Raw genomic sequence first — 59,709 nt, 5'->3', positions numbered from 1 at the left:
GTTATTAAAAATGTACATAATATAATACAGCCAGGAGGCAAGTATGTGAAGGATATATTATTAGTTTCAAGAAAGTATTTAGTTGTTTTTATTTAAAATAAAACAGTTGCTAGAAAACTGTCAGATTCTTCCCTCATATGCTATCTCTACAGGCTGCTATAGAAAAAGTTTACTATCACAAGCTCCAAATCGTCTATGAAAGAGCGACAATCTCTTTGCATCTTAACAGAGAGCTGAGTTCAGTTGCTGTTTCTCTTCCCTCTGTTCTGTTTGTCTTTGTCAGTAATACCATGTGAGAAGACAGATGGCTAGAGGTGATAGCATTTTAAAAAAAGATTAATGACAGTTTAGAGGGAAGGGATTATATACACTTCAAATGAAATAAAAAATGACTGCAAACGAAATTGATTTACCAGGAGGAGAAAATTCAACTCCGTACATTACAAGCATCTGTTCATGTTTATCTCTGTTAGTGACGCAGTTGTGTCCAACTCTTTGAGACCCTGTGGACTGTAGCACACCAGGCTCCTCTGTCCATGGAATTCTCCAGGCAAGAATACTGGAGTGGTTGCCATTCCCTTCTCCAGAGGATATTCCCGACCCAGGGATCAAACCCAGGTCTCTCTCATTGCAGGCAGATTCTCTACTGTCTAAGCCACCAGAGAAACCCCATGTTTACCTTTAATTTACCTTAAATTCTTGTTTTAGTTGGCTGCAAGTAACAGAAAACCCTGATTCCAGTGGCTTGAACCACCAGACATTCATAATCCCACATAATGAGAAGTTCAAGTTGGGTGAGCTCCACTGCTGAAAACGTCACCAAAGAAACAGGTTGCTTGTATCTCTCTGCTCTGTCACCAGCTTCATTCTCAAGCTGGAGGCACGATGTCTATAGCTATTCCATGGGCCCATTCAGACCTGGCAGGAGCCAGAGAAAGATGAGCCATTTTTTCTGTCTTCTTCATAGACTTTTGAACTTCTCAGAGGTTCTCTCAGCAAACCTCTCTTCCTGTCTCCTTGTATCATATTGGCCAGGAGGGGGTTGCATAGCCATTGTCTCCAACTGCCAACATCAGTGAGATTCCTCCAATTGTCTCCTAATAATCTTTTGGAATGGAGAGGGTGTTGAGAAGTCTATGACACTGACCACTGCAGCTCCCTGCTTTTATCAGTAACAAAATGTATTATTTTCTCCTGTGTCTTAATTCTAAGAAATATAATTATATTTATGCCAGCTATGAATATTGTCTCATTTAAGTACATTTATAAAGCTGGTATCTAAAGTTTGGAAGCTTTAATATCCTTAAATTTTATATGTCAGTGGTTTTTATATTTTCACATTTGAAATAAAGTAATTTTTGTAACCTAACATTACAGTGATTATTCTTTTAATAAAGCTTAAGCCTACATCCCTTGTTTTCTTCACTTCTTTGTTTACACCCTGACCTTTGTCCTTTCAGCCTTCCCTACACCAAGAGTTGACCTTGAAGAAAAGAGACCATCAGGCACAAACATAATTTCCTCCCTCATCATGGAGATCAGATCATGATCAAAGTTCAATCCAGTCTATTTTTCTTCTCCCTGTCCCCTCTGCCACTTAATAAATTCAAGGCCCAATTTTTCACTGGTATTGTTATAATCTCCTAATTGGTCTCTTTGACTTTGCTTAAAATTCTTAAAAATTTTAATTGGCTTAAATTGGCTTAAAATGTGCTTAAAAATTAAAATGGCTCTCCATTCCCTTAGCAGATAGGTCCTTCCACAACAGCACCTGCTGTTTTCTTTGGCCTCAATTCTTGTTGCTTACCCCATGTCTGTTCTCCCAGCCATACGCTGGTTGAATGATCTGGACAAACAGCCTCTTCCACCTTTTGCTTCTGTACCTTTAGTGCTGCTCCTTCTGCTCTCCATCTGGACTCTTCTAACCGTCCTCTCTATGCGGCAAACTTTTATGTTTATTAAGACCCAAGGTCTTCCCTGGTGGTCAAGTGTCTAAGACTCCAAGCTCCCAATGCAGAGGGCCCAGGTTCGATCCCTGGTCAGGGAACTAGATCCCACATGCTGCAACTAAAGACCCCACATGCGTGCTAAGTTGCTTCAGAGTCGTTCACGTCCACCTCTGTGCGACCCCATGGACTGTAGCCCACCAGGCTCCTCTGTCCATGGATTTCCCAGGCAAGAATACTGGAGTGGGCTGCCATTCCGTCCTCCAGGGGATCTTCCCCACCCAGGGATTGAACCCGAGTCTTTCACGTCTCCTGCATCGGCAGGCGGATTCTTTACCACTAGTGCCACCTGGGAAGCCCCAAAGATCCCACACGTCACAGCAAAGATGGACGATCCTCCAAGCTGCAGCCAACACCTGGAACAGCCAAATAAATAAATAGTAAAAAAAGAGAAAAGACCCAGCTCAAACAGCAGTTGCAATGCCTCCCCCATCATCTGAGTGGCTTTAGTCATATTTCTTTGCTCCTATAGCAGTTTAGACATTTATTTTTGTACAGTTGAGGATAGTCCACTAGTTTTTAAATTAGTTCTTAGGTTACTTTATTAAATGCAACTTACATGTTCATTTACATTCCCATAGACCTTTCAAAGGACACTAACAAGGCTAGTTTACCTGAAACTGCAGCACAACAAACTTCATAAGGCAAATCTGCATAGTTAACATAATATTTCTAAACATCCCTTAAAAAAATTTAAAACACATACAAAAAAATTCTTATACATCTAAAAAAAAATCACACACAAATTTAGTAGATCAAGTTCCCTAAGCATTTAAACACCTTAAAAACAACATTAACCACAAAACCTATATAAACACAATTTGTACAAAAATGTCATGCCAAAGTTACAAATTTACTATCCTAGCCAGAGTTAACAGAATTCCCAGTTCAGGGCCTCTATACCAAGTATGGTAACAGTTAGCATTTGATTAGAGAATCTAGAAACAGGATATGGAACCACTAGTGTGTTGGGTTCAACCCCTTCCTATGCTTAGGTAGCAGATGCTGGGGTCATCTAAAGCAAAGTCTGAGATACTTGGGATCCAGTAGTTTATTTGGGATCTCAGGAAGCAGGCATGAGAGATCAGGGAGCGTGAGATGGAGGAAAAGGAAAAGCCAGTATTGCGGTTTGTTGTTGAATTTACTGCAATAGGCAACGAGCGTTCAGTTCCACCGGTACCATGAGAAACACAGATGCCTTTCATAACTTTTCTCTTATTACTCTCATGTTTCTTAGCAGCTATCATTTCATACTCACTTTATTGTTAATTATAATTTTCACAAAGAACATCTGCTTCACATAAAATAGTTTTAAGGCCAAACTGAAAGTGGTGAGGAACTCTCTTCAGACAGGAGCCGAGGGAAAGACATACAAAGAAAGTGTGGAAACAGGAAAGAAGAAATTTTCTGGCTATCATTTGAAACTTAGTTTGGCTATTTGTGACTGGTTATCCTTAGTATTTTGATCGCCTAACCCTGAAGCAGTTACCAACTAAAGTGACTGAGCAGGTATGCATTTAGACCACCACAGCACAGAATCACATCAGTCTAATAACCTCCTTGTTTAATTAATTTAATAGAACACATGGAGGAGGATGGTTGTGTGATCAGGAGGTACTCTCTGGCAATGCTGACCCTTGGCCTAAACATCATACTTGTCCCCCAGACACCCTATGAAGACCCACATCCTCAAAGAGTACCCTTATCCTAGGGTCAGTGCATCCTCAGAAGCTCTCTATTGTCCTCCACTGAATCAGGGTTGCAAGAACGCCTGCCCCTCTGCAGCAGATCCCAACTGGCAAAATATTGTAACGTTTATAACTGGGGGAGGATAGGTAGGAAAAGTCCACCTTGGATGGCTAGACCTCATCCCCAGAGGCAGGCGTATGACCCTTTGCCTGAAGTGCTTATCTGTCTCAGTCTGTTTGTTTTGGCTGCAAATGAATGGCAGTCTCTAGGTTACTCAATATCATTGCCCTCCAGTTATGTGTCCTTAACAGTGAGCTCATCTGTTTCCAGCTACTGAAAGAGTAAGTTACAAAGCCAGCTGGAACAAGTACGCTTCAGCATGCTACTTCTCTCTCATCCTTGGGGCATATCTTTTATTTTCACAGAAAATGTCCTAAGCTGAATCTAGTGACCTGATTGCAAACACTTGCCTGTTTGTTTCTTTAAGGAAGGAAGAAGTTTATGCAGGTTAAGTTTCTATTAGGACTAGAATGGCTATACCTTTAAGTCCCCCTCTGACTTCTATATACATATCCATGTATATATAACATTTATATATGGAACACATATTTACAAATATTTATATAATATTGTCATATAAGAAAAAGATTTGATCTTTGCCCCCAGTTCTTGGCACAAAGTTCCTGAAACCCTTAGAATTTCCTGAGTGGTAAGAGTGTCTTATCTCATTCGTAAGGAACCCCCTTTGAGCACAGCAGAATTTATACTAAAGAGGGGACTTTTAGAAGTGACCGTGTTAATCGCTCAGTTGTATCTGACTCTATGTGACCCTATGGAGTGTATGTAGCCAGGCTCCTCTGTCCATGGAATTCTCCAGGCAAGAATACTGGAATGGGACGTCCTGCAGGATGGAGGCTAGCAGCAAGAAGAATCAACCACCTGTTAGTGAGTTGGAAACTTTACTCCCACTCAGACCTCCAGAGGGGGCAGAAGGACAAAAGACTGAGTTCAGTCATCAACGGTCAGTGATTTTGTCAATCATGCCTATATAATGAGGCCTCCATAAAACCCCAAAAGAACAGGGTTCAAGGGCTTCAGGGTTGGGAACACATGGTGGTGATGGGAGAGTGGTATCTGTCTAGAGAGAGTGGAAGCTCTGTGCTTGCCCTATTCATCTCTTCTATCTGGCTGTTTCATAGTTATGCTCTTTTATTAAAAAAAAAAAAGCAAAACTGATCATTGGTAAGTGAAATGTTTTCCTAAGTTCTCTGAGTCACTCTAGTAAATTAATCTGGGTCTTGGGAACCTCCAATTTATAGCCAGTATGACAATGGCAAATGCATGCATCCTCAGTCATGTCTGACTCTTTGCAACCCCATGGACTGCAACCCACCAGGTTGGATTCTTTTACCAGGTGGATTCTTTTACTACTGTGCCACCTGGGAGCAAAATTTATCATCCCAAAATATGTCTCTTTGGCGTGAGGATTACTGTAGACTGGTTGTTTTTTTAAAAAAACAAATAGATCAGGAAGAGCTTTTACCTCCTTCCCTCTCCAACTTCCTACAAACTGGAGAAAGAGGATGTGTTCCAGGAAGGGAGTTATCACCATAGATAAGTACAGTACAATGTGAGCTAGGTTTGGTAGACAGGGAGGAACCTAGAAAAATCTGTTTGTTAAAATTCTCTGTCTGGGGAATTCCCTGGCAGTCAAGGGGTTAGGACTTCAGCTTCCACTGCAGAGGCCACAGGTTCAATCCCTGGCCAGGAAACTAAGATCCCACAAGCCATGCAGCATGACCAAAATAAAATAAAATAAATTAAACTTCATTTAAAAAACATTTGATAAAAAAATAAAATTCTGTGTCCTATTATTTCTATATGGCCCAGCAAATATTTGTTTACCAAACATTTGCTCTTTTTGTTCTCTCTGTGAAATATCTTTCTCTTTGAAGTCCCAGACCCCTATCCCCTTCTCTTTAATCCAGGAGATCATCTATACCTCATTTTACCTGACTGTCTCTGGGGGCCCTCATGTTAGGATTCCTCCTACAAATGTACTTAAATTTTACTTTCTCTTATTAATCTGTCTCATGTCAATTAAGTCTGAGACTAGTCAAAAGAACCTAGGGAGGCAAACTTTTTTCCCCCCAACAAGGATAGCTCAGAAGCACAGGTAACAATCTAGACTTTTGATGGGCTTCGCTGGTGGCTCAGAAGGTAAAGAATCCACCTGCACTGAAGGAGACTTGTGTTCGATACCTGGGTTTGAAATATCCCCTGGAGAAGGAAATGGCAACCTGCTCCAGTATTCTTGCCTAGAAAATTTCATGGAAGGAGGAGCCTGGTGGGCTACAGTCCATGGGGTCCCAAAGAGTCAGACACAACTGAGCCACTTTCACTGAAAGGGGACTATCAACAGTCTTATAGGACTCAGCCTAAAACCTGTGGGAGCTGATGCAAACTCCAGCTAGATAGCACCCGAATTGAGTAAAATTTCAGGACACTTGGGTGTTGCAGAAGTGTTTGATGTGTGGAAAATCCACACGTCTGGTGTCACAAGTCATACAGTGCTGTAGTTGAGAATAAACAGGTACAGGAGAATGTATTTTTTCCTTTACAAATATAGAATACAGTTTCCCAGTGCCTGGATCCTGCTGTCTACAGTTAAGCAGAGTGTTCAGTATGGAAGCCCTTCCACATTCATTATGTTTCTTCTTTCCCATAATGCTGGAAGGAAAAGGGGAAGACAGAGGATGAGATGGTTGGATGGCATCACCCATTGGATGGACATGAGTTTGAGCAAGCTTCGGGAGTTATTGAACTAGTTGTGAACTAGTTTCCTAAATTTATTAAGGATTACTTCCTTGGCCACCACCACTGGAGACTCAAGATATCACTGAATTACTGATCGGGGTTTTTAAGACAGGCACTTAAAGACTAACCTAATTCCCTAGAACACTAAAATTCAAACGCAAGACTTGCCCACAGTCACGCAGTAATGATTAAATGGGATAATACATGTAAAGTGCCTGTCAAGGGGCCTGGCACACAGGGCCACCCAGGAGTTGACAAGAATGAAGTGCTCAGACCAGATGTCCCAGCTGCAAGCTCACAGGACCCCACACACTCGCTGCCTCTGGGTTATACGAACTCTGAATTGACTATCAAATTTAAGGTTTTCATTTGCGCAATGAACGTCCTTAACCCTGAATATGGCTTTAGTTTACATTCTTGGTGACCTTTTAGCTTTAAAAAGGAAACAGTTTCTACTGCAAACCAGTATTGGGCTTCAGTAGGTTTTTCTCAGGTGGCTTTATTTTACTTTTCCCTATAATAACTGCTACGTATTTTGATACCAGGAATTCCCTTCTCTGAGGAACTCCTTCACAGCGCTAGGTGACCGCGACACTTTTCACGTTACTCGAAAGGATCAGGCCTCTGGACCATGGGGCCGGACTGGCGCGGACGGTCATCCCGCTGACGTCACCGCGCAGCCTGCCGCTGACCTGACGCTCGGGAATGACGTCAGGCCCCTGTGGGTCCGGGCTCTCCCGAGCGCCATGCTGGGTTCGTGCGGCGCGGGACTCGTGCGGGGCCTGCGGGCAGAGACTCAGGCATGGCTGTGGGGCACGCGCGGCCGCTCCCTGGCCCTGGTGCACGCGGCCCGCGGGCTCCACGCGGCGAACTGGCAGCCCTCGCCCGGGCAGGGGCCGCGCGGGCGTCCGCTGAGCCTGTCGGCAGCCGCGGTCGTAAACTCGGCGCCCCGCCCTCTGCAGCCCTACCTGCGCCTCATGCGGTTGGATAAGCCCATAGGTGAGTGCGTACGGACGCGGCAGTCCAGGGGCTGCGGGCGTCATGGAAATGAATCCCGAAAGCCGCGGCTTGGCCTCCAGGCGCTCGTTACCCTCGAGAAACCCGAGCAGGGCGATCTCCAAAGTGCCCGGCCGGCTGTCACCCCCTCCCTGAATCCTGAGCACCTGAGCGGGGCAGAAACTCCGCTCATCCCACAGACCGTGTTCGTAAGTTATGAATCGAGCAGAAATTCCGTGCCCACATCCCTGCATTTGCGCATATTTACAGTGTGCAAGCGCAGAAGGCGATGGCACCCCACTCCAGTACTGTTGCCTGGAAAATCCCATGGACGGAGGAGCCTGGTAGGCTGCAGTCCATGGGGTCGCGAAGAGTCGGACACGACTGAGCGACTTCACTTTCACTTTTCACTTTCATGCATTGGAGAAGGAAATGACAACCCACTCCAGTGTTCTTGCCTGGAGAATCCCAGGGACGAGGGAGCCTGGTGGGCTGCCGTCTATGGGGTCACGCAGAGTTGGATACGACTGAAGCAACTTAGCAGTAGCACAGTATGCAAGCATTTCCACATTCATTATGTTTCATCTTTCCCATAATGCTGCAAGGCCCCCAAAGCAAATGCAGAGGAAACCAAGGCTCTCTGGAGAGCCAGACTGGATAATGCTGAGTTTCTTAGCTCTTTGCCCTGCACTGTTCGTAGCACAAAGATTTAATTCATTCGAATGCAGCAGGCATTGCACTTGGGGACTACTTATCAGCTCATGGTCGCCTGCTAAGGGAGGATTTCCTTGACTTTTCTGTGTAACGTATTCACCTTTCACTGCAGTCTCTCTCTCTTTACCTCTCATTTTTCTTCATAACCTTCGCCGCTAGCCTTATGCATTTATTGGTTGATACACTTTTCCAATACAGCATAAACTCCACTTATATGGGACTTTTATTTCTAGTGTCTAGAAGACTGTGGCAGTTAATATTGAAAGATTGAAGTCCTACTGCATCGCCTAGCCTTAGGGATAGAAAGAGCTGTGGCAACTTTGTCCTTTCAGAGAACTCCCAGTCTGGTTAAAAAAAAAAAAAGAAACAAAGGATTAGGTGAGTTGGGAAAGTATGGGATCAAATACAAGTGATACAGATAGTAAGTACAGCAGGAAAAGAGTAATTATTGTGAATGTTCATTGCTAGAAAAAGTTAAGAAAGTACCTCAATGCAGTGGCCCCCAACATTTTTGGCATCAGGGGCTGGTTTCAAGAAAGACAGTTTTTCCCAATGTTGGGGGTTGTAGGGGAGTGACATGGTTTTGGGATGATTCAAGTGCATTTTGGGCTTCTCTGGTGGTTCAGCTGGTAAAGAATACAGCAGCAGTGTGGGGACCTGGGTTTGATCCCTGGATTGGGAAGATCCCCTGGAGAAGGGAAGGGCTACCCACTCCAGTATTCTGGCCTGGAGAGTTCCATGGACTATTTAGTCTATGGGGTCGCAAAGAGGTAGACACAACTGAGCGACTTTCACTTTCACTTCACTTTTCAAGTGCATCGCACTTATTGTGCACTTTATTTCTATTATTATGACATCAGCTTCACCTCAGGTCATCAGGCATTAGATCCCAGACATTGGGGACCCCTGCCTCAAAGGACAGGTAGATTTTGCAGAGGAGGAAAGAGTTCCTCATTGGTGGGGGAATTATTTTTGCAAAGACTCAAGGGTAGAGTTAGAGTGTTGGTACACTAAGGATATAAGCTCGTCTGGAACCCCAGTTGAGCATAGAAAATACTGGGCATCAAGGCTGAATAAGAGCTGGACAGAATAAGAATGGACAGAGGGGAGGGTGGGGTGGAGGCTGAACTCCAGGTAATCTGGCTGACGGCATGTACCATTGCAGTGAATGGTTCAGTTCAGTTCAGTCGCTCAGTCGTGTCCGACTCTTTGCGACCCCATGAACCACAGCACGCCAGGCCTCCCTGTCCATCACCAACTCCTACAATCCACCCAAACCCACGTCCACTGAGTCAGTGATGCCATCCAACCATCTCATCTTCTGTCGTCCCCTTCTCCTCCTGCCCTCAATCTTTCCCAGCATCAGGGTCTTTTCCAGTGAGTCAGCTCTTCATATCCAGTGGCCAAAGTATTGGAGTTTCAGCTTCAACATCAGCCCTTCCAATGGACACCCAGGACTGATCTCCTTTAGGATGGACTGGTTGGATCTCCTTGCAGTCCAAGGGACTCTCAAGAGTCTTCTCCAACACCACAGTTCAAAAGCATCAATTCTTTGGCGCTCAGCCTTCTTCACAGTCCAACTCTCACATCCATACATGACTACTGGAAAAACCATAGCCTTGACTAGACGGACCTTTGTTAGCAAAGTAATGTCTCTGCTTTTGAATATGCTATCTAGGTTGGTCATAACTTTCCTTCCAGGGAGTAAGCATCTTTTAATTTCATGGCTGCAGTCACCATCTGCAGTGATCTTGGAGCCCAGAAAAATAAAGTCAGCCACTGTTTCCACTGTTTCCCCATCTATTTTCCATGAAGTGATGGGACTAGATGATCTTAGTTTTCTGAATGTTGAGCTTTAAGCCAACTTTTTCTTTTTTTTTAAGCAGTGGATGGTAAATACATTCAAATGCCTAGATATAGTCCCTCCACCTTTGCTCAGCTAAGACCCCCAAATTAGGCCTTGTTTTTGGTATTCTAAATTTATGCACTACCAATTTGAGATCAGAGCACTAAGAATTTATAACAATCAGCAGTTAAAGTGAAAAAGTCAATTAAATGGTAGGCACAGTCCTGTCATCATGACCCATGGCATTTTGGGGCCAGATTCAAGTGGATAGGCATAAAATTTTAAGCCTAATTCTAACCTGAAGCCTAATCATTGTTATTCTATTGTTGTGATATGTGTCACAGAGCCGTATGTAGTGTAGGCTTATGGGCATCTAATATCAGCAACTGCTCTAAGTCCCATTTCCATAAATCTCTGGCTTCTCCCTTAGAGGCTCAACCACATAATAAGAGACTGTAAAGAGTTTATATATGAGTAAAACTCTAGAGCCAGACTTCTTTGAATCTTCACTCTGCTCACTTGAGGGACCTCTGGTAAGTTACTTTACCCATCTGGGCCTTCATGTCTCATCTGTAAAATGAGGATACTAAGAATACTGACTTTGTAAAGTTGTCATGAGAATTTGTTAGTAAGTGTCAAGTCCTTAGAACAGTGCTTGACATAATACATGCACGAGAGTGTTAGCCATTACTTGAGAAATTGGAATTGGAGAAGATTGGGTAAATAGTATTAAGTATGGAAAAGACTCTGATGCTGGGAGGGATTGGGGGCAAGAGGAGAAGGGGACGACAGAGGATGAGATGGCTGGATGGCATCACTGATTCGATGGACGTGAATCTCAGTGAACTCCGGGAGTTGGTGTTGGACAGGGAGGCCTGGCATGCTGCAGTTCATGGGGTCGCAAAGAGTCGGACACAACTGATCGACTGATCTGATCTGATCTGATCTGATGTTAGGAGGATACCTGCCTGCTTGCTTTGGTTCTACATAAGATGACTGTAGGACTTTTCAGACAACCTATTAACAGTCTCAGTACTGTGCTGTGTGCTAAGTCGCTTCAGTCGTGTCTGCCTTTTTTCGAACCTGTAGACTGTAGCCCGCCAGGCTCCTCTGTCCATGGGATTCTCCAGGCAAGAATACTGGAGTGAGGTGGAAGATGGCGCCTGTTGTGACAGGAAAATTTGGTGAGCGGCTTCCACCTAAACAACTCACTAGGGAAGCTATGTGAAATTATTTAAAAGAACGAGGGGATCAAACAGTGCTTATTCTTCATGCAAAAGTTGCACAGAAGTCATATGGAAATGAAAAAAGGTTTTTTTGCCCTCCTTCTTGTGTGTATCTTATGGGCAGTGGATGGAACAAAAAAAAAAGAACAAATGGAACGCGATGGTTGTTCAGAACAGGAATCTCAACCATGTGCTTTTATTGGAATAGGAAATAGTGACCAAGAAATGCAGCAACTGAACTTGGAAGAAAAGAACTATTGCACAGCCAAAACATTGTATATATCTGATTCAGACAAGAGAAAGCACTTCATGCTGTCTGTAAAGATGTTCTATGGCAACAGTGATGACATTGGTGTGTTCCTAAGCAAGCGGATAAAAGTCATCTCCAAACCTTCCAAAAAGAAGCCATCACTGAAAAATGCTGACCTCTGCATTGCCTCAGGAATAAAAGTGGCTCTGTTTAATAGACTCCGATCCCAGACAGTTAGCACCAGATACTTGCATGTAGAAGGTGGTAATTTCCATGCCAGTTTTCAGCAGTGGGGAGCATTTTACATTCATCTCTTGGATGATGATGAATCAGAAGGAGAAGAATTCACAGTCCGCGATGGATACATCCATTATGGACAAACAGTCAAACTTGTGTGTTCAGTTACTGGCATGGCACTCCCAAGATTGATAATTAGGAAGGTTGATAAGCAGACCGCGTTACTGGATGCCGATGATCCTGTGTCACAGCTCCACAAATGTGCGTTTTACCTTAAGGATACAGAAAGAATGTACTTGTGCCTTTCTCAAGAAAGAATAATCCAGTTTCAGGCCACTCCATGCCCAAAAGAACGAAATAAAGAGATGATAAATGATGGAGCTTCCTGGACAATCATTAGTACAGATAAGGCAGAGTATACATTTTATGAGGGGGTGGGCCCTGTCCTTGCCCCAGTCACACCTGAGCCTGTCGTAGAAAGTCTTCAGTTGAATGGCAGTGGGGACTAGCAATGCTTGAACTTACAGGACAGAGTTTCACTCCAAATTTACGAGTGTGGTTTGGGGATGTAGAAGCTGAAACTATGTTGATGTGGAGAGAGTATGCTCTGTGTTGTCCCAGACATTTCTGCATTCCGAGAAGGCTGGAGATGGGTCCGGCAGCCAGTCCAGGTTCCAGTAACTTTGGTCCGTAATGATGGAATCATTTATTCCACCAGCCTTACCTTCACCTGTACCCCAGGACCAGGGCCACGGCCACACTGCAGTGCAGCGGGAGCAATCCTTCGAGCCAACTCAAGCCAAGTGCCCCCCAGTGGATCAAACACAAGAGCGAGGGAAGTTACACAAACGTCAGCACAAATTCAACCAGTGTCACATCATCTACAGCAACAGTTGTGTCCTAACTACCATCTTTTTGCTAGGACTTACACTGACTTGAGTGCGGCAAAATGTTGACAAAAAAAAGAAAAAAATGAACACTCTTTTGTGGTTTTTTGGGAAAACTTTGCATACCGGGTTATACTATTCAAAAACCCCATTACCTGCAAGTGCTGATTTGAAGTGCAGAAGCCACAGTAAAACAAAACAAAAAAACATCTAAATATACAAACTTCTGGAAATCGATTTTTTTCAGCTGTTATTTTTGTTTGGTTGGTTTTTGTTTGATTTTGTTTAAATGGGCGAGAAATAGAGATGTGGCTGGAGTAAAAGTTAATCAAAGTGAAGTCGCTCAGTCATGTCTGACTCTTTGCGACCCCATGGACTGTAGCCTACCAGGCTCCTCTGTCCATGGGATTTTCCAGGCAATAGTACTAGAGTGGATTGTCATTTCCTTCTCCAGGGGATCTTCCCGACCCAGGGATCGAACCCGGGTCTCCCGCATTGCAGACAGACACTTTACTGTCTGAGCCACCAGGGAAGTCCTCAAAAAAAAATGTTAATCAAACTAGAAGACAAAAATCTAACATAGTATTTATGGACCAAGGAACTTGTATAAGCTTTAGTAAAAGGTACATTTTCACCATACCTTTTTTATATCACATATATAATACACCTTTGTTACCAAATAGGTTGTTCTCCTCCCCACCCACTTTGAGCTTTTGCTCTTAAGTACATTCAGGTTCCAAGCCTGACCATGCTTGTTTAATCTAATTACCATACTCTTCCAGGTCTTTTCTGGTCCAAGGCTGGAACTGTTCTTTTTATTTTATTATTTTTTTAAAAGCTGAAGTCTTATGACTTTTTTTGAATGGAAGGTGTTTTGATTTCAGCAAGTCAAATCTTGTTAAGGCCTGCATTCATGTTTCTTTTAAGATTATATGAAGTCTGTGCAAAAGCTTTAAAAAAAAAATGCCTCTGCCTTGCCTGCAATACATTCAATGTACTTAGTCTCTATTCTCAAATACCATTGATAGTTATTTCTCTGTGTTGCTTTTTTTTTTAATGTATTTATAGTGGTAATCTAAGAGGTTCTAACATTTACCTGAAATTAAATGTGGCCATTTAGTCATTAATGAGTTAATGGCATGGAACATGTTGATTTTTACAGTGTTCCCTCCCCTTTTCCTGTGCAGAAATGTATCTACTCAGTCAACATTTGTTCAGGTTGTACATAACTTGTATTATGTGTAAGTTAAACATTTTATTTTGAACTTGGAAAAAAAAAAAAAGAATACTGGAGTGGGTTTCCATGCCCTCCTGCAGGGGATCTTCCTGACTCTGGGGTTGAACCCAGGTCTCTTATGTCTCCTGCATTGGCAGGCAGCTTCTTTACCACTAGCCCCACCTGGGCAGTCTCAGTACTATTAGAATTCATCCAGCAAGCATTCTTTTGAGCCCCTACTGTATGCCAGGAATAATATATTGACAGTATCAGAATTCCAGATATGATTTTTCTTTGCTTAAATTCTTCTTTTGTGGGTATTATGTGTATGGTTTTATAATTTTATTTATTTATTTTTGACAGTGCTGGGTCTTGGTTGCTGCGTGGGTTTTTCTCTAGTTGCAGCGAGCAGGGGCTACTCTCCAGCTGTGGTGCGTGGGCTTCTCACTGTGGTGGCTTCTCTTGTTGCAGAGCACAGGCTCTGGGCCCACGGGCTTCAGCAGTTGTGGCACATGGGCTCAGTAGTGGGGGTTCTCGGGCTCTAGAGCACAGGGTCGATAGCTGTGGCGCACGGGCTTACTTGCTCTGTGGCATGTGAGATCTTCCTGGATTAGGGATCGAACCCATATCTCCTACATTAGTAGGTGCATTCTTTACCACTGAGCCACCAGGGAAGCCCCTATGTGTGATGTTTTAATTTGCTGAAGTTTGCTATTGTTAAAAAGTGGGTTTCACTGTTATTCAGAAAGGATTACAACTTCCTACAACCATGTCACAGACTACATTATTTTAGGAAGTTTCAGCAGGTGGTGCTCTTTCCACTAAATTGGTGGTATAACTGGTTTTACTGCATTTATGGCTGTTGGTGTTGTCTTGAAGATTATCTATTAGTACATGTATCTATTATTATCTACTAATACTACATATTATTATCTACTAATACGTATATCTATTAGTACATGAATCTTAGACTCAGTTTATACAAGCTCCTGGTCCACTCATCACCTTTCAGAATGCTTGCTCAATTTATTTATAATTTCCCAGAGAGTTTTTACTTTTTCTTTTTTAAAAAAAATTTTATTGTGGTAAAAGTCTCATAACATAAATCATACTATTTTATCCATATTTAACTGTACAATTCAATGGGACTGAGTAAATTCACATTGTTGTGCGGAGAGTTTTTACTTTTTATGTAATGAATATATCTTTCTAACACCTATTTGTATTCTCACTATCTTTCTTCATGGGAGAGAACAGAATGAAAATATCATGTTGATAATCAGTCGCAAAAGTGTCATAGGGAAGACAAAAACATGTTGCTGAGTATCAGGAGGGCAAAAGAAAAAGAATTCATGGTTATGTAGAGATTTAGCTAGAGATGTAGAGATTTAGATAGATTTATGTAGAGATTTAGAGTGATAGTCTAGGGGCAAACTGCCTGGATTTGACTTCCGGCCACGTTGACTTCCGCCGTGTTTTGTTGACTTCCGCCGTGTTTTGTTGACTTCTGCCGTGTTTTGTTGACTTCTGCCGTGTTTGTCTGTGTTGTTGTTCGGTCACTAAGTTGTGTTGGACTGTTTGTGACCCCATGGACTGCAGCTCACCAGGCTCCCTTGTCCTTCACTATCTGCCAGAGTTTTCTCAAATTCATGTCCATTGAGTTCGTGATGCTGTCTAACCATCTCATCTGCCGCCCCCTTCTCCTTTTGCCTTTCATCTTTCCCAGCATCAGAGTCTTTTCCAGTGAGTCGGCTCTTCACATCAGGTAGCCAAAGCACTGGAGCTTCAGCTTCAGCATCAGCCCTTCCAATGAATATTCAGGGTTGATTTCCTTTAAGATTTACTGGTTTGATATCCTTGCAGTCCAAGAGACTCTCAAGAGTCTTCTCCAACATCACAGTTTCAAAGCTTCAGTTCTTCAGTGCTCGCCTTCTTAATGGTCCAACTCTCACACCTGTAAATGACTACTGGAAAAACCATAGCTTTGACTCTACGGACCTATGTCAGCAAAGTGTTGTCTCTGCTTTTTAATATGCTGCCTAGAAGGCAATGGCAACCCACTCCAGTACTCTTGCCTGGAAAATCCCATGGGCGGAGGAGCCTGGAGGCCTACAGTCCATGGGGTTGCGAAGAGTCAGACACGACTGAGCAACTTCACTGTCACTTTTCACTTTTCACTTTCATGCATTGGAGAAGGAAATGGCAACCCCCTCCAGTGTTCTTGCCTGGAGAATCCCAGGGACGGGGGAGCCTGGTGGGCTGCCATCTATGGGGTCACACAGAGTCGGACATGACTGAAGTGACTTAGCAGCAGCGGCAGCAGCAGGGGCTCAGGAGGTTAGGAATCTGCTTGCAGTGCAGGAGACCTGGGTTCAATCCCTGGGTCGGAAAGATTCCCCTGGAGAAGGGAATGGCAACCCACTCCGATATTCTTGCCTGGAGAATTTTCATGGACAGAGGAGCCTGGTGGGCTGCAGTCCATGGAGTCACAGAGAGTCAGACCCGACTGAGCGACTAACTCTTTCACTTTCAGGTTTGGCTAGGTTTGTCTTCGTGGCCTTGGGCAAATTACTTTCTCAGTGCTTCAGTTTCTGTGTTTGTTAAGTAAATATAATAGCCTACTGCATATGTTTATTGTGAGAATCAAAAGTAGTATATGACAGCACCTGTCGCAGGTAACACTGAATTTGTAATTGTTTTTCATTATCACTGTTATTAGCATTGTCGTAACAACTCTAAGAGATAGATGTTCTTTCGCCTCTTTTGTAGATAAGAAAGACTGAACGTTCAAATTTAATATACTTGAGTATCTGGTATCACTTGCTAGGAGCAGACACTAGAACCTTCATTACAGAAAGCTTCCTCATCTGTAGGAGTACCCTACAGCTTCCCATCAGTGCATGCGGAACCTATAACACAGACTTACAGCCAAGGAAATCTTGACACCAACATAAAATGCTATAGGTGGTTACACATCTTTGTCTTTAGAATTCTTTTTTAAGTAAAACCTTCAGTTCTTATTGCATCAGGAAAATGCCTGTGAAGTAGTGGCCTTTCTTTTCTATCAGAACAGGTTCAGCTAGCCACTCCTGTTCCTCTGAACTCTACTGGTCAGTGCAGGGAAAAGGAAGTTCTGAAACCCACTGTGTATTACTTAACCTCTCTGTGCATCTGTTTCCTCATCTGTAAAATGGGAGTAATAACGGTGCCTGCTTTATAAGGGTGTCTTTGACGATTAAATGAGTCTGTATGGAGAGAGCGTCAGGAGCACTGCCTGACACTGCACAAACGTTTACTGAACGGTATTGTTGTTACTGTTTGAGATGGGACACACTGAATGTGAGTCTCCCCAGGACGACCTAAATTCAGCTGTAGACTGCTCCTTCCTGTGTCTTAGCCTCTCCTTGCCTTGCCTTTGAGTCTCAGTGAACTCCGGGAGTTGGTGATGAACAGGGAGGCCTGGTGTGCTGCGATTCGTGGTGTCGCAAAGAGTCGGACATGACTGAGTGACTGATCTGATCTGATCTGATCTGCCTTGCCTTTTCTGCAGTGTGTGTTTATACCCCTTTTGGAAAAGCTTTCCTGATTTTTCCCTGCTCCGTCCCCAGTTAACTTGGGTGGCACTGTCTTATGCCTTTGTAGGATCCTGTACTTGCCCTGTTGTTGAATTGGTCTATTTTATTATTATTTGCTTAACTGGGTTTCTCCCTTTTGATTTACAAGCTGTATGAAGGGAGAAACCATCTCTCTCTTAGTCACCATTGTATTCCCAATTCCTGGAACATCTCTGGTACAAAGCATGCGCTTTATAAATATTTGCAGATGAATAAAGCTTAAATTTAATGAGGCTTAAACATGATCCTAAGGACTTTGTCATCTGACCATTTTCGTGCAGTATCTGATTTCTTTAGCCAAATGTCCTATTTCACTTTTTGAGGAGGAAGACATTATCCTCCACCCTTCTAAGTCTAAGAATTAAGTTGACATGAGACACATTAATAGGAGATAATCAAACAAAAGTTTAATTGTATGAGAGAGACCCAAGAAGACTGAGCAACTCACCAAAATGGTCAAAATATCCTCATCTTAAATACCATCTTCAGCTAAAGACATGGCAGGATATTGCAGGTAGTGGTTTGGAACCTCAAAGGGGTGGGGAGGAAGATAATTCACTGGAGATAGAAAAGCAAATGTTTAATAAACAGTTATCTCTGGTCTCCAGGTCCTACCAAGTTCCCCACAGCACACCTAGCCCATATTTTTTGCAGTTATCTGATAATAGCACTATTCTATAACAAGAAAACTTCCTCGGTCTTCTGTTTCTTAAAGGTAATCAGCCTAAATTAATCCTCATGCCAGAGGGACACGTTTGAGGGATTGAGGTGGGGGTGGGACGGTTTGTATTATATTTCTCAATAGGAAAGGAAAGCTTCAGTTCCGTTCAGTTCAGTCACTCAGTCGTGTCCGACTCTTCGCGACCCCATGAATTGCAGCACGCCAGGCCTCCCTGTCCATCACCAACTCCCGGAGTTCACTCAAACTCACATCCGTCGAGTCGGTAATGCCATCCAGCCACCTCATCTTCTGTCGTCCCCTTCTCCTCCTGCCCCCAATCCCTCCCAGCATCAGAGTCTTTTCCAATGAGTCAACTCTTCGCGTGAGGTGGCCAAAGTACTGAAGTTTCAGCTTTAGCATCAGTCCTTCTAAAGAATTAGCTTAATTTCATCTAGTTTAGGCAGAGAAGGCAATGGCAACCCACTCCAGTACTCTTGCCTGGAAAATCCCATGGATGGAGGAGCCTGGTAGGCTGCAGTCCATGAGGTCGAGAAGAGTCGGATACGACTGAGCGTCTTCACTCTCACTTTTCACTTTCATGCATTAGAGAAGGAAATGGCAACCCACTCCAGTGTTCTTGCCTGGAGAATCCCAGGGACGGGGTAGCCCCGTGGGCTGGCACAGAGTCGGACACGACTGAAGCGACTTAGCAGCAGCAGCATCTAGTTTAGGAGCTGAGTACCAGAACTACTCACGTTTGTGCATGTATTGTTCTAGCAAAATATTTTATTGAAAAAAAGTAGGTTAATCCCTCTCTCCCCAAGTCATTTTATTATATTGTATTAACAACAGTAAATAAAGTTTTATTCACTTTTTGGAGCAGGTAATACATGCATATAATAATGCATATGACATGATTCAAAAGGTACAAGGGTGTATGTAAAGTGAAAACTAAGTCTTCCACTCTGATTTCCGTACCAGTTCTCTTCCCTGAAAGCAGCTGTTGGTATCAGTTTCTAATGTGTCCTTCCTGGCATAGTTTATGAATATACATTCAAATGTATATATTTGTTTAATATGTGTATGTATGTGCCTATATGTACACACATACACACACATATGTAGGAAAAAATTCTCAGTTTGTCCTCCAAACCTCATCAGAAATACATGAGTATCCAAATCCCCAGAGTATGTCAGACTTTGGCTTTTGTCAACCTGATAGGTGAAAAATATTATCTCAATGTAATTTTGATGTGTGTTTATCAGGTTGAGTATCTTTTCATTGGTATAAAAGCCATTTGCATTTTCCGTTACGTTTTTTGTCCATTTTTTTCAGTTGGGCTGTTGATGTCTCTCCAGTTTCTGGGAACCCTACCTATTAGGGAGAATAGTCGTCTGTGACCTGAGTTTCAAGTTTATTTTCCCAGTTTTGTCATGTGGTTTTGACTTCGTGTTCCTTGCTTCTTTTGGCTGCAGTGTTCAAGCAAATGAAAGCAGTTAACTAACTTGAATATGTACCCTTTTTTTTTCTCTTTATTTTTGCTCAGGAACCTGGCTGCTGTATCTGCCGTGTACTTGGAGCATTGGCCTGGCAGCAGACCCAGGTTGTCTCCCAGACTGGTACATGTTATCCCTGTTTGGCACTGGAGCTGTTCTGATGCGTGGAGCCGGCTGTACTATTAACGACATGTGGGACCGGGACTATGATAAAAAGGTAGATTCATCCCAGAAAGGCGCAGGGGCTCCTCAGTGTCCTCGCTGAAATAGCAAGTGCTGGTATCCTCTGAATAGCTGGTGTTGTAAGGTGCAGAGAGCTGCCTTTCTTAACCCAGGAGCAGCTGTGGGGGCCGTGTGCACTTCCTTTTTACAACATGAATTCAAACTTGGAAGGCCAGAGTAAGGATATTGGAAGTGAAAGTGAAAATTCCATCCGGAACCCATGGGTGTCTGAAAGAACTGTCAGCCCTTCCTTTGAGAACTTTTGGGACCATAACTATTTCTGTGTAAATCAAACCTTAATTTAAATGAACCAAGGCAGCCCTACTAGCATTTGCAAAACATAATTTCATCTTTTTTTTCTCCTTAGAAAAAACAATACATGCTTAGTCTGAAACACTCAATATAAAGAATAGAAAGGATAGAAAATGCCAGTCTTCCTTATCCCCCCTCCCCAAGCCCCCAGAGAAAACTTCATTTAAAACTTGATACATTATATTTCTTCTCCCAAGGGAAAGGTCCATTTTGTTTTCCCTTTATTCCAGCAGCCATACTATAACAAGTACAAGCTCATTAAATGCTTGAGTAAAAGATCAAGTAAATATTCAATTTGTAAGAAATCCAGGATGAATTATGTGAAGTAAATAATCATATAACACATAAAGTGAATAATCTTCCGGGGTTTGCCTTTCCTATAAGTCTGAGTTTTCCTTAAGTAAAGCACACCTATGATGATTCTTAGTTCAGTTCAGTTTAGTCGCTCAGTCGTGTCCGACTCTTTGCGACCCCATGAATTGCAGCACGCCAGGCCTCCCTGTTCATCACCAACTCCCGGAGTTAACTCAAACTTATGTCCATCGAGTTGGTGATGCCATCCAGCCATCTCATCCTCTGTTGTCCCCTTCTCCTGCCCCCAATCCCTCCCAGCATCAGAGTCTTTTCCAATGAGTCAACTCTTTGCATGAAGTGGCCAAAGTACTGGAGTTTCAGCTTTAGCATCAGTCCTTCCAGTGAACACCCAGGACTTATCTCCTTTAGAATGGACTGCTTGGATCTCCTTGCAGTCCAAGGGACTCTCAAGAGTCTTCTCCAACACCGGTTCAACCATCAATTCTTTGGCACTCAGCTTTCTTTGTAGTCCAACTCTCACATCCGTACATGACTACTGGAAAAACCATAGCCTTGACTAGACGGACCTTTGTTGGCAAAGTAATGTCTCTGCTTTTTAATATGCTATCTAGGTTTAATATGCTATCTAGATTTTTAGTTCACATTAGTTTTTAATACAAAAACATTTATCAAATACCTACTGTGAATGAGACACAGTGATGGATTCTGGGATTGCATCGATGAAAGATAACATTGCTGACTTCAGTTTGGTACTATTAGCTATCAAGAGATAGTGTCCATAAAGAAACTTACTGAAGACCGCCTACCTTACCTTAGCATCATGGACGGGGTTAGAGAGAACTTTTTCAGATAGGGTAAGGTGACCTTCACACTATGACAGAATAAGATGCCAAAAATAAAGGCTGGGCTGGAAGGTGAAGGTCAGCCTAGGTAGAGGGAGTAGCAGATCCAGAGGCAGGCTGTGAGCTGAAGTCTGTGATGCTCGATGGCTGCAACTGTGGGTTTGTATGTGTGGCTGGAGGGTAGGACAGTGGCAGAGAGTCACGTGATGCACAGTAAAGGCATCTCTGTGTCTCGCTGACCCAGTTAGGATGCCTTGATTCATGCCAAGCGATGCACACTTTCTTAATTTGGGAGGTTGCACTTCCTGGTCGATTTTTCATTCTGTGTAACCATGTGAACGAGGCTTCTAGTGTATATCCCTTCAGAATAATTATTGAACACATTTAGAGCAGCTTGGTGTCAGTTTCCTGATTGTAATATTGTAAAGTTTTACAGAATGTTCCCCTTGGAGGAAACTGGATAATGGATACATAGGGTTTCTATATTTCTTAAAATACAGACATTTTTTTTTAATTGCCTAGTAATCCACAAATTATCTTCAAAAAAAGTTTAATTAAAAATTTAATTGAAAAATAACATACTTTAGAATAACATAATCAAACCGACCAACTTTTTCTACTTCTAAAATTAACAAAATAGAGCCATTTTAGTTTTCTCTTAAGTGAATTTTTTTTCTCCCTAGATAAAAGGGAACTGATTAGATATCTTACATCTCCCCCATGCCACTTTGCACTGATTAGAAGAATCCAGAGTCAGTGTTGACATACAGCAGACCACTTAAGTGAGTGTTTTATAGCTGTGGTTTTGCTAACATGAATTTTAAAATGTTATGAGCATCTCTTTGAGGGAGTGAGTTGAAAAGCTTGGTCAAATTGTAATGCTTACCTCACAGTTTCTTAAAGGCTGTATATCCTTAAGTATATGTTTATGGCTGAAGGTTTTGCTTAAACCTTCATACACACATACATATGCGTGTATGTTAGTTGCTCAGTCGTGTCCAACCCTTTGCAACCCCATAGACTATAGCTCGCCAGGCTCCTCTGTCTGTGGAGTTCTCCAGTCAAGAATAAATACTGCAGTGGGTTGCCATTTCCTTCTCCATTTGGTTAATATAGTAGATGACTAAGTAAATTGCTGATACATTAAATGATAAGTGAATTGCTATCAGGTTATCTGGACTAAATGTGTTTTGTTCATAAGGTATGTAGTCTGCTAGTCATGTGATAAACATTATGTCCAAAAATCTCAGTGCACAGGTGTTAATGATTTGGTTTTGTCAGCTTTGAGCATTCTAGTTTCATAAAAATCACATAGAATCTGTTTTTATTATCATGTTACATCATTTTTAGTCTTTTGATGGGTGCTTTATTTTCAGCTCTCACGTTTAGCCAGGCAGTTTCCCTCGTACTGAAGGGGCAGTGTAATCTTCTGATTAGTACCGTGCTTGGTGGGACTGGACTGACTGTGCCGCCTTCATGTCTGTGACCTTGGGAAGTTCCTGAGCCTCTCTGTCTCAGTTTCCCAAAACCTAGAAGTGGCAAGAACCTTCAAGTGGCTAAAAACAGTTGTTACAAGGATTCAACAGTGCGATGTGTATATAACTCTTAGATTAAGTAGCATACTGTAACACTCAAATACTGGCAGGAATAAGCATAATATCCTAAGTCAAATAAAAGAACATAAATATTATTTCCACTTGAAACTACAAGAACCAAATCGAGGATAAAATGCTCAGTTCTGGCACTAACCAAGATGAATCATTACAGTTTCTGACAAACTATTTCATTACACAGTGAGGCATGCTGTAAATCTGGTCAGCACAATTTTTCTATAAAGGGCCAGATAGTAAATATTTTAGCTTTGTGGGCCGTGTAGTCTTTGTTGTAACTACTGCATTCTGTTGCAGCATGAAAGCAGACACATACAGTATGTAAGAAAATGGGCGTTTCACTGATTCAATAAAATTTTATTTGTGGACACTGAAATTTGAATTTCAGCCTGCTTGCATGTGGCACAGTACTCTTTCTCTGATTTACTTTCAATCACCAAAAAAAGTAAAAGCCATTCTTAGCTCATCAGATCAGATCAGTTCAGTTCAGTCGCTCAGTCGTGTCTGACTCTTTGCTACCCCATGAATCGCAGCACGCCAGGCCTCCCTGTCCATCACCAACTCCCAGAGTTCACTCAGACTCACGTCCATCGAGTCAGTGATGCCATCCAGCCATCTCATCCTCTGTCGTCCCCTTCTCCTCCTGCCCCCAATCCCTCCCAGCATCTGAGTCTTTTCCAATGAGTCAACTCTTCGCATGAGGTGGCCAAAGTACTGGAGTTTCAGCTTTAGCATCATTCCTTCCAAAGAAATCCCAGGGCTGATCTCCTTCAGAATGGACTGGTTGGGTCTCCTTGCAGTCCAAGGGACTCTCAAGAGTCTTCTCCAACACCACAGTTCAAAAGCATCAATTCTTCGGCCTTCACAGAAGGCTGAATTTGGCTCACAGGCCATAGTTTGCTTTACTGGAGTTTCAGCTTTAGCATCATTCCTTCTAAAGAACACCCAGGACTGATCTCCTTTAGAATGGACTGGTTGGATCTCCTTGCAGTCCAAGGGACTCTCAAGAGTCTTCTCCAACACCACAGTTCAAAAGCATCAATTCTTCAGCCTTCACAGAAGGCTGAATTTGGCTCACAGGCCATAGTTTGCTAAACCCTTGATATAAGTCATACAAAAATATACTAATTAGAATTAATATTTATGGCATCAGACACTGCACTGTGAAGTAGGTGCTATTATTACCTCTCCCTCTCTTGCTCTTTTTCCTTTAGTAAGTAAGTAACCTAAACCGAGGGAGGTCAAGTAATTTGCCAGAATTCACAGAGCCAATAAGTGATGGAATTGGATTCAAATGCTGGGCTCTCTGATACCAGATCCTGAGTTCTCAACTTCCAGCAGTGCTGAAGATTTTGGTTATGTTGTTTATTTGTGCTTGAGTTTAGAATAATCACAAGGTTTCAAACCCGGGCTCTCTGCAGTGGAAATTTGAAGCCTTAGCCTCTGGACCACCATGGAAGTCCCATTCCCACTTTCAGACTCAGATAATCTGTCTTCTTTCCTCATATCTGACATCTGTTGCAGTGCTTCCCGTACTCACGTGATAGCACCCTTATCTGACATGCTCTGCAGCTTCCCTTCCTGACAGTCCCGTTATTTTTGTCCCTCACTGTTCTGTGGAAATTGAGCATGTACTTGCTAAGCTGGGTAGCTAAATAGTTAGATCGGGAAGTGGCTTTGTTTTGCTTGTAGATGGGGATGGGCGACAGAAAGAGGAGTGAATGGTGGGACTTTTTAGTTCTTTTCAAAGCGGGTTTAAATAGGAACTTTGATTCTCGGCAGTACTTCCAGTGCTCACTTTTTATTCATGTGTCTGTCTTAGTGGGTACTATGGGCCAGTCTCTTGAGTCAATGTTTAAGTAAATAATTGAGCTATTTCTCGACACTAAGGGATCTGTTTTATGTGTTAAGGTTACAAGAACAGCAAGTCGCCCAATAGCTGCTGGAGACATTTCAACTTTTCGGTCCTTTGTTTTTCTTGGGGGACAGCTGACCTTGGCCCTGGGCGTTCTACTGTGTCTGAATTACTACAGGTACAATAAATGTGTTTTTCATAATCATGCATAAAATCTCTTGTTTGGTACAGAAGTAGATATAAGATAGAACTGAAGTACCTGAATCACAAAATTGTTTATTACCTAATCAAGCATCTGTAAAGTTAACAATCTGAGTAAATCACCGCATACTGTATTAAGTCAGGAATGCTTTCTGCCGAAGGAATGATGAGATCAGCAATTTCGTGTGTCCCACACCACCTCCAGCACTTGCACTGTGTGTTCCCTGAAGGACTCAAGGCACTTTCCTAGGTTTTCTAGGTGCATGCATGGGAGTGTGTGTATAAACCCATTTGTGTAATCTTTCCTATCCACGTAGTGTCTCTGAAGCAGTAGGGGCAGGAGAGGCAGGAATGATTGTACTCACTTTGCAAAAAAAGGTCTTTCCCAGAGTCGTATTCCTAATCAGTGACAGAAGAACAAAGGAGTCATTTGTGAACCTCTTAAACACAGACAGAATTAAACTTCTGTGTACCAGGCAGCTGCTGACTACATAGTGCTTCAATAAGACAGAAAAGAGGAGGAGCTCAGAGAATAAGCATATGGAAACTAGACTTACTGCATGTCTTATCCTGATAGTCTAGTGGTATCTTATCAGTCGAGTGATAACACTTTGAAAGGTTATTCCTGGAGGGGTAATGCCAGGTGAGCTGTGAGCATCCTGAGAACATTTGATGTTGTCCTCCTTTCCTAGGTGCTTTGTGACCTTATCTTCCAGAGAAATAATGCCTTGTCCTGCATACAGGGAGGGGTATTTGGACTCCCATTCTCTGTTAGGACATCTCAGTTTACCTGCTGCCTCGATGTTTTAAAGCGAAATCTAGACAGGCAGTAGCATATGGGGAATATCGTGTTGGATACTCAGACCAGACGCCTTAGGCCTGAGTCCAGCCCTGCTGACTAGCTGTTAGGACACGTGGCAAATTACTTTCTCTTTTTGCTTTAGTTTTTCCCTCTGCCAAAAAAAAAAAAAAAAAAAACAACCAATCAACCAAGTAAGATAAAACTGCCCATCTCTTAGGGTTGTAGCGAAGATTATTACAACTTAACATATGTAGAGCAGTTAGAGTAGTAGTCGTGTCCAGCTCTTTGTGACCCCATGGACTGTAGCCTACCACGCTCCTCCGTCCATGGGATTTTCCAGGCAAAAGTACTGGAGTAGGGTGCCATTTCCTTCTCCAGAGAATCTTCCCAACTCAAGGATTGAACCTGGGTCTCCCGCATTGTAGGCAGACGCTTTACCATCTGAGCCACCAGGGAAGTCTAATACATGAAAGCAATATACGTGTTGGCTATTCTTATTTTGTTTGGTTGTTATAACACTGAAGGTATTTTAAGTTATTTTTGATTGGAGGATAATTGCATTACAGTGTTGTTTTAGTTTCTGCCATAAATGCGAATCAGCCATAAGTATACGTATATACCCTCTCTCGAACCTCCCTCTCACCCCCCACTGCACCCCTCTAGGTCATCACAGAGCACTGAGCTGAGGTCCCTGTGTATAGCACTTTAGGTATTTTCTAATCATCCTTTATACTAATTAAAGTTCAGGAATCAAGGTCTAGGAAGAAAATTTTACCAAATAAAAAGGTATAATTTAAGATAAATCATTTCCTAATTAGTGTTACTATTGTTATCTTTTAGTGATTTTTAAGGGATGGTGACACTAATCTTTTTAATTTTTTTTTTCTTGATTTCAGTATAGCTCTTGGAGCAGCATCCCTACTTCTTGTCACCACCTACCCGCTAATGAAACGAATTACATACTGGCCTCAGTTAGCCTTGGGTGAGCTTGAAATAACTACATAAGTATCTCCTTCAATACCCTCAAGCTGTGCTTTTATATATAATACATACACATGTGTGTGTAATGTGACAGAGATAAAATGTCAGGTCAGTTGTGAAATTTTCCAAACCAGGAATAAATTTTCATATTTTAAAAAAGGGCAATTAGCTGCTTTTTTGGCTAAAAAGTCTTGGACGATTGCTAAGGTCATCATCATTGTTTCCTGAAATGGTCTGAAAAATCTGGGTATGTCATGAAGAAAACAATTAGCCACCTCGGCCTACCCGTCCTGAAGATGCAGTGTACTGAGAAGAAGGGTCACAGTTTGTGAGCGCTTCCTCCCTGTCTGTGAAGCCTCCTTAGACTCAGCCAGTCTCTCTCGTAGAACTCTCACGTGGCACTTACTCATTCCAACAGCAGCAGTTCAACAGGAAGGTGCTGAGAGTCTGCCCTCTGTCCCCGCTAATAAACTGTAAACGCCTGGAAGATAAAGTATTCTTTATATATGGATGGTGCCGCATCTAACATAGCACTTGGCACGTCAGTTGGTAGAAAGAGGAAGATAGGTACGTAAGTCAAAATCTATTGCAAAAATAACTGTTCTAGACTTTTCTATTCTATTCCTAGAATAATCTTGAAGCGTATTAAGAAAGCTAGTATATTTACTTTTAAGTATTTATTGAAACCCTAACTTTTACTTTGTGTCAGGAATCATACCGAGTGCTAGAAAAATAAAAATGACTGAAACACATTCACCGTCTTGAATGAGCAAGTCCCTCAGGTACCTCAGACTCAGTGAGTCCTAGACTTCTTTTCTCAGATACCCTTTTTTTTTCCCCTCCAACGTTGCCTGTTTCCACTTGGAATCCCTCTTCCTCAGCTGATGAAGTGCCTCTCGTCTGTGGTCCCACAGAGCATGCGTGTCAGCGTGCCTGAGTGACTTGCAGGTGGGAGATGTCTAGCAGGCAGCTCAGGATCTGATCTGAAGCTGAGAGACATGATTAGGCTGACACAGAGATACTTAGGAGTTGTCGCCATGTGGATGTTTGTTTATAGCCCTTAGGGAGGGGGTGAGGAACCAGTGTTTCTGTCTGTACCCTTTGTTTCTGTAACTTGAAGGGGAAATACAGCAATAAAGGAAAGGACACAGGAGTTTGACTCAGACAGGTCTGAGTGCAAGCCCTAAGGCAACACTATTTATTGCTTGTGCCAGGCGTCACACTACATAGGACACATGTTCTTCCCACGAACCCCCCTGTTTATCGTGGGATATTATTCTCTCTGTTGCTGCTGCTGCTAAGTCGCTTCAGTCGTGTCCGACTCTGTGTAACCCCACAGTCGGCAGCCCACGAGGCTCCCTCATCCCTGGGATTCTCCAGACAAGAACACTGGAGTGGGTTGCCATTTCCTTCTCCAATGCATGAAAGTGAAAAGTGAAAGGGAAGTCGCTCAGTCGTGTCCGACTCTTAGCGACCCCATGGAGTGCAGCCTACCAGGCTCCTCTGTCCATGGGATTTTCCAGGCAGGAGTACTGGAGTGGGGTGCCATTGCCTTCTCCGATTCTCTCTGTTAGCAATGTAATTTTTAATTACCCTTTCTGGCTCTGTTTTCCTGTTTTCTAAAGTGTTGCTAATAACCACGACAGACACTTGGGAGATTTTAAGAAAGAAACACGAGACAGCAGCACACACAGAGCCTTGTCCATGGAGGCGCTCAGTACATGCAGACGCCTACTACCTCCCCCGTGGGATTCATGGAGGCGCTCAATACATGCAGACGCCTGCTGCCTCCCCTGTGGGATTCTAAAGTACATTTAGACTTGTCTTCTCTTTCTGTTTCACTGATTGCAGGGTTGACATTTAATTGGGGAGCGTTGCTTGGATGGTCTGCTGTCAAGGGCTCCTGTGATCCATCTGTTTGCCTTCCTCTCTATTTTTCTGGAATTATGTGGACTCTGATATACGATACTATCTATGCCCATCAGGTAAAGAAATATCCTTTTTTGTAACTTTGGTTTAACTGTTTTTTTTTTTTTTTTAATAACTTTAAGCAAATTAAAAGGAAAGGTTTTTCTTTAGGCTTTTTTTAAAAAAATTGAGGTAATTGGTTTATAACGTTATGTGTGTCATTTGTACAGCGTTGTATTTTGACTTCTATATACACTTTGTATTTTGACCACCAAAAATTTAGTTTCTACCCATCTGCATACTGTTGACTCCCCTTATCCATTTTGCCCTGCCCACAGCCCCTTCCCCTCTGGTAACCACTAATCTGTTCTCTGTATCTATGTGTTTTAGTTTTGTTTGTTCGTTTATTTTTTTAATATTCCACATGTGAGTGAAATTGTATGGTATTTGTCTTTTTCTGTCTGACTTTTTATTTAATATAATATTTTATCTAGCATAATACCCTCAAGATCTATCTATGTCGTTGCAAATGGCAAGATTTTATCTTTTTATGGCTAAATAGTATTCCATTGTATGTATATAACATGTCTTTTGTCAATTCATCTGTTGATGGGCACTTAGGTTGCTTCCATATCTTAGCTTGTATATAATGCTGTGATAAACACTGGGGTACATATGTATCTTCTTGAATTAGTGCTTTTGTTTTCTTTAGTAGATACCCAGAAGTGGAACAGTTGGATCATACAGTAGTTGTGTTCTTAACTTTTTGAGACATCTCCACTCTGTTTTTCCACAGTGACTGCACCTATTCATATGCCCACCAGCAGTGCACAAGGCTCCTCTTTCTCCCTCACCTTGTCAACACTTGCTATTTCATGTCTTTCTGATAGCCATTCTAACAAGCCTCAGGTGGTATCTCTTTGTGGTTTTGGTTTGCATTTCCCTATTGATTAATCCTGCTGAACATCTTTTCATATGCCTGTTGGCCATCTGTATGTGTTCTTTAGAAGAATTCTTCAGGGCAATGTCTGTTCAGACCCTTTGCCCACTTATTAACTGGGTTTTTGTTGTTGTTGTTGAGTACTTGATATATTTTGAACATTAACCTTACCAGATATATGATTTGCAGATGCCTTCTCCCATTCGGTAGTTTGTCCTTTCACTTTGTTGATGGTTTCCTTTGCTGTGCCGAAGCTTTTCAGTGTGACGTAGCCTTATTCACTTATTTCTGCTTTTGTTTTGCTTACCTGAGAAGATGTATTCCTTAGGATAATATAACAATAATGTATCCTGCCTAAGGACAGTCTTTGGATTCAACCTTCTGTTATCTTAAAATGTTAATTATGGGAGTAGACCTGGTCTTTACAAGGATGTATCTTGCCTGAGGACAGTGTTATCTTAAAATGTAAATTATGGGAGTAGGTCTGATGACATTCTGATGTCTGATGACATTACAACCTCCGGACATTTTTTGGATTATATAACCTCATTGTTAACACTAGCAAGCGGATACTCTTTCTGCCCCCTTCTGATGCCTATGTTAGAAGCTTTCTCTATCTCCTTTATACTTTTAATAAAACTTTATTACACACACACACACACACACAAAAAGATATTACTAAGACCGACATCAGTCAGAGTGTACTGCCTATGTTTTCTTCTATGAGTTTTATGGCTTCAGGTCTTACATTCAAATCTTTAATACATTTTAAGTTCATTTTTATATATGATGTAAGATAGTGCTCTAGTTTCATTCCTTTTCCCAACACCATTTATTAAAGAAAGTTTTTTCCATTTTGTGTTCTTTGCTCCTTTGTTGTAAATTAATTGTCCATGTACTGCTGCTGCTGCTAAGTCGCTTCAGTCGTGTCCAACTCTGTGCGACCCCACAGGCGGCAGCCTTCCAGGCTCCCCCGTCCCTGGGATTCTCCAGGCAAGAACACTGGAGTGGGTTGCCATTTCCTTCTCCAGTGCATGAAAGTGAAGAGTGAAAGTGAAGTTGCTCAGTCGTGTCTGACTCTAGCGGCCCCATGGACTGCAGCCCACCAGGCTCCTCCGTCCATGGGATTTTCCAGGCAAAAGTACTGGAGCGGGGTGCCATTGCCTTCTCTGTGTCCATGTACAGGTGAGCTTATTTCTGGGCTCTCAGTTCTGTTTCCAGTGATCTATATGTGTCTGTTTTTCTGCCAATACCATGCGATTTTGACTATGATAGCTTTGTAGTATAATTTGAAATCAGGATATATGATACCTCCAGCTTTGTTCTTTTTTCTCAAGATTGCTTTGGCTTTTTAGGGTCTTTTGTAGTCCCATACAAATTTTAGGATTTTTTTGTTCTTTTTCTTTGAAGAAAATTGTTGGTATTTTGATAGAGGTTGGATTGACTGTAGATTGCTTTAGGAAGTATGAATATTTTAGTAATTTTAATTCTTTGAATCCATGAGCATGGAATATTTTTCCATTTCTTTGTGTCTCCATTTCTTTAAACAATATCTCATATTTTCAGACTACAGGTCTTTTACCTCCATGGTTAAATTTATTCCTAGGTATTTTGTTGTTGTGACTGTAAATGAGATTATTTTCTTAATTTCTCTTTCTGCAAACTCAGTGTATAGAAACATAACAAATTTTTGTATATAAAATTGGTCCCCTACAGCTTTGCTGTACACGTTTATAATTTCTAGTAGTTTTTTGGCACGTCTTTAGGGTTTTCTATATATGAAACCACGTCATCTGCAGCTGGTGATTGTTTTACTTCTTCCTTTCCAATTTGGGGGTCTTTTCTTTCTTTTTCTTGCTCAATTGCTCTATCGAGGAATTCCAGTACTATGTTGAATAAAAGTGGCAGGAATGGATATCCTCATCTGGTTTCTGATCCTGGAAGGACAGCTTTCAGATTTTCACCATAGAGTATGTTTGCTGTGGATTTGTCTTATATGACCTTGATTATGTTGAGGTACATTCCCACCATGCCCACTTTGCATGCAGTCTCTAATGTCACATGACCGTGATTACAACAATAAATAGAAATGCTTACAAATAAAGTTGCTAGAGGAGACCAGTCTGCCACGTATGAGTGTATCATCAAGACCTAGCTCTACTTAAACAGGAAGGGTTTGACAGGAGAAGCAAGGAATAAACTGAGCTGGAAGTGAAATCTGAATGGATGTGGTTAGGTAGCAAGTGATCATTTTTCTACATGTTTGATTTTAGCAAGATTGAAATATACAGGAAATGAAGTTTGAGAACGCTGAAGTAAAGAAGAGCTATGTGAAGAATTAGACTTGAGTTTGATTTCTAATTTAGTAAAAGTCAGTATAGGATTGTAAAAGTACAGTGATACATAGAAATAGACCTGGAAGATCATTTTTGCAGTAACATTTAACTTCGACTTGGCCTGCACATTCATTTTGGATCAACTGTGTTTCTGAGTTACTGTCATGTTTCACAGCTTACGGTATATCCACATGGTTTTATGTTTTTTTTTTTTTCGTTATGCTGGGTCTTTGTTGTGGCACGTGGGCTTCTCTAGCTGAGGCTTGTAGGCTCTCTTATTGCAGTACATGGTCTCAGTTGCCCTGCAGCCTGTGGGATCTTAGTTCTCCAACCAGGGATTGAACCCATATCCCCTGCGTTGGAAGGCAAGTTCTTTACCACTGGACCACTAGGGAGTCCCTGCGTGGTCTTTAAAACACAGTTTCTACTGGAATCAAATATTAGTGATGGTTGCACAAGGCTTCTCAGGTGGCCCTAATGGTAAAGAACCCACCTGCCAATGCAGGAGATGTGGGTTCGATCCCTGGGTCAGGAAGATACCTTGGAGGAGGACATGGCAACCCACTTCATTACTTTTTCCTGGAGAATCCCATGGACAGGGGAGCCAAGTGGGCTATAATCCATAGGGCTGCCAAGAGTCAGATATGGTTGAAGTGACTGAGCACACACACACGCACTGAATTACATACTTCAAAATGGTGAACTTTATGGTATGTGAATAAAATCTCAGTAAAATCAATTTCTTACTGCTTTCCAACGTTAGGATAAGAAGGATGATGCTTTGATTGGGCTTAAGTCCACGGCACTGCTGTTCCGTGAAGACACCAAGAAGTGGCTCAGTGGCTTCAGTGTGGCCATGCTGGGGGCACTGAGCCTGGTGGGAGTGAACAGTGGTCAGACTATGCCCTACTACACTGCCCTGGCTGCTGTGGGAGCCCATCTCGCTCACCAGGTTTGGTCTTTTTCTTTCCTTTCCCTCTTTTTTCCTTGGCATAAATTATAAAAATCATTTAAACAAAATGCCCTCTGTGTTTTACCAAGCAAGACACTTCCTAAAACAGTTGCTTGGTTTATGCCGATTTGACTGTCCCTTCCCTGCCCCAGTATGCCATATAAAAAAGCTAGCTGTATTATTTTAGAGAAACAGTATAAACCTAAACCTAGATATTTTTTTCCTTCTGATTTTCTTGGAATTATTTCTGATGCATGTCTAGGAAAATTTGAGCAATGTCTTAAGGTTGTGACTTGAGTTGAATTACTCTGGAAGCAAACTGATCAACACAACCATGTTTTTTAAATGTGGGCATCTATCGATGGTTAGCAAACTAATCACTCACATGTTCACGTCCCACTGGCATTGAGATCAAGGCAAGATAAGATACAAAATGCTAAGATGTAGACAGAGTAAGGGCCGGGTACATTAAACATCTCTTGATGCATTGGACAGCCCTGCACAGTAGAGAGCTGTCCTGCCCAAATGTAACTTGCTCTTCTGTTGAGAAACATTGCTCCAAAGAATAAAGCTAAAAGGGAGGGTAGGAGCTGGGGGAAGCAGATCTTAGATCAATCAGTATAAAGAAGAACTTTCTAAATAGAACTAAAAATAGCATGTGTTGCCTCTCCAAGTGTTCCTCCACCTGTCAAGTGCTGCTTTTTAGGACAGCTTAGAGGCTATCCATTGAAAGATATGGTCAATTGTTTTCTAGTTGGGAAATAGTCTCAGGTGCATTAAAGGCTTCCTATTGCTTAAAATTCTACAACGTTATCTTCTTCATAGTGACATGTTTATCTGTGATGCTGCGGTCTCACACAGCATGTGCTCTTTCCTCCTAGATTTACACTCTGGACATCCACAGACCTGAGGACTGTTGGGAAAAGTTCACCTCCAACCGAACAATAGGACTCATAATTTTTTTAGGGATTGTCCTTGGGAACTTGTGCAAAGCAAAGGAGACAGATAAAACAAGGAAAAATATAGAAAATAGAATGGAAAATTAGCAGATTACGTTTATCTAGGGATTTTTAAAACAAACTTTTACAAAATACTTTCAGGTCTTGTTACCACATAATTAGATTTGAATAAGTCTTATAGTGTGTAACTGAATTACAGACTAGTGGATGAAGTTTTAGAGCATTTTGGCCTAGATTTTAGTTCAAGTATGTACATGTCAGACTGTCACAGGAACCAGGGCCTGTTTAGGATTTGCAGTTTAGGACCTGGAGTGTTTAAATTAATGCTTTCTTCCTGGTGTAATCCTCATCTAGAGTTACAGGAATTATATGATTTTTAGCACTTTAGCCATAAAACCTCGTATATGTCTCATCTAAATGAATGTCTCTAGGAAAGTGGACTCTTTTTAGGGGAAAAAATAAAAGCTGTAATAGAAAGTTGGGGCTTACTGTTCTTTGCATTGACCTTTACTTACTGCCAAAAGCTATAATTCAGGAAACGATTCTGGTTTTTATATTTTAGGAGAATTTAAGTAATTAAATAAATTTTTTTTTTACCTACTCTACCTGTACATACTGGTGTTATTTTCACCCCTGACGTTTATTTGCAAAGCCTCTGTGTGCAGCCATGGGGACTAGAATGGGCAGGCGGTCACCAGGGACTATTTTAGTCTCTGTTTATTTTTTATCTCAGCCGATTGTAATTTATAGGATAGTGGTATATTTGTTAAGTGTAATAATTATTTCTTTCCTTGCCCCCTTCAGAATATTCTCAACACAGGAACCAGAATCATTTTTTTAAGTCCTCTATCAGATCATGGCATTGCTCTGCTCAGAACCGTCCAGGACCTTCCCAGTCACCAAGTACAAACTAAAAGTCTAGTCACCTGGCAAGCCCGCCATGATCTGGCCTTGTCTATGACTCTTCTCCAGGGGAATCTTCCCAACCCAGGGATCAAACCTGAGTCTCCTGCACTGCAGGCAAATTCTGTACCATATGAGCCACCCGGGAAGCCCCCATTAGATAGAGTTTGGTATATGTTAAAACCTGTTAAGGGCTGAATTGTTTTGCCCTAAAATTCATATAGTAAAGTTGTAACCCACCCTCAGTAATACAGAACATAACCATATTTGGTGACAAGGTCTTTAAAGAGGTTAGTAAGTGAAAATGAGGTTGCCGGGGTAAGCCCTAAACCATTGTGACTGGTGTCCCTGTCAGAGGAAATCTGGACACACACAGAGACACAAACACAGAGAGATGACTGAACGCACAGGGAGAAGATGGTCGCCTACAAGCCAAGGAGAGAGGCTTCAGAAACCAGCCCTTTCAACACCTTGACCTCAGACTTCTGGTCTCCAGAACATGAGAAAGTGAATGTGGTTTTTAACCACCTTTTTGTTAAGGCAGCCCAAGCAAACTTAATACCAAGCTGTAGTACTGAACTGTACAGAAAAGATACTTTACAAATGCAGTTACTAGAAAGCACTCCCTTTTCCACCCCAACCGTGACTTTTTTTTCTCAAAGCACAAGTTTTAACCCATATGATGCCCATAACAGTAGTAAGCTGAATACAGCCCTCCAAAGATGTCCACGTCCTAATGCCAGAGCCAGAAAATATATCACCTTATATGGTAAGCGGGCTTTGCAGATATAATTGAGGAGGATCTTGAGGCAGGGAGATTATCCTGGCTTATCTAGGCGGCTGCAGTGTAATGACAAGGGTCTTTCCAAGAAGGAGGCAAGGTCAAGTCAGTAGTAGGAGATGTGATGACAGAAGCAAGAGGTTAGAGTGAGGCAATAGAGGGTTCACCAGCCAAGAAATGTGGGTGACCTTCAGAAGCAGAGAAAGACAAGGACACAGCTTATCCCCTCTGAGCCCCTTGAGGGTCCCAGCCCTGCTGACACCTTGACTTTAGTGCCATGAGACCGAGTTTGGACTTCTGACCTCCAGAACTGTAAGATCATAAACTTGTGTTGTTTTAAGCCACTAAATTTGAGGTAATTTATGGCAGCTTCAACACGTAAACTAATGGAACAATTGTTTGAGCTCCTGTGACCTGTCCTTTCAACTCTTGGTACCAGTGCAGCACTGGCGGAGATTGCAAGTCCAGGTGTCAGCTCGCCTGGGTTTGAGTCTCTCCTTTAACACACACCAGTTACCTGATCTTCCTGTGGTTCAGTTTCTCAAACGGGGCTAAAAATAATCTTGTAGATTTCAGAATCATCTGTCTGAAAGCAGATTCCATGATAACTGGGACTTTGTCTTATCCACTAAAATAGCCCCAGTATAGCACACTGTAGGCATTCAAAAAATATTTGTATTTTATCACATCAGTGAGCTAACATTTGAATACGTGCCAGAACCAGGGTTAATTGCCACTGTTAGAAATTATGAATGGTGTTCAACAACACATTAAAAAATTCACAATGTGTGGCACCATAATAAAAATACAGATTTTCAGGTTGTTTAGTCATGTCTGACTCTCTTGCCACCCCATGGACTGTAGCCTGCCAGGCTCTTCTGTCCTTGGAATTCTCCAGGCAAAAATACTGGAGTGGGTTGCCATTTCCTTCTCCAGGGGATCTTCCTGACCCAGGAATTGAACCCAGGTCTCCTGCACTGCAGGCAGATTCTTTACCAACTAAGCCATCTGGGAAGCTCAGATTTTCACATACACATGAGTAAAATATATAAACATATATATATAATGAAGACTAAAGAAAAATAGATATGTCATGGGTAATACGTTATTATAATATGGTTTTATAATAACATTAGATAGACACTGGTCTTAAATTTCATGTTTTAAACTAATAATGTAAACTTTAGTTCTATGGCATCACCGCAGAGAAGACAATGGCACCCCACTCCAGTACTCTTGCCTGGAAAATCCCATGGATGGAGGACCCTGGTAGGCTGCAGTCCATGGGGTCACTAAGAGTTGGACACGACTGAGCAACTTCGCTTTCATGCTTTGGAGAAGGAAATGACAACCCACTCCAGTGTTCTTGGCTGGAGAATCCCAGGGACAGGGGGAGCCTGGTGGGCTGCCATCTATGGGATCGCACAGAGTCGGACGCGACTGAAACGACTTAGCAGCAGCATGGCAACACCGACTCAATGGACACGAGCTTGAGCAAGCTCCGGGAGATGGTGAAGGACAAGGAAGCCTGGTGTGCTGCAGTCCATGAGGTCACAAAGAGTTGGACACAACTGAGCGACTGAACAACAACAGCAAGATGTTATTTCTGGGTTAACTGGTGGTTCTGCTCTATATGCTCTACTGCCCAGTGTAGCCACTGGCCACATGAGACAATCAAGCACTTGACACATGGCTTAATTGAGATATCCTGTAAGTGTTAAATACACACCAGATTCCAAAGACTTGGTATAAAAGGTGCAAAAATCTCATTAGTAATTTACTGATTTCAAGCTGAAATCACACTTTTTTATATTGAGTCAAATATATTATTACAATTAATTTTACCTGTTTTTTAAATGTGGCTACTAGAAAAACATTGTATTGCACTAGTCACTAACATATTTCTGATATATAGTAACACTATGGCATCATCCATATACAAAATATTTGATCTATAAAAATTACATAAACTCAGAGCTTTAGTTTCCTTATCTTCTAAACACAGGGGAAAAAATTTAACTTCAGTTGGTTGGTGTGAGGCAAAGCTGATAAATTTCGTGGCACATGATAAAAACTCAAAGAGTGTTAGTTCCTTTCTCCCCCATTCCCTTCTTTGAAAGGTAAGCAGCTATGGAAAAAGAAAAACACTGAAGCAAACCAGTATGTCAGCACTTTCAGGGTTCAGTGCTACTAACAGTATTGTCTTTCTATTTGTCTGGATGCTTTTTCTTGAATTAGTTGAGAGAGATGATGATAAATAGAAGATTGATAATGGATGGATGGATAAACCGGCCAGTAGAAACATAGATCTTCAGTTAGTCCACCTCATCTATTGACATTTTCATCAGAAAATGGGAAAAAACTTCCTAGCTTTCCTTCCCTTCTCAACCTTGAGCTAGAATCATAAAAGCAGTGCACAGAGCCTAGAACAGTAGGAGCACCCACTAATTGCTTGTTGGATGAATAAATGGACTTATTGGAATAGGTAGGGGATGTAGAAGGGCTTCTCAGGTGGTGCTAATTGTAAAGATGCAGGAGACGTAAGATCAGGACGTAAGGTCAGGAAGATCCCCTGGAGGAGGGCAGGGTAATTCACTCCAGTATTCTCTGGAGACTCTCATGGACAGAGGAGCCTGGCAGGCTACAGTCCATAGAATCGCAGGGTCGGACACAACTGAAGCAACTTAGCAGCAGCAGTGTCCATAGAGACCACCTAGTCCAGTGACTCTCTCTAACTTTTGTTAAGTAGGCAACAGAAATGCATTCTGCAAATAGAAGCTTACATAAAGTCCCAATATATAAATTCCAGATTAAAACAGAGACTTGACCCTTTGACCTGTGAAGGTGCCTGAGCCCTTCCTCTGAGGCTCCCTTTTTCATTCACTGGCGTCCCTGTTGGACTGCTGGGGAGATGTGGGATTCTCACACCATCCAGTCAGAAAACTGTTTCTCCTCTAACTCTGCAGGAAAGGAAACTAGGCCTAAAGAAATAATTTACCTACAGTAATTTACCCATAGGGCTTCCCTGGTAGCTCAGCATTAAAGAATCCGCCTGCCAATGCAGGAGACATGGGTTCAATCCCTGGGTCAGGAAGATCACCTGGAGAAGGCAGTTGGCAACCCACTCCAGTATTCTTGCCTGGAGAATCCTACGGACAGAGGAGCCTGGTGGGCTACAGTCCATGGGGTTCCAAAAGAGTTGGACACGACTTAGCGACTAAGCAACAACAGAACAATTTATTGCCAGATGAAAACTGAGAGAAGAATGAACATTTAAGTCCACATGTTTACTAACTAAGAGCCAACTAAATCTTTCCAGCTTCAGATTCTTTATATCTAAAATGAGTAAAATACTACCTACCTCGTGGTGGTGGTGTAAGGATTGCACAAGAAAACAATCTCATCTGGTCTCGTGACTTTAAATGTCATCTGAGATAATAGCATTGAAACATGTATTTTATATAATATATATATATACACATATGTATATTATCATATACGAAACAGATTACCAGTCCAGGTTTGATGCATGAGACAGGGTGCTCAGGGCCAGTGCGCTGGGATAAGAGGGATGGGATGGGGAGGGAGGTGGGAGGGGTTTCAGAATGGGGAACACATGTACACCCATGGCAGATTCATGTCAATGTATGGCAAAACCAATGCAATATTGTAAAGTAATTAGACTCCAACTAAAATAAATAAGCTATTAACAGAGACACACAAAATAAATAAATGTCATCTGTATACTGATTTTTCCTAAATGTGTACCTGCAGCCTAAACTTTCCCTTTGAACTTGAACAGAATTGACTGTTAAACTGCCTACTTGACGCTACTCCTTGAATTCCAAATAGGTACCTCCAACTCAACATATTCAAAACTGAGCTGTCTGTCTTCCCTCTCAAACCTCCTCCCACCCTCTGTACGGCCTCAGTAATGGCATCCACTCTTTCAGTTGTTCTGGCCAAATCCTGGGATTGCCTGTGGTTCCTCTCCTCTCACATTGCACATCCAAGACATCACAAGAGCCTCTGGGCTCCACCTTCAAAATTGGTGCAGAAGACCACCTTTCCTTACCTCCACTTCGACCACCCTGGTCCACGTCACCATCTTTTTCTGAACTACGTACTTATATACTACAAGTATTTTGTGATATACCCTGAATATACTGGTACTTCCTAACTGGCCTCCCTCCTTTCTTCTTGCCCCCTCTCATTCTGTTCTCATCAGGTGATCACATAACAACACAAGCTAGCCCTTGTCATGCCTCTCAGAACTTTCCAGGGGTGCCCGAGTTATCTCAGTGTAAAGCCAATGTCCTAAGCATAGCCCTCTGGTGTTGTGTGATAAGGCTACCTGTTTCCTCCCGACTCTCCTTCCAGTCTTTCCCTGCTCCCCTGCTCCAGCTCTGCAGGCCTCCTTGCAGTTCCTGGAATTCTTCCCCCAGGGTTCCATCAATGCTGCTCCCTCACCTCCTTCAGGCTTTGCCCGAATACCACCGTCTCGGTGAAACCTACATCTTTGTCTTCCCTTTCTCAAAGTACACACTCAAAATAGACAAACTTCCTTTTCTCTTTTCTTGCTTTATTTTTCTCCATAGTAAAACACAATGTAATTTGATTTGCTATTGTTGTTAAGTCATGGCTGACTGTTTTGCAACCCCATGGACTGGAGCCCACAAGGTTCCATTGTCCATGGGATTTCCTAGGCAAGAATACTGGAGTGGGTTGCCATTTCCTTCTCTAGGGGGTCTTCCTGGACCAGGGATCTCAAAACTTGGCAGGTAGATTCTTTACCATTGAGCCCCCTGAAAGTGTTAGTCACTCAGTCATGTCCTATACTTTGAGACCCCATGGACTGTAACCCACCAGGCTTCTCTGTCCATGGCATTCTCCAGGCAGGAGTACTGGAGTGGGTTGTCATTCCCTTCCCCAGGGGATCTTCCCAACCCAGGGATGAACCTGTGTCTCTTGTCTCTGCATGTGGATTCCTGATAGCTGAGCCACCTGGGAAGCCCCATACATAATTTGATTTTACTTATTGTCTGTCCTCATCATCTAGAATTTAAATTTCATGAGGGCAAGGATTTTTCCTGTTTTACCAGTACTTATATCCAATGCCTGGAAGGGTGTTTAACACAGAGCAAGCCCTCAATAAATATTTGTTGAATGAATCATGTATGTAAAGCTTTTTATAACATGGAACATGTTTATTAAATATTGTGATTGTTTTCAGGCATCTTCAGCTTTCCTTTTCTTCCCAAACTCCCTCTTTCTCGAAATCATCAAGGAGGAACTACTCAGTTAAGAGATAGCTGATTTTAAAGTTCTATTCTAGGAGAATGATTTTCACATTCAGTTCCTAAGCCCGAGTTTCTTAAATGGTTTCAATTTTTCAGGGTTGGGAGAATGGGAAACAGAAAATAGAGAACTTGTTGAAATCATGGACAAAATTTAAAGGAAATATCCTACCCACTAATAAAGTACAAGTTCAATGTAAAGAAATGGAAAGTAATTATGCTAATGCTAATTGGATTTGTTTGTTTAGTTAGAGTTTAAAACTCTAGGAATCTTGTAAAAATTAAAGTTACTATTGGTTATTACAAAATATTGTCTGTATAACTGTAAATGGAAAGTAACCTTTAAAAATTGTATATAACATTTTAAAATAATGAAATACAAAATTAAAATTATCATTTAATTTTTCCTTAGGCAACAGTGATCATTGTACCAAAAATACATGGTCGTGACTCTTATTTCCTTTATGCTTAGGCAATAGAAATACTTGCACTGTATCAGTGAAAATTACTGGGATCCAAGTTCAAGTCTTGTTTCAGGAATGCCTCATAAACACTAATTCCTTTCCATTTGTGTTATTTCCTTGAAGAGAGATGAGGGCAACTGCAACACTTTAGCATCAAGAATGAGTTTATGTTTCTGATATAACATAATGAATTCTCAATGAATATTTTTTAAAAATTCACTTGAAAACAAGAAAGGTGGTTGTGGTTTTTGTTTTTTGTTTTTTTTTTGGCCACATGGCTTGTGGGATCTTAGTTCCCTGACCAGGGATGGAACCCAGGTCCTCGGCAGTGAAAGAACAAGTCTTAACCCCTGGACTGCCAGGGAATTCCTGAAAACAAAGTTTTCAGCACAGATTAATTAACTACTAGTTGAAAATTATTACAATCTCATGATATGCAGAAGATTGTAAGAAAAAGGCATACAGTTTCATAATTTTTCCCCATTCCTGCATTCATGTTTCTGAGTGTCTTCAATTTGTTCCTGGCTGGTGGGTATTGTGTGTGTAGGTAGACCCTCCTCCAAAGTCAGACGTGCGTGAAGTTACAGCAACAGGTGTGACTGTGCTCTAGGAAAAAGGAACAGCAAGGGCAAAACCTGGAAGTAGAGGTAAACCAAGCCAATTCCCAATTCGAGGAGCAAGAAGGTCAGATCTCTCATTTACCCCTAGTGCCGTGCTGCACTGTAACTCATGGTGCCCGCGTGCCAGTGCACATGCCAATGGCGCTGGCATTTCGGAAGGCAATTGGGCAGTTTCTCCTAGTTAACTCTGCTTTCACCACTTGACTCAGCATTCCCATTCGTAGATATTTACCCAAGAGAAAAGGGAACAGTTTCACACAGAAGCCTGCACATGAATGTTTACAGTAGCTCAATTTATAATCGCCCCAAACTGGGGAAAAAAAACCCAAATGTCCTTCAACTGGTAAAAGGTAAGCAATCTGTGGCACGTATTCATGATGGAACACTGATACTGCTAAGGCACTTCAGTCGTGTCCGACTCTGTGCAACTCCAGAGACGGCAGCCCACCAGGCTCCCCCGTCCCTGGGATTCTCTAGGCAAGAACACTGGAGTGGGTTGCCATTTCCTTCTCCAATGCATGAAAGTGAAAAGTGGAAGTGAAGTCGCTGAGTCATGTCCGACTCCTAGCACTACTAACACTCCTAACACTACTCAGCAATAAAAAGTAATTACTGATCTAGGCGTTGCTCTCAAATGCATTATCCCAAGTAAGAGAAGGGCTTCTAGTGGCTCAGATGGTAAAGAATCTGCCTGCAGTGTGGGAGACCCAGGTTCGATCCCTGGATTGGGAAGATCCCCTGGACAACCCACTCCAGTATTCTTGCCTGGAAAATTCCATGGGCAGAGGAGCCTGGTGGGCTGCAGTCCATGGGGTCACAAAACAGTCAGACGCGACTGAAAGACTTAACACTTTCACTAAGTAAGAGAAAACAGGCTCCAAAAGCAGTGTACTGTAAGAATTCCATTTATATGATATTCTGATAAAGGTGAAACTATGGGGATAGCAAACAGATCAGTGGTTCCTGGAAACTGGAGGTCAGGGGAGAGGCTGCGCATAAAAAGGCATGAGGGAGTTTGGAGGGATGCTACAACTGTTCTATACCTTTTTTTTTTTTTTTTTAACTTTTTGTTGATGTGGGCCATTTTCTTAAGTCTTTATTGAGTTTTTTGCAATATTGCTTCTGTTTTATGTTTTGGTTTTTTGGCCACAAGACATGTGGGATCTTAGCTCCACTCCCTGCACTGGAAGGTGAAGTCTTAACCACTGGGTCACCAGGGAAGTCCCTCTTCTATATCTTGATTGCAAAGATTTTACACAATTGTATACATCTGTCAAAACTCATAGAAATGCGCACACACACAAAGGTGAATTTTACTTGTTAATTAAAGCATACACACAAAAAGTAAACAAACGTCATTTTTATCAAGTTGAGGTGAAAACAATCAAAATGCAATCACATTGTTATTATGCTAATTAAGCTAGAAGCTAAAATTCTTTCTGTCTGCATATGGATTTATGTTCCAGAAGAACCACCTGTTAACACCTAGAGTCATTCATTTAATTAATATTTCTCAAATACCTACTACATGCCATGCACTGTCAATGAACAAGATGACTCCCTACCTCACTAGAGTTTTCATTTTAATAACAAATGAATGAATGCATAGGTAAAGAAATAAATATACTATTTAAAATAATATAATTTGGCATAGTGGTTAAGTTGTAAAGAAAAATAAAGCATGGTAAAGGGAAAGAGGGTTAAGGGTAAAGGAGGCTATTTTTGATAGAATGCCTGGGAGGAGATTCTGAGTAATAGTTGAACAGAGGATTAAATGATGCGATGGAGGAACTATGTAATAGCTGCTGGACGATTGCTCCAGGAAGAGAGGACAGCGAGAGTATTGGCTTTGAAACTGGATGAATCAAGCAGATATGAGGAGCAACCAGATTGCTGGACTTCTGGTCTTGTTTCCGTCGTCCATAATCATGCCCCATTTTGAATTCAGATCATTTTAATTTACACTTATCAAAATAATAATATACTAAGGGAAATTTGGTCTGTTTATCCCAAAATGATAACTTGAAGATACAATCATGCCCAACTACTGTCAAAAAAGTCAAAAACACAAGCGTGTCAGTTCTTCATTGCAAATGGGTCAATCTCAGCAGACAGTTTGTCGAGAGAACATCAGAAATCTCACAGAAATGAACAACTGGCATGCTAGTTATCAAGTTATTGCCTCTCAGCTCTAAGTGCAACCCGCATTATCTGCTCTACAATAACGGAGCTGGACCCTGGAAGCATTTCTCCTTGGCAGTCAGCCTGATATTAAACTTTGACAGTAGAGGGTGCTGGAGGGACATTGCAGGAGGAGGGGGCTCCCTTTCCTCATCCAGGTGTTTCTACTTGGCTTCTTGCTTTCAATACATGTGGCTGTCAGTAGCATGCGATCAGGAAATACACATTTTCTATGAGGAAATACATATCTGTTGTTGAAGCCACCAGTCTGTGGTACCCAGTTATGGCAGTCCTAGTAAACGAATACACCAGCTGTGCACATAAAGGTAAGCTCTCAGTCCCAACACAGCTAAGCTGCAGCCCTCCTGACATCAAGCCTCATGACTGCCCGCTGGAAAATGGGTTCTTATGCCCTAACTCTCCTCACAGACCCACATGCCAGCCTCTGTCCTCCTGGACGCCAGAGTCTTGGCCAGCCTTGTCTGTTTGTATCCCAGAGGTGTTTCCTCTTGCCAGTCCTGCTGACCATGACTCCCTGGCCAGCCCTCCTCCTGCCAGAAGAGTAGTTTCTGCTTGTCTGATGTCTATGCTGAAGGCCATCCCGTGGGCTTCAGCCACTCCTCTAGGGTTAGGGTTAGGCTTCCACAGGTTTGAGTCCCAGCCTGAGAACAGGGACCATGCCAAGTTTGCTTCCTCCTCAGGTACTTTTCTCAGACCTAGGGTACTCTGTGGAGTTCTCTTTACCTCTCATAGTTATTATTCTGTTACAGTTAGTAATTCTTGATCTTAAACTTTCACTTTCATATTATGCATGGACACTCACTGCTACACTCTGTTACAGAATCAGTGCTGGAAGCTGCCCTAAGAGGCAGACCTGCAGAGATGGGATTTGGGAATTTGGTGATGTCCTGGCATTTGAGCACAGTGTTGAGCTCTTTGCCAGTGGGGTGAAAGTGAAAGTTGCTCAGTCGTGTCCAACTCTTTGTGACCCCATGGGCTATACAGTCTATGGAATTCTCCAGGCCAGAATACTGGAGTGGGTAGCCTTTCCCTTGTCCAGGGGATCTACCCAACCTGGGGATTGAACCCAGATCTCCTGCATTGCAGGCAGATTCTTTTACCAGCTGAGCCGCCAGGGAAGCCCAAGAATACTGGAGTGGGTAGCCTTTCCCTTCTCCAGCAGATCTTCCCAACCCAGGAATTGAACTGGGGTCTCCTGCATTGCAGGCCAGTGGGGTACGCTGCTGCTGCTAAGTCACTTCAGTCATATCCGACTCTGTGTGACCCCACGGATGGCAGCCCACCAGGCTCCCCTGTCCCTGGGATTCTCCAGGCAAGAACACTGGAGTGGGTTGCCATTTCCTTCTCCAATGCATGCAAGTGAAAAGTGAAAGTGAAGACACTCAGTCGTATCCGACCCTCAGCAACCCCATGGACTGCAGCCTACCAGGCTCCTCCATCCATGGGATTTTCCAGGCAAGAGTACTGGAGTGGGGTGCCATTGCCTTCTCCCCAGTGGGGTATAGGAAGCTAATAATTCCTGGCATGCTGAGATAGCACAACCAAACTCTCACCTGTGGTTGATGGTATCAAAGTGCAAACTGTAACAAATGTCTTGGCATCCCAAGTGGCTGATGCACCTGCTACAGCAGTCAGTGATGACAATACGAAATGTGATGCAAGATAAATTATTTCTGAGTACACTTGAGTACTTTACAGAAAGAAAATGACCAACTCAAATCTTTTAACTCTGAGCTCAAGTCACACTTGGAGAGGAACTTCCCTGGTCCAGTGGCTAAGATTCTGGGCTTCCAATGCACAGGGGGCTCAGGTACGCTCCCTGGTCAGGAAACTAGATCCCACATGCCACAACTAAGAGTTCGACAGCTGCAACTAAAAAGTCCTTTGTACTCCAATGAAGAAGATTCTGTGTGTGACAGCTAAGACCCAGCACAGCCGAATAACAGCTTCAACCAAAAAGTCACATTTGGAGAACTAGAACTCTTCCACGAGTTCCAGAAGCTTATGCTGGCACTACTGAGAAATAAATATAAAATTTAATTGTTTGAGTTGCTGAATTATCGCAGTGATGGAACTTAGTTTCTGAGCCTCTCTCTCCTATAACAGCAGCTTGCAAAGTAAGTCAAGCAAAGGAGCCTGTGAGAAACCCACCTGAGGCCATTCAAGATGTCTTGAAAGGGATCTTTCATTCTCAAGACCCAGTAGCCCAGTTTTGTAACTAGAAGCATAAGTCAGATTGAACCTCAACATGTTCCCACAGGACAGGTACGCATTATGACCCAGGAAGCAATGGTTTCCGTGCCAACCTAACTGCCACATTTTCTAATATAGCTCATCAGAAACCTGAGAAACACATGTGGGAATTTATTTTAGAGATGTTAAAACCAGAAGAATGTGATACAACCCTAGGCCAGGCCAAATGGTCTTCCCTGGTGGCTCAGACAGTAGAGAATCTGCCTGCAGTGCAGGAGACCCGGGTTTAATTCCTGGGTCAGGAAGATTCCCTGGAGGAGGGCATAGCAACCCACTCCAGTATTCTTGCCTGGAGAATTCCATGGACAAAGGAGCCTGGCGGGCTACAGTCCGTGGGGTCTCAAAAGGTAAAACAGGACTGAGCGACTAACACTTTCACTTTTCAGGCCAGATATATTGACCCGAGTATGCTTACCAGAATGCTCTCCTAGCATAATGTGGAGGAGGGGCTGCAAAAGCTTAAGGAGACAGGAATGTTGGACCTAATTTATCATGTGTGATCATCACATCCACCTCCCAGCTCTGTTCCAGGAAAAGGCCCAGAAGATCAGCCCCTTCACTAAGTCACCTACATCCTTGACAGTCTCTGTCCTTGCTCTCTTTCATAGTCTAGGTGTGACTGAAGAGGGTGTCACCATCAAGAGGGGCCCATTGATTTGAATGGGGCTGAGGGCACCCCAGGGTAGCAGAGGCCAAGTTAACAGCATGTAACCATCAAAAACAAGATGTGTGGGGCAGTCATTCTCTGTCAACCAGGGACTCAGCACTAGTTCGGGGGGCGGTGGAAATCTAGTAACCCAGACATTTTATAATTCTTCTGGAATGTACTTAGAATTTGGAGGATCCATAAAGAGAGTCATTGTGCAATGCCCAGTATAATATAATCCTTAGCCCTATAGGAAGATCTCCTGGGTTGGGCTCAGTGCTTTAGGGAAACTTACTCTGACCTCCACTGACCACACCCTCCCTACAGGACAAGGAACCTGTTGGACCCAGAAGACATACTCACCTGGGCCCAGAGCCACTCCCTTCTATACCGTGCTTAGGGCTCCTGAGAACCCAGGATTACAATTCCCTGCCCCCAAAGCCCTGAACCAGCCCTTCAGGACGTGTGCAGCCTGTTTCCTGATTCAGTCCTCCCAAGGGCGGATGGCTAGCTGTGAGTACACATGCCCAGAGTCCTCACGGATGCCAAAGGGGAACGTGCTTTATGGACTTTGCGGTTTGGGACGAAGCGATGGGTAGAACTAGAGGAGGAACTGGCTTTAGGCTAGGGAGGGGCGGTCAGGGAGCCAGCTTTTTCTTTATTCTGCTGTGAACCCCAACAGAAATTAAATTTGAATCTATACTTTCAGGTCATTGTAAATGTATACTTGTCAAATATTTTATATAATAGCTTGTTACCTTGATTTATAGCTTTTAAATATGTAGACATGTTATGTTGGCATCTCTTTACAGGCATACCTTGTTTTATTGTGCCTCACTCTATAGCACTTCACAGATATTACATTTTTTTTTAAACAACTAAAGGCTTGTGGGTTGTCAGATGATGGTTAGCATTTTTAAGCAATAAAGTATTTTCGAATTGAGGTAAGACTTTTTTTAGATGCAATGTTATTGGACACTTAACAGACTATAGTGTAGTGTAAACGTATCTTTTATATGCACTAGGCAACTAAACAATTCGTGTGACTCACTTTATGGCCATGTTTGCTTAAATATGACGGTCTGTGACCAAAGCCACAATGTCCCTGAGGCTATGCCTGCATACACTTGCCCCACACTCAGATGTGTGCTGTGAAATAGGCTCTTGGAGGAGGAGTGAGCTTGGTGACCCTGGTGTGCAGTGCTCACAGTGCCCTTGGAATAAATACTTCTACCATGGGTATTCTGGCCTGAAGAATTCCATGGACAGAGGAGCCTGGTGGGCTATCGTCCGTGGGGTCACAAAGAGTCAGACATCACTAACACTTTCACACTTTCACCACGGGTTATTTTAAGCTAACAACACGATGACGCAGCCAGAGTTGCACAACTGGCTTTCCTAAGCTGGTTGGGACACACCACATCCCTGCCCCAATCCACAAATATTCTTGGCTGGACTGGCCCGCCTCACGCCATCTTGCTCGCCTCTTTTCTCTTCCTGTTCTTTCTCCCGCGCCCCTTTCTCCTTTCTCCCTCTCAGGAGTAATATAACTTCTCCTCACTGATGGGTAGTAATTTTACAGCCATCTTCTGTTGTTCAACTCTGGCCTTGGGTCTTAGCGTTCATCCTCACTAGTTTTTCAAACTTTTTCTTTTAACTTATTTCTTGATTTTTTTAACTTTGTATTTTCTTCAGTTCAGTTGCTCAGTCGTGTCTGACTCATTGCAACCCCATGAACTGCAACACACAGGCCTCCCTGTCCATTACCAACTATGGGACTTTACTCAAATTCATGTTCATTGGGTCAGTGATGCCATCCAACCATCTCATCCTCTGTCATCCCCTCCTCCTCCAGCCTTCAGTCTTTCCCAGGATCAGGGTCTTTTCCAATGAGTCAGTTCTTCACATCAGGTGGCCAAAGTATTGGAGTTTCAGCTTCAACATCAGTCCTTCCAATGAATATTCAGGACTGATTTCCTTTAGTATGGACTGGTTGTATCTCCTTGTAGTCCAAGGGACTCTCAAGAGTCTTCTCCAACACCACAGTTCAAAAACATCAATCCTTCAGCACTCAGCTTTCTTTATAGTCCAACTCTCACATCCATACACGACCACTGGAAAAACCATAGCCTTGACTAGACAGAACTTTGTTGACAAAGTAATGTCTCTGCTTTTTAATATGCTGTCTAGGTGGGTCATAACTTTTCTTCCAAGGAGTAAGAGTCTCTTAAATTCATGGCTGCAGTCACCATCTGCAGTGATTTTGGAGACCAAATAATAAAGTCTGTCACTGTTTCCACTGTTTCCTATCTATTTCCCATGAAGTGTTGGGACCAGATGCCATGATCTTAGTTTTCTGAATGTTGAGCTTTAAGCCAACTTGTTCACTCTCCTCTTTTACTTTCATCAAGAGGCTCTTTAGTTCTCTTCTCTTTCTCCCATAAGGGTGGTGTCATCCACATATCTGAGGTTATTGATATTTCTCCCAGCAATCTTGATTCCAGCTTGTGCATCCTCCAGCCACACATTTCTCATGATGTACTCTGCACAGAAGTTAAATAAGCAGGGTGACAATATACAGCCCTGACATACTCCTTTTCCTATTTGGAACCAGTCTGTTGTTCCATGTCCAATTCTAACTGTTGCTTCCTGACCTGCGTACAGATTTCTCAAGAGACAGGTCAGGTGGTCTGGTATTCCCATCTCTTGAAGAATTTTCCACAGTTTATTGTGATTGATCCACACAGTCAAAGGCTTTGGCATAGTCAATAAAGCAGAAATACATGTTTTTCTGGAACTCTTTTGCTTTTTCGATGATTCAACGAATATTTGATCTCTGGTTTCTCTGCCTTTTCTAAAACCAGCTTGAACATCTGGAAGTTCATGGTTCACGTACTGTTGAAGCCTGGCTTGGAGAATTTTGAGCATTACTTTACTAGCATGTGAGATGAGTGCAATTGTGCAGTAGTTTGAGTATTCTTTGGCATTGCCTTTCTTTGGGATTGGAATGAAAACTGACCTTTTCCAGTCCTGTGGCCACTGCTGAGTTTTCCAAATTTGCTGGCATATTGAGTGCAGCACCTTCACAGCATCATCTTTCAGGATTTGAAATAGCTCAACTGGAATTCCATCATCTCCACTAGCTTTGTTTCCAAGGCAAACCATTCAATATCACAGTAATCCAAGTCTATGCCCCAACCAGTAACGCTGAAGAAGCTGAAGTTGAATGGTTCTATGAAGACCTACAAGAATTTTTAGAACTAACACCCAAAAAAGATGTCCTTTTCATTACAGGGGACTGGAATGCAAAAGTAGGAAGTCAAGAAACACCTAGAGTAACAGGCAGATTTGGCCTTGGAATACGGAATGAAGCAGGACAAAGGCTAATAGAGTTTTGCCAAGAGAACACACTGGTCATAGCAAACACCCTCTTCCAACAACACAAGAGAAGACTCTACACATGGACATCACCAGATGGTCAACAACAAAATCAGATTGATTATATTCTTTGCAGCCAAAGATGGAGAAGCTCTATACAGTCAGCAAAAACAAGACCAGGAACTGACTGCGGCTCAGATCATGAACCCCTTATTGCCAAATTCAGACTTAAATTGAAGAAAGTGAGGAAAACCACTAGACCATTCAGGTATGACCTAAATCAAATCCCTTATGATTATACAGTGGAAGTGAGAAATAGATTTAAGGGACTAGATCTGATAGACAGAGTGCCTGATGAACTATGGACGGAGGTTCGTGACATTGTACAGGAGACAGGGATCAAGACCATCCCCCTGGAAAAGAAACTCAAAAAAAGCAAAACGGCTGTCTGAGGAGGCCTTACAGATAGCTGTGAAAAGAGAAGCGAAAAGCAAAGAAGAAAAGGAAAGATATAAGTATCTGAATGCAGAGTTCCAAAGAATAGCAAGGAGAGATAAGAAAGCCTTCTTCAGTGATCAGTGCAAAGAAATAGAGGAAACAACAGAATGGGAAAGACTAGAGACCTCTTCAAGAAAATTAGAGATAACAAGGGAATATTTCATGCAAAGATGGGTTCGATAAAGGATAGAAATGGTATGGATCTAACAGAAGCAGAAGATATTAAGAAGAGGTGTCAAGAATACACAGAACTATACAAAAAAGATCTTCATGACCCAGACAATCACAATGGTGTGATCACTCACCTAGAGCCAGACATCCTGGAATGTGAAATCAAATGGGCCTTAGGAAGCATCACTATGAACAAAGCTAGTAGAGGTGATGAATTCCAGTTGAGCTATTTCAAATCCTGAAAGATGATGCTGTGAAGGTGCTGCACTCAATATGCCAGCAAATTTGGAAAACTCAGCAGTGGCCACAGGACTGGAAAAGGTCAGTTTTCATTCCAATCCCAAAGAAAGGCAATGCCAAAGAATACTCAAACTACTGCACAATTGCACTCATCTCACATGCTAGTAAAGTAATGCTCAAAATTCTCCAAGCCAGGCTTCAACAGTACGTGAACCATGAACTTCCAGATGTTCAAGCTGGTTTTAGAAAAGGCAGAGAAACCAGAGATCAAATTGCCAACATGTGCTGGATCATCAAAAAAGCAAGAGAGTTCCAGAAAAACATGTATTTCTGCTTTATTGACTATGCCAAAGCCTTTGACTGTGTGGATCACAATAAACTGTGGAAAATTCTTCAAGAGATGGGAATACCAGACCACCTGACCTGCCTCTTGAGAAATTTGCATGCAGGTCAGGAAGCAACAGTTAGAACTGGACATGGAACAACAGACTGGTTCCAAATAGGAAAAGGAGTTCATCAAGGCTGTATATTATCACTCTGCTTATTTAACTTCTGTGCAGAGTACATCATGAGAAATGTGTGGCTGGAGGATGCACAAGCTGGAATCAAGATTGCTGGGAGAAATATCAATAACCTCAGATATGCAGATGACACCACCCTTATGGCAGAAAGTGAAGAGGAACTAAAAAGCCTCTTGATGAAGGTGAAAGAGGAGAGTGAACAAGTTGGCTTAAAGCTCAACATTCAGAAAACTAAGATCATGGCATCTGGTCCCATCACTTCATGGGAAATAGATGGGGAAACAGTGGAAACAGTAGCTGACTTTATTTTGGGGGGGCTCCAAAATCACTGCAGATGGTGACTGCAGCCATGAAATTAAAAGACGCTTACTCCTTGGAAGGAAAGTTATGACCTACCTAGATAGCATATTCAAAAGCAGAGGCATTACTTTGCCAACCAAGGTTCGTCTAGTCAAGGCTATGGTTTTTCCAGTGGTCATGTATGGATGTGAGAGTTGGACTGTGAAGAAAGCTGAGCAACGAAGAATTGATGTTTTTGAACTGTGGTGTTGGAGAAGACTCTTGAGAGTCCCTTGGACTGCAGGGAGATCCAACCAGTCCATTCTAAAGGAGATCAGTCCTGGGTGTTCTTTAGAAGGAATGATGCTAAAGCTGAAACTCCAGTACTTTGGCCACCTCATGCGAAGAGTTGACTCATTGGAAAAGACTCTGATGCTGGGAGGGATTGGGGGCAGGAGGAAAAGGGGACGACAGAGGATGAGATGGCTGGATGGCATCACTGACTCAATGGACGTGAGTCTGAGTGAACTCCGGGAGTTAGTGATGGACAGGGAGGCCTGGCGTGCTGCAATTCATGCAGTCACAAAGAGTCGGACATGACTGAGTGACTGAACTGAACTGAACTGAACTATGGTGGAGGTGATGAAGATAATGGTGACCTCATTCAAAAGATCCCATGCATGTACTACTACACTCAGTGCCCCCAACCCTGCAGCAGGCCACCACCGAGCCACACCTTTGCTGGAGACTCCTGGGCACTCCCGGGCAAGTGTGGGTCAGTCTCTTGTGGGGTCACTGCTCCTTTCTCCTGGGTCCTGGTGTGCACAAGGTTCTGTTTGTACCTGCCAAGAGTCTGTTTCCCCAGTCCTGTGTAAGTTCTGGAAGCTCTATGGTGGGGTTAACGATGACCTCCTCCAGGAGGACTTAAGCCATATCCACACCCAGAGCCCCTCCCCCTGCGGCAGTCCACTGCTGACTGTACTTCAGTCAGTTTGAGGAGACACTCAAACACAGTTGTGGCTCAGTCTCTGTGGGGTTCCTGGGTCCTGGTGTGCACAAGGTATGTTTGAGCCCCCCAAGCATCTCTGTTGGAATGGAAAGTGAAAGTGAAGTCGCTCAATTGTGTCCGAGTCTTTGGGACCCCATGGACTGCAGCCTCCCAGGCTCCTCCGTCCTTGGGATTTTCCAGGGAAGAGTACTGGAGTGGGTTGCCATTTCCTTCTCCAGGGGATCTTCCCGACTCAGGGACTGAACCTGGGTCTCCCTCATTGCAGGCGGACACTACACTCTAAGCCTCCAGGGGAATGGGGTTTGATTCTAAATGCGAATTCGCCCCTCTACCTTCTTGCTGGGGCTTCTCCTTTGCCCTTGGATGTGGGATATCTTCTCATGGCCACCCCAGCACTGCCCAGCCATCACTCCACCGCTCTGGGTTGGGGAGATCCCCTGGAGAAAGGAAAGGCTACCCACTCCAGCCCATGGGGTGGCAAAGAGTGGGACACAACTGAGCGACTTTCACTTACTTTCACTTTCATTTTGCATTGGTGTATAATCCCCATGCCTGGAGACGGAAATGGCAACCTACTCCAGTATTCTTGCCTGGAAAATTCCATAGACAGAGAAGCCTCACAAGCTATAGTCCATGGGATCACAAAGAGTCGGGCACAGTTGAGCACACACGCATAATCCCGATACAAAATTATACCCCAATACAAACTAAAACAGTGTTGTGATAACATTGTTTGTGTTTGCACAAACATCGTGATAACACGAATATTGTTTGTTATACAAACAGTGTGATAATTTCAGCTAACAGCAAAGTCAAAGTATTTCTTTTGAATGAATTTGCCACTCTTCTCCAGAGAACTTCTTATTGAACTTACGTTTTGTCCAGCATGTTCCACAGCAGGCTGCTTTGTATAAAAGTCTGGTCTGGAGATAGGTAATTCACCTTAATGACAGCGATGCACTCGAAACAGAATGTTTAGAGGCTTTTGAAACTAAAACTGCCCCCTGCATTCTCCTGGTTTACTGATTCCTGGCAAACTATATATACTTCACCCTTTTCGCTTATCTGGCTTCCTCATTCTGAGCAACAGCTAACGAATTGAGTCAAGCATGGGGGTGGGAATCCAACAATAATTTCATTCTGAGACTGCAATTTTCATTTTCAGTAAGACACCCCAACCTGCGTACTTGCCTCTGAACCCAGGTCCCGAGAGCTGGTTTTAAATTACCTCGTTGAGTTTGTCTGCTGGATGTCTTGGTGAATATTTCTCTAATTCATTCCTCTGTCTGGAGATAGTCCCTGCATATGCTCTGCAGATACCAAGCATCATCATTGCTTTTAGTGAATATTTAACTTGAATCGGGTATTCATTAAACTGCTGCTGCTAAGTCGCTTCAGTCCTGTCTGACTCTGCGAGACCCCATAGACGGCAGCCCACCAGGCTCCCCCGTCCCTGGGATTCTCCAGGCAAGAACACTGGAGTGGGTTGCCATTTCCTTCTCCAATGCATGAAAGTGAAAAGTGAAAGTGAAGTCGCTCAGTTGTGTCTGACTCTAGCGACCCCAGGGACTGCAGTCTACCAGGTTTCTCCATCCATGGGATTTTCCAGGCAAGAGTACTAGAGTGGGGTGCCATTGCCTTCTCCGAAACTTAAACTAGTTGACTGTTTAATAGTTGTGGAGGGACTTCCCTGGTGGTTCAACAGCTAAGCCTCCATGCTTCCAATGCAGGAAGTCGGGATTTGACCCCTGGTCAGGGAAATAGACATCTCCACGAAGGGACACAGTCTGACACCAACTTTATTCAGCATCTTATATTTATACAGAAGAGCGTAAGAAAGACAAGACAGTTGACATTTTTTCTTGGTTGACCTATACATCTTACAGTCACAAGAAATCTTGAGAGCATGGGAATGGCACCCTGTTATTATTTCTTACACCAGATAACATTTCTCTGTGCGTGAGAAGTTTGCACAGAACTCCAGGTGTCTGCAGTAAATAAGCGCCTAATCTCTGGGGTGGCGGGACAGAGAGCTATGTTTGCAAGCAAACCCTCAAGGACTGAGGCAGCTCCCAGAGCTTGTGTCCTTCGGACAAAGGACCCCGTTCTCACGGGCAGCTCCCCGCATCGTCCCCTTCTCCTCTTGCCCCCAATCCCTCCCAGCATCAGAATCTTTTCCAATGAGTCAACTCTTCACATGAGGTGGCCAAAGTACTGGAGTTTCAGCTTTAGCATCATTCCTTCCAAAGAAATGCCAGGGCTGATCTCCTTCAGAATGGACTGGTTGGATCTCCTCGAAGTCCAAGGGACTCTCAAGAGTCTTCTCCAACACCACAGTTCAAAAGCATCAATTCTTCGGCGCTCAGCCTTCTTCACAGTCCAACTCTCACATCCATACATGACCACAGGAAAAACCATAGCCTTGACTAGACGAACCTTGGTTGGCAAAGTAATGTCTCTGCTTTTGAATATGCTATCTAGGTTGGTCATAACTTTCCTTCCAAGGAGTAAGCGTCTTTTAATTTCATGCCTGCAGTCACCATCTGCAGTGATTTTGGAGCCCCCCAAAATAAAGTCTGACACTGTTTCCACTGTTTCCCCATCTATTTGCCATGAAGTTATGGGACCGGATGCCATGATCTTCATTTTCTGAATGTTGAGCTTTAAGCCAACCTTTTCAGTCTCCGCTTTCACTTTCATCAAGAGGCTTTTGAGTTCCTCTTCACTTTCTGCCATTAGGGTGGTGTCATCTGCATACCTGAGGTTATTGATATTTCTCCTGGCAATCTTGATTCCAGCCTGTGTTTCTTCCAGTCCAGCGCTTCTCATGATGTACTCTGCATAGAAGTTAAATAAACAGGGTGACAATATACAGCCTTGACGTACTCCTTTAGCAGCAGCTTAATTTTAGATGATTACCTGCTCCAAGATGGGAGTGGAGGGAGGATAAAGATGGAAGAGATGTAGGTTACATATGTTAATCTCAGTTTGTGTCAAGTGTATATACATTTTATTTTTTAAATTTTATTTTATTTTTAAACTTTACAGTATTGTATTAGTTTTGCCAAATATTGAAATGAATCCGCCACAGGTATACATGTGTTCCCCATCCTGAACCCTCCTCCCTCCTCTCTCCTCCCTCCCCATACCATCCCTCTGAGTCATCCCAGTGCACCAGCCCCAAGCATCCAGTATCGTGCATCGAACCTGGATTGACAACTCGTTTCATACATGATATTATACATGTTTCAATGCCATTCTCCCAAATCTTCCCACCCTCTCCCTCTCCAACAGAGTCCATAAGACTGTTCTATACATCAGTGTCTCTTTTGCTGTCTCGTACACAGGGTTATTGTTACCATCTTTCTAAATTCCATATATATGCATTAGTATACTGTATTGGTGTTTTTCTTTCTGGCTTACTTCACTCTGTATAATAAGCTCCAGTTTCATCCACCTCATTAGAACTGATTCAAATGTATTCTTTTTAATGGCTGAGTAATACTCCATTGTGTATATGTACCATAGCTTTCTTATCCATTCATCTGCTGATGGACATCTAGGTTGCTTCCATGTCCTGGCTATTATAAACAGTGCTGAGATGAACACTGGGTTACACGTGTCTCTTTCCCTTCTGGTTTCCTCAGTGTGTATGCCCAGCAGTGGGATTGCTGGATCATAAGGCAGTTCTATTTCCAGTTTTTTAGTCCCTTCGTTTTAAAAAATAAATATTTCCTTAGTATTTATTGATTTTTCTGCCTTTGTTAGGTCTTAGTTGCAGCAAGCAGGATCTCCTAGTTGCAGCATGCAAATCTTAGCTGAAGCATGTGGGATCTAGTTCCCCAACCAGTGATGGAACCCGGGCCTCCTGCATTGGGAGCACTGAGTATTAGCCACTGGACCATCATGGAAGTCCCAGTAGCCCCTTCATCTCATTGGATCTTTCCACTCACATCATTTCCAGTAGTGTAGATACTAATTTACTTAATATAATGTTTGATCCCAATCTCTTCTGATCATTACCAAATCAACTTTATCCAGTACTTAAGATTGGTATGAAGATAAATTCATGTAAGATTGGCAATGCTTTCCTAGAAGTAGTAAATAGAATCTAGGGATTGGTTAAAAAGTTCAGTACTTATAACTTTGAAAGGAAGTGAGTAATATTCTATTTCTGTCAGTTAGTATATCAGTTCTTAACCTGATAAATTGTTTCAATATGCATTACTATTCTAGTTATATAAACTCCCTGGGGGCAACAACAGTTATATTTTATATCTTACCTGCCATTGTATCTCATCATCCAGATTTTCTTCTTCTTTCTTTTTTTCTGAGGTGAGTTAAGAGGAAGCTTTTTTTCTTAAAGATTTGTATTCTTGAGAGATGGCAAATTGTATAAAAATTCCACATTTTACTGGAATTTACTGGAAGGAAATGAGATGAGACAGAGGTCTTTTGTGGGGGCAAGGGTCGGGGGTGCTGCTCTTCATTGCAGCATGCAGGCTCTCTAGTTGTGGCTCAAAGGCTTTTAGTTTGCCCAACATGTGGAGTTCCCTAACCAGGGCTTGAATCTGTATCCCCTGTGCTGGGAGGTAGATTCTTAACCACGGGACTACCAGGGAAATCCCCGATGTAGAGGTCTTAATAGCAAAATTAACAGACAAACTAATCTTTGGGGTAATCTTTGGTGGTATCCAGAGAAGGCGATGGCACCCCACTCCAGTACTCTTGCCTGGAAAATCCCATGGACGGAGGAGCCTGGAGGGCTGAAGTCCATGGGGTCAAAAAGAGTCGGCCATGACTGAGTGACTTCACTCTCACTTTTCACTTTCATGCATTGGAGAAGGAAATGGCAACCCACTCCAGTGTTCTTGCCTGGAGAATCCCAGGGACGGGGGAGCCTGGTGGGCTGCCGTCTATGGGGTCACACAGAGTCGGACACGACTGAAGTGACTTACCTTACCTTACCTTTGGTGGTATCATAAAATAAGATAGTCCTCAGTAAGATAGTAAAATCCCCACCTTATTTCTAAGAAAGACATGAATGCTAAAGAATTGGAGTGACAGAAAAATAGTTTCATCCATGCTAAGCACACTTAACACACATATAAGTACTTATTGGAGGAGAAATTCTTTCTACCAAAGGACACCTTAGAGATTCCTGATCCCCAGTTATTATTCTCTTACAGTCTCCTTGCAATGCTTAGTCCAGAGGTAGGTCTGGGTTCCTATGACGGCAGGATATTCACATCACTCAAGATGGTTCACCGTGTCCTCATTGATACATTAACCACATGCTTCAAATCAGAGGGACAGTGAGATAAGAAAATCATGCCTCCTGATCTCAAAATAGACTCAAGACACTTAAGAAAACAGCAGTGACTCTTTTATGAATTCCTGCTTGGTGTCTGTTTACTTTTCTCCTTCGAGGAGAGTCCTCTCATTGATATGCTACTGTCTTGGATAGAATATTTGGAAATTCCTGAATCTTGTACTTGAAGATACTTTGACTTTTTTGATGGCAAATCCTTTATTAGGCCTTTGGTCCTCAGGCCTAATAAACTAAAAGCTGGTCCTGAGATCAGAGCCAGCTGTCAAAGGGAGGGTCCCTGCTCCACCACACAGGACAATAGCAGTTATTTTTGCTGAATCTCACATCGACAATCTTTAAAGTCTATTAAGGGAGGTCCAAGGTTCTTTGCCAACTCAGTCAGCATCACCAGGGCTGAGTATACCTTGGTTTTCTCAACTCTAAGTGTCCTTACTCTCAGAGCAGAGGACATAATACAAGATTTCTTTCCAACTTCTTAGAACACAGTCATAGCAAAATAATGTCCACATTCAATTGCAGTTGGTTTGGTCAAGTAGTGTAGACAAATAGGGAAAAGAGAACAAGTCAGATCTTGAAGTCTGGTGAATCTTAGGCAGCTATCTTCCTTCTATGATGTCTATAGCCAAAGCTCTCAAACCAACCCTCCAATGCCAGCTTTAGTAGTTCCACCCTGTTTTTTATACAAATAATCTCTTACTTCCCCCTCCCTTCCCTTTATCATGAAGTTTATGGAGCAAAGACCATAGGCTGATGATGTATTATGAGGTTGAACACATTGATCACCAGTTTTAAGGTCTATGGGCTTTGCCCACATGGTTCCAAAAGTCGACATTCATTGCAGAGCATTCTAACCTATCACAGAGGAATTCCACATTCACTCATTATTGATTTACTCAGGATCCTTCAGTTCAAGGGGCAAACTCTACTCTTTCTTTGCTCGTAGTTCTTTTACATTATTGTAAGAAAACACAGGGATGCATGCAGACTGATTTTTTTTTAATTAATTTTTTATTGGAGTATAGTTGCTTCAGGGACTTTCCTGGTGGCTCAGATAGTAAAGCGTCTGTCTACGATGAGGGAGACCCGGGTTTGATCCCTGGGTCAGGAAGATCCCCTGGAGAAGGAAATAGCAATCCACTCCAGTAGTATTGCCTGGAAAATCCCATGGACAGAGGAGCTTGGTAGGCTACAGTGCATGGGGTTGCAAAGAGTCAGACATGACTG

At 42.6% G+C, this 59,709-nt stretch overlaps 1 protein-coding gene and 1 pseudogene across 1 annotated transcript; both read left to right on the top strand.

Moving 5' to 3' along the window:
- Positions 1-7,213: 7,213 nt before the first annotated feature.
- Positions 7,214-34,368, top strand: COQ2 (coenzyme Q2, polyprenyltransferase). Its single transcript, NM_001045893.2, is given in 7 exon segments — positions 7,214-7,511; positions 19,707-19,873; positions 24,869-24,990; positions 26,712-26,797; positions 28,648-28,781; positions 32,744-32,932; positions 33,814-34,368. Coding segments are annotated over 7 exon segments (1,116 nt in total). The 5' UTR covers positions 7,214-7,258; the 3' UTR covers positions 33,979-34,368.
- Positions 11,217-12,877, top strand: LOC785605 (recombining binding protein suppressor of hairless-like; annotated as a pseudogene).
- Positions 34,369-59,709: the final 25,341 nt, after the last annotated feature.

The sequence above is a fragment of the Bos taurus genome, chromosome 6, assembly GCF_002263795.3.
Source record: "Bos taurus isolate L1 Dominette 01449 registration number 42190680 breed Hereford chromosome 6, ARS-UCD2.0, whole genome shotgun sequence".
Taxonomy (NCBI): Eukaryota; Metazoa; Chordata; class Mammalia; order Artiodactyla; family Bovidae; genus Bos; species Bos taurus.
Note: the sequence above shows the minus strand (reverse complement) of the source record. Positions and strands in the feature narration are given on the sequence as shown.